This window comes from Nymphaea colorata, chromosome 8, assembly GCF_008831285.2.
Source record: "Nymphaea colorata isolate Beijing-Zhang1983 chromosome 8, ASM883128v2, whole genome shotgun sequence".
Taxonomy (NCBI): domain Eukaryota; kingdom Viridiplantae; phylum Streptophyta; class Magnoliopsida; order Nymphaeales; family Nymphaeaceae; genus Nymphaea; species Nymphaea colorata.
In genome coordinates, this window is record NC_045145.1 from 3423724 (window position 1) to 3474654 (window position 50931).

General features: G+C 40.2%; 5 protein-coding genes and 1 long non-coding RNA gene across 10 annotated transcripts; 3 read left to right on the forward strand and 3 right to left on the reverse strand.

Annotated features, from left to right (window-relative positions):
• The first annotated feature begins 341 nt into the window (after positions 1–341).
• On the forward strand, positions 342–18354 carry LOC116258606 (uncharacterized). Its single transcript, XM_031635829.2, has 16 exons — positions 342–415; positions 521–699; positions 779–1240; positions 8681–8758; positions 8878–8933; positions 9227–9346; positions 9469–9539; positions 9631–9724; positions 9995–10216; positions 11065–11316; positions 11839–11947; positions 12810–12877; positions 17171–17240; positions 17344–17418; positions 17837–17928; positions 18018–18354. The coding sequence occupies exons 3-16, from the start codon at positions 920–922 to the stop codon at positions 18136–18138; spliced, it is 1749 nt and encodes a 582-aa protein (XP_031491689.1). The 5' UTR covers positions 342–415; positions 521–699; positions 779–919; the 3' UTR covers positions 18139–18354.
• Positions 18355–21759: 3405 nt separating this feature from the next.
• On the reverse strand, positions 21760–23759 carry LOC116258421 (cytochrome P450 94A2-like). Its single transcript, XM_031635566.2, has one exon. It carries the CDS (start codon positions 23520–23522, stop codon positions 21993–21995), a length of 1530 nt encoding a protein of 509 aa, XP_031491426.1. The 5' UTR covers positions 23523–23759; the 3' UTR covers positions 21760–21992.
• Positions 23760–25019: 1260 nt separating this feature from the next.
• Positions 25020–26870, reverse strand: LOC126410284 (uncharacterized). Its single transcript, XM_050078960.1, has 2 exons — positions 26258–26870; positions 25020–25845 (listed from the first exon to the last, which is right to left on the reverse strand). Exons 1-2 carry the CDS (start codon positions 26495–26497, stop codon positions 25534–25536), a joined length of 552 nt encoding a protein of 183 aa, XP_049934917.1. The 5' UTR covers positions 26498–26870; the 3' UTR covers positions 25020–25533.
• Positions 26871–27013: 143 nt separating this feature from the next.
• On the forward strand, positions 27014–29467 carry LOC116258504 (pentatricopeptide repeat-containing protein At2g02980, chloroplastic-like). Its single transcript, XM_031635671.2, has one exon. It carries the CDS (start codon positions 27540–27542, stop codon positions 29406–29408), a length of 1869 nt encoding a protein of 622 aa, XP_031491531.1. The 5' UTR covers positions 27014–27539; the 3' UTR covers positions 29409–29467.
• Positions 29468–32324: 2857 nt separating this feature from the next.
• On the forward strand, positions 32325–33266 carry LOC116259026 (nodulin-related protein 2-like). The gene is made up of 2 exons (XM_031636620.2): positions 32325–32903; positions 33010–33266. Exons 1-2 carry the CDS (start codon positions 32429–32431, stop codon positions 33090–33092), a joined length of 558 nt encoding a protein of 185 aa, XP_031492480.1. The 5' UTR covers positions 32325–32428; the 3' UTR covers positions 33093–33266.
• Positions 33267–45147: 11881 nt separating this feature from the next.
• LOC116259335 (uncharacterized) lies at positions 45148–47772 on the reverse strand. 5 transcript variants are annotated; one of them, XR_007574071.1, is made up of 3 exons: positions 47571–47740; positions 47025–47469; positions 45148–45279 (listed from the first exon to the last, which is right to left on the reverse strand). It is a non-coding gene; the product is annotated as an uncharacterized LOC116259335 (long non-coding RNA). The 5 variants fall into 5 exon arrangements; XR_007574070.1 differs by having other exon boundaries at positions 45157–45276; XR_007574072.1 differs by lacking the exon at positions 45148–45279 and adding an exon at positions 45299–46150.
• Between the last annotated feature and the right edge of the window lie 3159 nt (positions 47773–50931).

The following is a 50931-nucleotide window of genomic DNA, read 5'->3' on the forward strand; positions in this document are numbered from 1 at the left end:
AGGTATGTGTAGATCTAATGAAAAGTTTTCAAGGAAGCCTTTATCCTGAAAATATTACTGGATTTTATTATTGGAAAATCGTTGGTTTTCCGTGATAAAGGACACGGGACAATGGAGAATCTTTTGTTCTTCGATTTAGTTTTCTTAAAAAAGTCAGTTTAAGTTGTTAAATTGTGGAAAATGTTGTTCCCAGAAAAGAAACTGACCGATGAAGCTTGTTTGAGGAATTAAGGGCAATAGTTGGACTGGAAGGGATTGTCAGGGAAAATGAGATGGAAAAAGGAAATACAGTTTGGAGCTTCCCCACTATTATTAGCGCTCTCTCTTCCTCTCTCTCCGAGGGGAGGAAGATTGTGAAACGGAAGAGACGAGCACAACGGAATTCGATCTCTGAAGCATCACGATCTCGTTCTTGGTAGACAGACGTGAAAGTTTCCATTTCCCCTTAATTTCTGCTATCTGTCCGGCAAGTTTTTTTTTTCTCTTAATTGGAGTTTTTTGATTGATGTATGCGGTGGAGATGTTTGGGGATTGAAAAACTCGGACATTTGATATGGAGTTTCTGGCTTAGATCGTAAAATTGTTGCATGATACGTGAAAGAACGGAAGACGGAGTTTAGCTCCGTCTGGAGCCCATTTTCTTGGGCGATTGGCTACTGGATCGGAGGCCACCGGAACTGGGATTTGGTGTTTTCAGAGGTAACGAATCATGCCACTGTTTGAATTGGACTTGGTCTAGGGTTTTGAGAAATAGTTGATGGTGTTTCGTGTGCTGCAGTCTTTCTGCTCTATGACTTGATCTTCAACGGAGAGGTTCTCTTTTTGGGGAGTGGATATTCTTTTAGTCCTTAAGTTAGTGGGAACGCGTAATTAAAAATCTAAAGGTTGGAAAGGATTTGGCGATCTGCGGGGCGCAGACATGTACCGGTCGGCGGCGTCCATGGCTACGTCCCGAGGGGGGGTGGCCACTGATAGCGGGGACAATGTCGTGACGCTCGACCAAGTTCCGCGTTGGATTGATGTAGAGCAACGTTCTTTGTCTCCCCGTGATGGTGACGACCATCCGTTCTCAGACCAGTGTTTTGCGGATCCACTGATAGCCCCTTCTACTGCGGAGACCAGCTCCGCCGGAACTCTGTCGAAGTTTCCAGTTGATAACGACATCAATTCGAAGATCTATTTATGGCGTGGCCAACCATGGAACCTTGAGGTTGATGCGGTAGTTAATTCCACGAACGAGGTACAGGGTTTATCTTCGTCTTGCAGTATAAACCTTTCTTTAATTTAGATTCCAGCTTGCTGCTCTCACCTTTCATTATCTTATCTTCAATTGCATAAACTTTTGAATGAATTTGACAATGTCATGACAAAATTCATAATTCAATTGTTCAGATTTATTTTATATCTAATACCTAGATTAATTCTTGTATTCATCTTTGGTTGTGATTGAAGCGACTATTCGTCGAATGTGGCCTAATCTTTGTTCACGATGTATGCATTTTTTTTAAGGGCATCGTGTTGGGCAAAGCCCAACCACACAATCTAGATACAGGTATTCCACAAGGTCTAGGCTTGCAATGTTAAGCGGATGGGAACCACTCAGGTGACTTGTCTTTGCATATTCTAGTTCCATTGACCATATTTACATTTGATAGACAGTTTTCTATATAACTAGAACTTTGATCAACACACACACACGTTTGACGTTAGCAAAATGCAAGAAAAAGTTGCAGATTTGAGTAATTTCCTATCGCCCACTCTTCTGCGTTTTAAGCCTTCTGGGATAACATTTACCATATCTCTTGGCAAGACTGCAACCAATGTTCACTTGGTGGACCTGATGAGGCCGAGAGGCTGTTGCTGTTCATGCAGTTATTGTTCAGATGTACTTACCTCTTGAGAAGCGGTTGGGGAAGGATCATGAGAAGGGTCCTGTCCAGCGGATGATCACGAAACTTAGACACTACAACAAGAGAATCCCTAGAAGGAGACTCGTAAAGGAATGACTCCAAAAGAATAGGAGGAATAGGTTGTGGGTCAGATGATAGTGACATCTCAGTAGAGGTAGGTGAGGAACTATAATAAGGCTCAGACTCAAAGAATGTCACATCCGCACTGATATACTCCTTTTGAGTCAAGAGGTCAAAGCATTTGTAACCTTTATGATTCCTGAAGTAGCCAATAAAGATACACTTAATGGCTTGGGCACCCAATTTATCACGTGTGAGTCCAAATATGTGAACGAAGCATGTGCAACCAAATACTTTAGGAGCCACTAGAAACAAGGGTCGTTGTGGGTGCACAAGTTTAATGAGAACCTTGTTGTCAATGGAGGATGAGGGTAAACGGTTGGTCAAGTAACAGGCACTAAGGATGACATCTTCCAAAAAATATGCAGGTAGATTAGTATGAAGCATTAGGGAGCGTGCTGCATTTAAAAGTTGGCGATGTTTCCACTCAGCTACTCCATTTTGCTGGGAGGTATGGGGACAAGTAAACTGAAGAGAAATGCTATTATCAGAGTAAAATTTCATTAAGATAAATGCCTTGAACTCAAGAGCGTTATCAGTGCGAATGCTTTTAACAAGAATACCAAACTGGGTCTTTATTTCAATAATAAGGTTCTTGAGAGTACATATGACTTCAGACATTTCTTTCAAAAGAAAAACCCAAGCGACTTGAGAATAATTATCAACAATGACAAGGAAATAACAAAATCTAGACCTACTAGCAACTCTGCTAGGACCCCACACATCAACACGAAGAAGATCAAATAGTCCACAACTGGGCGGACTAAGACTCGATGAATAACTGCTACGGGTGTGCTTGCCAAGTTGACAGCCCCCCAAGGGTACATTCGGAAGTGGGCTCGGGAACCCGAGGGGTCGTCGGAAAAAGAGCAGCAGCCAGTCCTTCCAGCCGCCGATTGTACGATTTTCGGTCACTCTCGTTTCTCAGCTGTCCGTAGTCGGATGAGGCTGAATCTTGGCCCGTTGAACAGCTTGTCGCCGGACGAATCTTTTCACACTGGAACATCTTTGGTACTAATAGATGAGGAAGTAGGTAACATGAGCTTGGAGACAGATGGATGACCAAGTCTGAGATGTCACTGAAAGGAGGAGGACAATGAAAAAGTTGAAACGGCTGCAATACCCACAGAATCAGACAGGAAGTAGATGCCCCCTTTCTTATAGTCTCCATCAATCGTCTTTCCAGTTTGCAAGTCCTGAAATGAACATACACTAAAGTCAAATGTAACACGACAATGTAAATCATTAATCAATTGTCCAACTGATAAAAGATTAGTGGGAAACTTAGGAGCATATAACACATTCGGAATTGTCATAGACTGAGAAATCTTAATATCTCCATAACCCATAATAGGAGACCATCTACCATCTGCAAGTCTCACATGACGTGTCTGAGGTAATGAGTGTAGCACGATAAACGTAGAAGGTCTATTACAAAAGTGCCTCGATGCTCCTGAATCAATAATCCAAGTAGTACTTGTATCATATGGAGCAGTATCAATGGACATAGCACTGTCCATCATAACTGTAGAGGCCGACGGTTTAGTAGATCTGTGTACTAAAAACTCTTCATACTCTGACCTATTGATATTTACAGTCACAGTCGCAGAATTGGAAGAAGATAAAGACCCCTCTACTACTGATGAAGCTGTCTGGATAGATCCAATAGGAGACTGTAATGAATCCTTGCCCTGCTTAGATGCAACACCTCTTCCTAGGGGTATAGCAGAAGGACGACCATGCTTATTCCAACATCTGTCTTCCGAATGCCCTATTTTTCCATAGAAGGTGCACTGAAATCTACCACGACCTCCTCCTGACCCTCGACCTATGCCCCTCCCCCTGAAGAAATTACGTCCACGACTTCTTGAAGCTACCAAAGCAGAGAGAGTGGCATCGGTGGAAGACGTAGAAAGAGTCATAGCAAGACGGCTGAGTCTGTTGTAAGCCTCAACTAGGTCAGGAATTTTTGCTCCAACCAACATCTGTGCCTTTGCTACTACATACTTGGGAGAGAGACCCTGTAGAAACTTTTCTACCATAGACTATTCACCATGAGTCTTGTGGCATGTGGGACATGGAGGACGCAAAGCTTTAAGTCTTTCATAGATTGACTTGATGGGAGCGAAGTACTGAGCAGGACTTTGGTTACCCTGTCGCAAATTAAGTAATTCCTCTTCCATCTGCAAGATCTTGCTAACATTCTTTTCATTTGAGTATGTTTGCTTCAAAAAATCCCACATTTGTTTGGCAGAGGTATAATATGCAATAACAGAGGTAATCTGTGGTTGCACACTATTCATGGTCCATGACATGACAATATTATTATCTTCTTTCCATGAACTATATCTTCCACTATTCATCATTGGCTCATTTTCTTCTATAACATGTTCCTTTCGATGTCCAATCACAGACATCATAAATACACATGACCAAATCTCATAGTTAGATCCATCTAACTTTACAGTAGAGCCATAAGAAAAGAGATTGTCTGTGTTCTTATGCTCATACTGCATCTCTGTCTTGCCTTCAGCGGCTATAGTGCACGACTTGACAATGTGATCTTAATCTGGTTGCACTATGATATAATCAAGAGCATAGCATGCAACAATCAACTTGAGAAAACTTAGGCAGCACAATATATATATATATATATATATATATTTTTTTTTTTCGCACCAAAAGAAGTCCTTAAAAAGATTTCTATGAACTTGCTGCTCAGTAAATCAGTCCACCAATCATAGCAATCAAGAAATGAACAAGAATATATGAATTTGCTGTTCAAAACAGTCCCCCAGGTTTCTACGTATCCACGTATGCATATAAAAAAAACTTTGCTGTTCAAATCAGTCCACCAGACTATAAAACAAACATTCAATCTGAAAAAAAATATACCCAACATGCAACTACTCCACTTGCAGCCATTTTTCCACAGTCAACAAAAAATATGATAAGAATATGGTCCACGTGCAGTTAATCTTCCACGAGCCCAGATCTGAACAAGAATCCACATGCAACTACTTTTCCACGAGCCTAGATCTGAATAATAATGGAGTCCATGTGCTGCTATTCATCCACGAAGCTAGATCTGACTTACAACTTTCCACTGCAACTCCCACGCAGTTGCTTACGGTCCACTACATCCACGTTGGGGACCTAATCACACATACCTCTCACATGTGATTAGTCCCCTTCCACGCTGCTTCACTATCTTTCGATCAGCAGAGAGAAGAGAGAAAGGAAGGATAGAGGAAGAGAAGAAGTGGGAAGAGATGGGAGAGGAAGAGGAGAAGGGGTCGCTGGAAAATCACGACAGCCGCCGGCGGAGAGGGGTGGAGATCGCCGGCTCTGATACCATGTTACAGCCGGCAACCTTAGAGAGAGAATCATTAATCCATTCACTAACCCTAATCTCCATAATAAAGAGATTAGGGTTGAAGAGAGATTTACAAAGTACATCAACAGAAAATAGAGGAATGTTTAAAGAGACCTCCTAACTATTAAATATTGCAAAGAACCACCTAGAAACATAAACTCTTCTAATTCAACATCCTTCATGGTTCATAACCGAAAAACCCATTTAACATCTATTTCTCCATCTGCTGAAAACGTTTATCTTAAGTCAACCAGAATGGTGGTTTCCAACAATCAGCGGAAATGCAAGGATGTGGTCTCTATTCTCTACAATGGTTGTGGACCATCAACTGTGTATTCGATTCATTATAAACTCTGCCCCATGTTATACTGTCATTCCTTTGTTCCCACATTACGTGAACCCCAAGTTGAAAACTGAAACATGGTCAATGCACTGGATCAGCATGGAAACCAACTTTTCACTTTTCAGACATGCAAGTTCTTCTTCCAGCATTTGTGGAGATTGATCTTGTAATGTTGCATTCAAGGAAGAGGTGATTTATTTATGCTTCTGGCTTGGCAGATAAATAGCGTCTGTTTGCAATAGAAACCCCACTTTTTTGTATGACCTTAGCACATATTTTAGCTCACATTGCAAACATGAAAAAGTCATACTTGTCATTTCTATTACTGATTGGATGTTCAACAGCCTTGGTAGCTACTGGAAAATTCCTTGAGAAATCAATAGCATGGGAATATGTTGAAGAAGGCTCTAGTTATCTGATCTTATCTGAGTTTAACGTATTTCAAAGAAATCATCTTACCAGTTATTGTGCTTCTGATGAACAGGATTTGAGAATCTCTATCTGTAAATTAACCTGCAGGTTTTTTTTTTCCTATTCATTTTGACATGTCTTTGGCTTTTAATCATCTTTTTCCTAATAAATGGGCCTTGCCATGATTTCGATGAGTGCTTGTATCTATCAACAATTTGGTATCCCTTTTCAATTAATTGAGATAGTTTTCCATCCTGTGGTTGGAGTGGGATGTGGTAAGCAATTTATTTGGGGTTATGGTTTCTAAGAAAAAGATGAAAATTCACGGTAAACAATTATAGGTGTTTCTGGAGCTGGGATATCATGCCAGTTCAGGTTTCAACTCACCTTCAGGATTTGACAGTGGAGTTGGAGGTCTAAGTACAGATTATATTGCATACCACTCATTTAGACATGCAGCAAGTTCACCATATACAATAGTAACGTACAATGCAGCTCCATGTAAAGGAGTCACCTTCATGACTGCTCATTGTTAGAACTACATATGGGATATCTCAACCCAAGATCGTACTGCTTACTTGCATATGATTATGCAATCTCATAATGCTTACTTAGATAGAAAGCATAGTAATCAGAACAAGTAGGTTTAGTTGTTGAGGCATGGACTAGTCCACGCCTAGGTGTGAGTCCACACCTAGGCATCACCCTCTGTGAGTCCACACTCGTCTGTCCATCACTTAGGCGACAGGTGTTAGACTGGTGCCTAGGCTGGACTAGGCGCTAGCACGCCTAGTCCATGGGAAGGTGAAAAGTCACCTTTCCTTCAAATTAAGTCCTGTAATTTTATTATACACTGTTATACTGTATATACTTATATTATATGCAGTTATGTTATATAATTTCTGTTCTTTGAGTACAGTTTGCTGTACGTTAATTACATTTCTATATCAACTCATCAAGTGGAAGTTTCAGCCAAATGTTAAGTACATTTTCTATGAAGCCATGAATTTCTGTATATATCTTATGTGCTCTAAAACATATTTTGTGGAACGTATGCCAGCCTTCTTGCCCATGTTAAACCCTAGGTTTATGGTAAAATGACCACCAGTTTCTTTTGTTTAGTGCATATCTAGTAATCAAAGAAATACGTGGAGACCTCACTTCAACATAGTATGATGTTAGAGCTGCAAAGAAACAATATGAACTATGTAGATGATAGTCCACAGTCCACAGTCCACACATGAAGCATAAAACATTTCCTAAATTACTATGTTGTAAAAATCCTCTTTGATGCTTATACTTATCAATGCATGGTCATCAAATATTTAGTACACAAGTAACAGAGTAAAAGTTTGTTAAATATTGGTAAATTTCTTCATCTTCATTTACAGGCTAAATGCAGTTCTTGATTATGGCAACTAACCTTAGCTAGATATGACATGATTACAGAAGAGCTCTCAAACAACTGAAGTGTTAGTACTTACTACTTAGTAACAGAATAAAAGTCTGCTAGATATGAGACGCCTTTTAGGCCAGGCGTGGCTAGGCGCCAGGTGTTGGCTGGTGCCTAGGCAGCACGTAGATGCCTTGACAACTACGCAAGTAGGGATGTAAGCCTGCTTGATGCGCTGATATTAAATCCTGAATGGGGTTCCCATAATAATTTGAAGCTTTCTAGCTGCTTTGGCAGATCTGGCTTTTCTAGTAGGAGCTTTAAGAAACATGTATTTTTAGCTGAAGTTATAGTCATACAGATTAATGACTTGGCAAGTTTGCATGCTATAACATGTCCATTTTAAGGATTTAAATTTTAAAGCCAGTACTTTTCATGAAAAAGTTATCGACAACTAAAATAATAATATGAGCAGAACCTGAAAAAAAGTCCTTAGTCCTTTCAACAGTCCTTGTCCTGAGCATGTCAATTTTAGTTATTGTTCTTGTTCTTGTATACTCCTTTTGCTATTTTATAGACATGCTGCAGGAAAGAAAATCAACATCTTATCCTGATTTCAGTCAAAGGCACACCAAAGTTCCAAACTCCTGCCTAGGTATTGGGTGGTAGCCTAAACACCTAGACTGAGGCACTTAGTCTGTCCAAATAAAAAGTGTCAGTTATTGTAAGTTGTTTTGTTTTTACTGCCTTCTATATTGATTGAGATGGAGCTTTTTTAAAAGTTCCATTTTGACCCTTTTATCTCATTTTCTGTTTCCCCATTTTATTGTTTCTGCCTTTTCTTTTTCTGTTGAGCAGGACCACCTTGGCCTTTCTATGGGGTCTGCCACCCAGGCATGCCTAACACCTTAACTGCACATCTATCCTATTGGGGGGACTTTGACTCATATGAGATAGCAACTTGGCTAGTTAATGTCTTCCACTAGTGTTTGCTTTTCTTTTCTGTGTTTTGTTTTTGTGTAAGGTACTTCAAATGAAGTGGTTTTGCATATGTGTACTGTTTCATAGACATGATGAAGTGGATTCCATTCGATCTTGTAACTAGCTCTAATTTGCACCCATTTCAGAGCTTGGATGAAGCACACAGCAGTCCTGGACTGCATGCTGCTGCTGGACCTGGTCTTGCTGAAGAATGTGCCACACTGGTAAGGTTGGTTTGTTGGTTTAGTTACATGGGTTCATATGATCTTTCACTTCTGATATCTTGGATATGAACAATTATGTTAATGTTTCCAATTGTGCCAATGGGTGGATTGTCTTTCAGGGTGGATGTCGAACTGGTATGGCAAAAGTTACCAATGCATATGACCTTCCTGCTAGGTGTGTTTTTCAGAACAGATATCTTCCTCTTATCTTATTATGTTCCATACCTGAATCTCCTGCTTAATAAGATAAGTTAAGAGCCTTCCCTACTATTTTAATGTTATTGGTAAGTGCTTCTGGATTAGCTATTCAAATTGAAGAATACTATTTCACCCTTTGTTCTCCAAGAAAACTGATCATCATTAATTTTTTATTTGGTATAATTAGTTAACTAAATTCTGTCCATGCAACAAGGAATTAACTTTTGTGATTTAGTTCATCATCTTCTCCATATTCACTTGGATATGCAGGAGAGTGATTCATACGGTTGGTCCAAAGTATGCCGTGAAATACCATACTGCTGCAGAAAATGCTCTTAGTCATTGCTACCGTTCATGTCTTGAACTTCTAATTGACAATGGACTTCAGAGGTTTGTGGTGGAAGCCATAATTTCTTTTTATGTTAACATGCAGCTTTATGTTTAACCTGTTTTTGGAGAATGCCCAAGTATATCATGACTTGACTTCCCTCTTTGGCATTTTTCTGAGGCAGTATTGCTATGGTCTGCATATATACAGAGGCAAAAAATTACCCACGAGAACCAGCTGCCCATGTAGCAATTAGTGAGATACTATTTAACTTATCTCATCTATTTAGTATTTTATTAACTTGAAATTTTTGTGCATCATTCACCTAATGATTTTTTTTGTGCAGGAACTGTTCGACGATTTTTGGAGAAACAAAAGGATAAGATCAACGCAGTCGTATTTTGTACAACCACATCCTATGATACAGAAATATACAAAAGGTGCTTGAACTTCGGCTTGGAAGATCCTATCAGTGTGAAACTCATGAACCACCAACAAAAATTATTTTGGTTATACAAACTTATCAGTATTTTGTCTTAGTCCTAGGCTCCTAGCCGTATTGCCCTTTATTAATATTATATACTTTGAAAATTTTCATCCTTGTATGTTGTCATGGCCTTATTGTTTTGCTTCTGAGTTCCTATACTGAATCATGATGCTGGAAACCAATAACTTTCTTAGTAATACCTGCAAAGTTGTGGTCCACGCAGACTGCTTCCACTTTATTTCCCCAGGGATAAACTTGAAGAGGAGTTGGCACTATCAAAGCTTCCGGCAGATGTAGGGGACGAAAATGGTGAAACAACTATCGATGAACGTAAAATCAGAATTAAGCCTTTACCTGCTGTGTCGGCAACTGTATCTAGACCACCTTCACCTGAGGTTAATCATCCTAGCAATGATGTTGGTGATGTTGGTTGTGTACAAAGAAGGTTGGTAATTTATCAGTTAAAATTTTGCTAAATGTAATTAGCTTTTTATTTATTGACACTGAAAATGTTAATATTGCTTGTTAAATTGGCATCATAAAATGGCCATTTCACATGCTTGTTTAATGCTGATAACAGATTGTGTGTTAGCATATGCGTTTATCGTCATTTTGTTTAACTGGGTAGCCTATACACATTGTTGATTCTGTATTGTCCGTTTTCTTTGTTTTCTGTGGAACGGTACAGTTCTTTCAACATTTCAACACAATCAAGCAATTGATATTTAAGATTCTTAAAATTCTTTTCTTATCATACGGCAGTTGACATGTGACATTGTATGACTCTGTTGAGGGTCACTTTGAAATTCTTTGGGTTGCCAACTATATAGTCAAAAACAGTATACAGCTGATCTTTAAAAGGACTAGGTGAGAGCTAGCCAGGTCAAAAATAGCAAATGGAAGAAGGAAGAAAAAGAAAAAGAAGAATAAAGAAAAAAGAAGAAGAATATGATGATGCAGAAAACAACCTTCTTAAGACCTTTATTCATTTTCATGCCTAGGCAGTACAGTCTAGACAAGAAGGTGGCTGTCCTGGAACTGGGTGTGCTTAGATGAGCAACTAAGCACAATTTTGGCTACATAGGTTGCCAATTAGCTGTTGCTCCAGCCTATAAATTGTTGCTTCAGCTACTTTTGTTTTCTTTGTCATGATCTCGTCCTTGTTCCTTGTTTTAGACATAAGCGAGAGCTTACATCAATTCTTGTTCAGGTAGTTTAGATTATGATAGCTTTTCTGGATTGATCTTCTTGAATGGTTTGCCATTAACAGAACATTGCTTCCAATTTTCACAGGCACACGTCATCCTTGGATTCATACTTGGATCCTGCATTCATGTCGTTGACAAAGGATCCAGATCAGAAGCGAAAAGAACAATGGGAAAAGGCTGCTCAAGCTCAGGCTGGGTGGAACTGTGCTAAATTTTTTGGATTTGGTGACCTTGGTAGCCCTCCACTAACTCCAGCAGAGGAATATTCACTTCATGCCAGATATCTTGCAAAAGCAAATTCACTTAATCTTTCAGAAATTGCTGAAATGAAGATTGTGTAAGCCTTGTTTTTCCATAAAATGGCCATGTTCATACCTGATTTTCTTCTCGAAAAGGAAAATTGAGTCAAATTCAAAGTTTATTGTTTAGCTGAAGTGGTTGCTGTGCAATGACTTGGTGGTTCAGTTTGCTTATCATGGTGTTTTAAATATCAAAATGTGGTTCTGTTTTCTGAAATTCTTTCTCTTTTTTTGCCCATCTCAGCCCTTTGTTGGTTGAATTCTTTAGTCCCCAAACTTTTTGCCCCAAAGGATAGCTTAAACTCAATCTTTGACTGAGATTAACACTTGGGAAAAATAATTGGTTGCCCACTGAGCTCACTCCGTTGCACGAGAAGTTGCATGGCCACATAGATGCACCCATGTGACATGGATCTCAGTGGAGGATGCAGATATACAGTCTGACTTGTGTTATGCATATTTTGGACAAGCTTATCCATGCATCCTCAAGTTGCAATTTGTAACTTTCTTTTGTTTGTTCTTTCATTCTCGTTGACTTCATTTTTTCCATTTCATTTTAGATATCGTGGGGGTGTGGATAGCGAGGGACGCCCTGTCATGGTTGTGGTGGGCGCTCATTTTCTACTCCGTTGTCTTGATCTGGAGCGCTTTGTCCTGTATGTTGTCAAGGTATTTGCCATGGATGGCTGGTCTTATTGGAAATTATAAGCTTCTATTGTTTTCCTCATTTTATTTGTAGTACACCAGGTATTATTTTGCCTCCTCAACCAACAGTGTCCAATAGTTCTGCTGGGTATGCTTGAAAAGCTCACCCTTTTTTCTCTCATGAACACAAAAATGCTGATTCATGCATGATCTAATTTTAAGTATTAAGCAAAGATAGTTGGTTATGTTGACTTGCATTATGTTGGCTGGGCTTTTATGGTGCATTATTTTAAGTCACAGAAAATGCGTTTTTTTAAAAAAAAAAAACTCGAAAAAAACACGATAAATTAAATGGCCGTTTAAAACTTTTAAAAAAAGCATTTTTTTGAAAAAAACGTTAAAAAAGAAAAAAACGCGTTTTTAACACATTTTTTTTCACTTTTTCCAGTTTTTTTTTAATGCCAAACCTTTTTTTTAATTTTCTATTTTTTATTTGTTGCAAATTTAGTTATCTTTTGATGTTTGTGTTATGAGTTTCTCACTTATTTTATTTCTCTCATTTTTAGTTTTTTCAAATTTTTAAAAATTTATCGTATTTTTCCCTTTTTTTCAAGCTCGTTGTATTATACCCGAAAAAAACCTTACTGTTTAAAACATGAGACATTATTTGTGACTATGATTTTAATACTGAGCAATTATTTAAGAACTATATTGTGCTTCTGAGTTCAGTGGTGATCTCTAATTTCTTTTAGTATGACTATATTCTTTATACTTCCCTTTAGTGTTTCTACTTTCTACGTTTAGACAAGCCTTTTCTTTTTGAGGAAAGATAGAAGGGGAACGGAATTTGGACATCTCAAACTTTATATTTTGTCTTTTTCTTCAGGAATTTGAGCCATTGATACAGAAGCCTTATACAATTGTCTACTTTCATTCTGCTGCATCTTTACAACTGTAAGTGTGCTGAAACCTAAGAAGGACAAATGCATGGGAATTCTCATTTTAGACCTTGCTGTAATACTTTTTTTCTCCAGAAAAAAGATATGGGTTGCACAATGGTCATGATTTTGCTTTGATATATCATCTGCATTTTCAAAAGTTTTATTTATAGTTCCACTTGGTGTTGATTGCTGAGGAACTATGAGCTCGGAAGGGCATCCCTTGCATAATATATTAGTAGGATCTTTTTTTCCTTTTATGATTACTTTGGTACTTTTTCGATGAAAGTGGGCTGGGAGTCCCCTTCCATTTGAGAAAAAATAAAGAATAATATGTACAAATCAAAGTCGACCAAAAGGTCTAACTACCTCTGCTCAGAAAGCAAGGTAAGAACATCAAAAGATAAAGCTTGTTTATATACTATCATCTTGCCAAGAACATTATTATCATGGTAAAAACTAAAAACCATTGATTAGAGCTGACTCCTTAAGATCATGGAGCCATGATTTCCACTGCACGTTGTTAGCTCTGAGCCAAACTCTGCTAGCACAATCAGGAACATACTGCAGAAGGCTTAGCCATATATCTGTTTCAACAAAACCACCAGATCGAGTGTCAGGAAGAGCTTGCTTGGGAGATGATTTCTCCATTATACCAAAGAATGCCAGCACAAAAATAGCTTGTTGTCGTTTTTGCAGAGGCGATCTCAATCAGATATCCTTCCAAACTATCAGTATGCCAGAAGGGACCGAACACTCCTATCAACAACCATAGTTGGATTGCCTTAAGCATCTGATCTGTCCTGTGATGTTTCAAAATATTTTCAGAACATGCCCACCAAACTTCCTGATTGGCTTCAGAAACATCTTTGTAAGTTTCTTCATGGGAGTACAAATTCCTAAATCCCCATATTTTTCAAACCGTGATGCTGAAACAAGTTCTCCAGCAAACTTTAAGCTCTTTACATGAGAATCTCCTACCATGCCACCATAAAAACATGGAGTAGAAGGTTTCTCTGGGTTTAAAGAAAATCCAAATTTGGAAGCAACAAATTTCCAGATCATCAAGGAATAACGACATGTAAACAGAACATAGTGTTGATCTTCAGTAGCTTGCTGACACAGCCTGCAGTTAGAAACCAAGGAAACCCCTAGTCTTTGCAATCTGGAATCAGTGAGCAATCTGCCATAGCTGGCAATATACACAAACCAACATACTCTCGGAATAGATTTGCTGTTCCACACCCACTTCCATTTCATAACAATACCCTTAGCTCTGATATGCTCCCATGTTTGACATTGCATAGAGATTGGCTGACGTGAGTGCTTCCAACATAGAAAATCAGATCCTTCCCTCAATCTGATTATTGCCCCATTAGCATCAGTACAATACTGAAGCCATCTATTATCATTAACTGCATATTTAGCCAATGACTTACTTACTAAGAGGCATGACTCTTGATCCATTTCTAACATCTCATTTATAGGAAGACAGTTGATGATTCTCTCATTCTTCCAAGGGTCTATCCAGAATCTAGCCATCTCGTCATTCCTGAGCTCCCAATAAATGTCATGTCTAACTCTCTTCCAATCTTGAAAAATGTCTTTCCATAGTGGACAATGACTTCTGCTATTTAGGTCATCCCAAGTGCCTTTCTTGCCAAAATATTTTAGTCTACAGACCTTGGCCCAAATACCATGATCCATGACTACAAGGCATCCCATAAAACTGAGATAAGATATATTGACCTCCCCTGGTCTCTTTAGTCATACTCCACCTTCAATGATAGGTAATGTAAGAGCTTTGGCTGATAACAGGTTCATTTTCCTTGTGATGTCTGAGTCTCCCCATAGAAATTGAATCATCACATCTTCAATCTTCTTAAGCACTGCTGCTGGGCATTTAAGAACCATAAACTAGTAGTTAGGGATGCCAGCAAGTACGAATTTGATAAGACAAAGTTTTCCAGCATATGACAAGTTCCTGCTTTTTCATTGGCTCAATCTGTTTTACATCTTAATAACAACGCAATCCCAGTGAGCAGCAGTTAGGTGACATGGAGATAGAGGTAACCCAAGATACTTAGTTGGAAAGATACCTAACATCCAACCATATTGTTCACTGATAGCAGTAATGTCGCTATTTGGCATAGCGAAGCTGAAAAAGTTGGATTTCGAAGCAATAATTTTCATCCCAGCAGAGTTCTCAAATTCCTTAAGAATCTCAACAAAAGTAGGAAAAGAACGAGGGGAAGCCTTAAGAAAAAGAAACATATCATCCGCATACAAAGTTGTAAACATGCCATCTACTCCTTGACCAATTTTTGGAATAGAAATTTTCTGCCTGATTATAGCTGCCCGGTATATTTCCATCTCAATTACAGTAATTTGCTTTTTCCTGATGTGGCCTTTAATAAAAGCATGAAAAAAACTATTATTCTCATCACCAGCTTGCAACCATCTTACTCTAGCTTTTGCTTAAGCATAATCTCTTCTTCCGCAAATGCATCCAAGAGAGCTTCCCAAATTTGCTTTTCTTTGTTTGTTCAAGGACAATAATATGGACAATTAGCCAAGATCTGAGTATGCATTTTTGGTCTTGACACACCAGCTATATTTCTGTCTTGGCATTTGGTCCAAAACTGCATAATTCCACGATAAGTATCTTTCTGTGCTATTGCGCAGTAGCCTCATCCCCATGCCATCTATGTACTTGAGTCCCTAGATCTTGAGCTTTTTTTGACCTTGCATTTGTGGCCCCTTCTGACCTTGTATTTGCAGATTGTCATTAGGTGCACTTTATTCTCCAAGTCTCTTGTTATTGGGAAGGGAAAAATATATGTTCAGGGCTTGAATTACTGCTCAATGAATTTAAAAAAAAAAAAAAAAATCAAGCTTCCAGCATGAATCAAAGGTATTTATAATCAGGTGGTACCTCAAGTATCTTCCTGTAATGTAATAAGCCTTTTTGACCAAGTGTCAGTAGAAACACATTGTTTAGGAAAATTCAGCTTACTTCTTTGACAAAATAGAACAAGGATAGTAAGAACGTGCTTTTCCATTTCTTCTGTTTCCTTGGCATTACACCCTTCTGAGTACTGTGCGAGATCTACTGCCTTGGCAAATCAGTGTAAAAGAACTAATAATTAGGAAAGTATGTTTCTAACTTTCTAGCAGGTGCTGCCTACTGAGCTACCAGGAAGATGAAAGAGAATAATCAAATTATTTTTCATAATTTCAGAACAAGCAGACTGTTTTGCGTCCATACACATTCTAATATTTTTCATAATTCGTCTGTAGAAAAGTTTTCTCCAGACGATTGATGCTTGTGATAATTTATTTCTCAGGGTTGAAAATTTTGAAAGATCAAAAGAGCAAGAACATGCTGTCTATTTAATGGAGAGCTGACGTATGTCAGCATAGCTATATTTGAGGGCTACGTTGCATGGATGGCGTGAAGTTGGGAACATCCCAAAAAATGAGACATTTGTCATAGAGGCATCAAGATACTTTACTAAGACAGTCAATTTTTTGTCACTAACTTATTTGACCGATTACTTTTAGGGCTCTTTTCCAAATTCATCCATGGCTTATAAACAATTATCAACTTTATCCTTGCCTGCTTGCTATGGAACTTTTACCTACCTGTCTAGGTCGGGACCTGAGGTCGAATTGGTGAGGGTAAACTTTTCTAGAATGTTGCAAATACTATTAATGAATGAAAAAATAAAATTAGTAGAATGACGTACATACCAATCATACCATGGTTAAAGAAGTAAAAGGACAATTTTTTTAAAATGGCCAAAATTTGGTTAGATTCATCAATTACGATAAGGAGAGGGTGGATGTTTCAATTGCCTATGGTAATCATGTTTTATTTCTGTAGTATGTCTTTATTTTTTTTTTTGAAACGACATGACACACCAAGCAAATTTTCACTGTAACGATGCATCCACATCTGTATCCATGTAAGATGGTTTGATGGTTGACAGAATCACTAATTGGAGGCATACTAGCTTTTTGTAAAGTAATTAATTAATAGAAGAGAAACTTATCATAATGGTTTTAAAATGGAAAAGTCATGATTCTGAGTCTTTGACGCAGCTGGAACTGCATACTTGCTATCCTGATCATTGGTGTTCTATTTGTTCTCATTTTACTTCACAGATGACCTTGTATTGGCCATTTCAAATTTTTAGCCTCCCATGAATGTGAGGCATCTTAGTTGTAATATGGGTTCTTTAGTGTAACAGTTCAACTCGGTATAGTATTTAATGTTTGACAATTTAGCTGCTGTTGTGATGATCAGGCAGCCGGATTTAGGATGGATGAAGCGATTACAACAAATACTAGGCCGAAAACACCAGCGTAATTTGCATGTGAGTGCTTTATTGAGAACATTAGCCTAATAGCTCTGCCAAAGTGTTCCATCTTATGCTATCATTCCTTATACTGCAACCTTTTACGTTGACATTTTTTCAGGCAATATATATGCTGCATCCGACGTTTGGATTGAAGGCTACAGTCTTGGCCTTACAGTTGTTTGTTGATGGAGAAGTATGTTGCTGTTTCTTGTCTCTACCCCATCAATGCCGTTGGGCTTCATAGACCATAGACAATTATAGATATGATAAGCTTTAGGCTAAGGTCCATGTGCAGATGGAACCGTGTTTTTTCATGTTATCTTGTCCTTGATAAAGTTGTCACAAGAGGCACAGGTTAACAGCTTCTTTTTCAACGAAATCTCTAAATCATGTTTTATGGTAATAGTGGGGGTTCAGATCCGGGATTTCATTACTGTAGTTCATCTGATGTCTGGTCATGCCCATGCTATCTTGATAAAAAAATCATGTTGCTCGTACCATGAAGTTTGCATGGTGGTTAGTAGGCAGTTTGTAGCTGAAGGTTTCGGCAGTATTAATTCCTAGAAGGCAAACTTGAATCACTTTTTGAAGCCATGTATTCCTCTTTACAGGTGTGGAGAAAGGTCGCGTATGTTGATCGACTTCTACAGCTGTTCAGACATGTCCCACGGGAACAGTTGACTATCCCTGACTTCGTTTTTCAGTGAGTTTTTGTTATAATACAGTCTACCTTTAACATTTCTTCTATTGACTGTGCTCCTCCTTCTGACTATCCTTTTTCGGTCTATGAAGGCATGATCTTGAAGTGAATGGAGGAAAAGGCCTTATTGTAGACCCGAGAACCAAATATATATATCATCGGTCTCCTGGATCAAATCCATCTTCTTTGCCTACCAACAGAAGCTTAACCTAATAATGCTAATGATATTGGAGGTTCAGAGTGTACTTTTGTATCTAGATGTTGGGCTGCCACAAGATAGTGTGAATAACTTGAGGTTGATTTTGATTCTTGATCTAGTCTGCTAGTACATGTAAAGTTCTTCATTGTGATTATGAAAAGCAGATCTCGTCCCCACTTCTTTGCCGTTAAACGGTTATGTAATAAAGTTGGTAAGAATATTTCCTCTTCCACCTGGTAATCTGTGTATGTTCCCTCTAAAGGCGTGATCTGTGTTTTTTTGTACAGAAAATGATTTGGATTTCTGAAATTTATCGTCCCAGGTTTTTGAGGAACTTCATCCCACTGTCCTGTAATCACCAAAAGTCCACAGAATAAAGCCATTGATGAATGCTTTTGGTGTCAGAAAATGGGTTTAGCTAGATCATACAAGACCATTAACTCTTTATCTCCTGTAACTTTCTTTCAGTAGGAGATAGTTGATTCCAGACCCCTCAGAAGATGGATGCCAGCTCAACGTTTATTGTTAATTACAGCGCCTATTTTATAGTAGGGAAGAAACAGAGAGTAACCATTTTAATAAAAAATTTGTTACTCTTCTCGCCTGGTTTTCTTAGTGCAACATGCACAGGGACACATGGATGAGATGGTGGCCTAGCTTTATGTAACATGCACAAAGGGCGAGTTCACCATTCCTACGAAGCTGATGACATTTCGAAAACTCGTCATAGTTTTTGTTTTGGATTCATAGAACTCTGAATGGTTTGATATGAAGGCCTCATCGCACATGTGATGCGACGTTGATAAGCTTTCCAAACTTCAGCCTCATCCTACACATGATTCTACGATGCTTGGAAGTAGTTAAAAAATTAATGTTAATTTGCAGTGGGGATGTTCAACTTCCCTCTGGACCAGTACATTACTTCACAAAAAACGTTAAATGTCCCCAACATGATCAAAGATGTGATATCCTTGAGCCAATTTACTTTTCGATTTTTCCCTACACTTTTTTAGTATAAGAGATTTCATTGTGCCACAAAACGGTTACTTGGCAATGGGAATAATAATATATTGTTCCATGTATCAGTCCCAAAGATTGGGATAGATTCATATAACATTGTATATAATGTTTCATGAATGTCATAATGTTTTATGAATCTACTTAATTTTTTGAGGTAGTTACATGGAATAATATATTAATCTTCCTGTTGCCAAACAACTGCTAAGAAACTATTGGGCTATTCACTAATGCAGAATATGTTTCACTATTAGGATAGACAGTTCTCTGAGACAATTGAAGTGTGTCAAATAGTAGTACACACAAACTTCGTTCTCCGCCCCATAATGGCATGCGTTAGTCGTTCATTCTCTAATGCACTACTTTTTTTCTCCTTTGACAGACGCCCTCCGACGTAGTCTTTAAAGTAGCCCAAGGTAGCACTAAGTTTGCATAAATATTTCTCTCTTGGAAACCAGAGAACATGGGAAAAAAGGTGAAAATTAAATGTTTCAAGAACAGTACATTAGCGCAGTTGATTTGCTTTGATGAAGTGATGTGAAGCGGGAAACAAAGCTAAAAGTAAGGAATACATTTTAGCAACGGAGAGCGGATTTCCTGGTAAGGATATATTATATATGACATGTCAATATCTTTACAAGGTACTACAAATAAGGAAAAAGAAAAAAGAAAAGAGCATTATTTTCTACACCACGGCAATATGTCTGCGGATAACACATTACAATTTAAGATGTACAAGGAGTGTGCAATGACCAAAATACCTTTATTAAAATAAAAAAGAAACTTTTTAAAAAAGTTAAAAAGTTTCACTATTTTATAAAAAAATTCAAAAATGCCTTCAACCTTTTTAGTGCATACTTATTGTGTGCACAAATGCAGTGTGGGTCAGAAAGGCGCGTAATGTATTGGTTCGTGCCGGCGGCAATGGAGAAGAAAGAACCTACGAAAGGGTAGGATTTGGGTTCGGGGGAGGGTGGTGATGGGGATGATGCATGCTTCTGGTGCTTTGACTTATAGTTGGCTGACTCACCTGGTTGGCTCGAAAACCGCTCGAATCGGCTCCGATCCCTAGAAAACATGGTCACACCTGACTCGCTCGATTCAGTTTATTTTACAATTCAACTGAGTCGATGAGCCAACTCACTGACCTAGTAGCTCGGTCATTTGTCGATCCGAGTTCGAATCACAGGTTTGCCAACATGAATTTGGTGGGGAAGAGATTCGCAAATATCAACAGCACTGTTCCTTCCATGTTCCTCAATGAAAAAAGAGAGAAAGTACAATAAAAACAAGACAAATCACGTTTGTGCAACAAAAATTCGCATGTTCATGGCACCCGTTTGCATGTCCGGGCAGTTCACACGATCACACAAAATTGGATATCTACATGGACAAATCTGCACATTTAGAGGCGCACGTGGAGACAGGTGTTTTCATTTGAAGAGCTAATTAGTTTCAAATTTTTAATAGAGCCAAAACATAATTTTTTAAAATTTTACATCAGCGAAATGAGAATTTTTAAAAATTATATACAAATTTTGCCTTTTAAAATTTGATGGGGAGCCATAAAACCTGCCGGCCCCTTAACTCTTCGCCCCTATACACAAGAGAGTTTTACTGTTGGTATATTTCTCCCTTAATATTTGATGCCAAAAAAATCTCGAATAGTTCTTTTTTCTTCTTGTTAATTGTCTTAGAAGGCGAAGCATAGTTAGTTGGATTGATAGACATGAAAAAGTATGGCTGGTAGTTTGATTCCTGTGAACATATATTCTTCTAAATTGCAAATGATAGAGATATGCAATACTCTAGTTGACAAGTGTTTTGCTTCTCACCTAAATTTTAAAGCAGCTCTCAATCTAAAAAAACAAAGGAGGAGCTTTGACTAAGGACTCTGATTGTGAATCCACCAATTAATGATAGACTTTGAGCCACCAATCGATGATCTCGCCTAATGAATTTTTTTCTTAGCTAAGTAAGTTCGAGTAGGGTACTTATTTTCAACAATTTCTTTAAAAGTATCCCAGTTTCTTAAAAACGTAAGTCGATAGTATCATGCAATAAAAAAATTAACAAAAGTCTTTCTGTTTCTATGTCATTCTTATTTTTACATATTTTGGTAATTTTAAGGCTTTTTGTTGGGGCATAACAAACAAGAATCTCTATATTTTCCCTATCCGGAATTTTTTAAATTTCAATATAATTATTGCCTATTAAAATGTTGTATAAGCAAATGCAGAAGTTTTGTTATTTCTTGCTTTTTTTGCCGATCGATCATCGATGAATTCGTAAGGTTTTACAGTAACTAGTGCACGAGTGTTTTCTGATGAAGCATATGCTGTGAACTGTTTTATATTCTCGAGCATTTATTTGTAAATTCTGAAATGTTAGATGGCTACAATTCATAGTCATAACTCTCTACATTTTGACCTGAACAACAATCTGCTAAAAAAAATAAATGCTTCATAATTTGCGTTGATCATAAAGTGATGTGAAGCGAGAAACAAAGCTAAAGTAAGTACTACAATTTGCAAATGAAAAGAGGATTTTCTAGCAACTATTCCATATGATGTCGTTAACTTTGTAAGGTATAATTATAAAGTTAACCAAAAAAAAAGGAAAAAGAAAAAACTGAATGCTTCATTATGTTTCATGGAAATATATTTGATAATGACAAAATACATGCAGATGCAGATGCAGATGCTGAAGGAAGCAAGGGAGACAGAGTATGTCCTTCAATTGCACCTTTTTAAAGTTATAAACATTTTACATTGTGCACAGTTTGAACTTCTAATCATTTCGCCACGGCACTTGATTCAGATTAACTTCACTGAGATTCAGGCACTAAAATCTATGAACTAGAACAGACATTCCTCTCTTCCACCCTCACCGGAAAACCGCCCTTCATCTTTGACGAAATGTCTACTGTGAAAACTGGCTCAAAGTCTGGCGGAGCCGCCACCACCCTGAACCGCCGGAGAACAGCAGCGGCGACGCTCTTCATCTGAATAAATGCCATCTCCTTTCCCAAACACACCCTTGGCCCTGCCTGAAACACCGGATATTTGTAGGGGTCCTCTGCCATGAACCTCCACTTCCCTTCTGCACCTCCACCATCCTTTTGTAGCCATCTCTCCGGCCGGAACTCCTCCCAATCTTTTCCCCACAGTGATTCGATCCTCCCCATTGCATACGGATGATAAGCAACAATTGCTCCTTTTGGCACCACGGTGCCGTCCGGCAAGATATCATCCTCAGCTGCTTGTTTGCTGTCGCTCGGCACCGGCGGATAGAGTCGCATGCTTTCACAGATGGCCGCGTGCAAATAATTCATCTCTTTTACTTCTTCGAAGCCCAACGCTTCCCTTTCAATGGCGGACAGCTCCTTGAGGATCTCATCTTCCACCCGGTCATGGCGCGAAACAAGCCAGAAGAACCACGTAAGCGCCGCTGAAGTGGTGTCTCTCCCTGCTAGTATGAAGCTGATCACCATGTCTTTGACGAACTTCTCATCTGCATCATCGCTAGAACTAATAAACCTCCCGAGGAGGTCGGAGTTTTCAGCCATGGAATTCGCCTGTTGCTGCTGCTTTCGCTCGCGTACAAGCTTTTCGGCGAAGCCATTGACGATTGCCAAAGCATCTTGGAGCTGCTTCTCGGAACCAACCCTGAGGACGCGTTTGATCTTCCATATTATGGGGAAGACGGTGGTGAACCTTTTGCCGAGAAGCCGGACGGCGTCGTCGAAGGCGACAACAAAGTCGGACGGCGGCCGGCTGGGATCGAGGCAGCCGAGGTCAAACCCAAAAGCGATCTTGCAGATGTTATCGAACCCGAATCTCTGCAGAACGTCTTGGAGGTCTAGGACCCTCTGTTCGGCGGCGGCGGAGCAGAGCAGGGGAAGCAGTCGGCCGGCAATCTCCGACCAGATGGCTGTGTCGATGAACTTGCGGAGGGACCGGTTGTTGAACTCGTGGCTTGAGATCTTCCTCTGGGTCTTCCACGACTCGCCGTCGGTGTTGAAGATGCCGTCGCCGAGGAGATCGTAGAGGGTGACGTAGAAGGTGGAGCCTTTTGGATAGGCGTGGAATCGCGTCTTGAGGATGTGCTGGACGTTCGAAGGGTTCGCAGTGGCGATTAAGCAGGAGCCAAAGGGAAGGGGGAAGAAGGCAGTGTGGGTGGGTGAGGCTCTGATGAGGTCGGACATGTATTGGGCGATGCGGTCGCCATTAGCGACTATAGAGAAGAGGGAACCGACCAGAGGATAGCATTTCGGTGACGAATGCTTCAATTGTGGTGCTCTAGGTGTTGCCTTAAGGAATTTGGTGATCAGAGTGATGAGCAGGAGACTAGCAAAGAGCAAAAGAACTCTTTCCTCCATGATCTTCAGTTGAGAAAGCCAAAGAGAGAGAGATGGCTTGGTAAGTGTGATGATAAGACTATTCTTTGGGCTCGATCGCTTTTATTTTGGCCCACCCATTTGCAGCATGAGATCGATGAAGCCATCCTGAATCAAGAATTTGCAGTTTTTAATGGCTGCCTTCGTTTCATAGTGTCGTGGACAGATATTTCAACACGAGTTGCAGGTCATGGAGAAGCTGAAGTGTCCTCATCCAACAGGGCTTCTTAAATCAAACAAAAAATTTATTACGAGAACGATGCCAGTGGCCCATCACCCGACCGAACGTTATGACAACGAAAGCTTCACCCAACTAAACGAAAAAAAATTTTAACAGATGAATACCATGGACCTAGTCTAACTTAAATGACTTGCAGATGAATTCTCGTATTTCATGTTTTTCACTTGCCAATTCTTCAGGGTGTCTATGGCTATAATTAATAAACTTTAGGAATTCTATTTGGTCGGTGGGGGGGGGGGGGATCAGTTGCGATCAAGTGGACCTGTAATTCACATTTTCTACGAGTCAGTTCGTCTTTAAGGCACTCTGCCCCACAAATAATTGTGCACAAGAAACTGACATGAAAATAGTTATGTGCATGAGATTCTGTGAAAGCATTTAGGTAATGTTTGATAGCATCATATCTCATATTTAGGGTTGCATTAAAATGTGTAGATTGTAAGTTCCTCAATTTAACTGAGGATCTTAGTAGGATTCATGTTACACTGGATTGATTTAAGGTCAGATGGAGGGACATGTCCGATCTTAAATCTATGTATATGAGATCCGGATAGATCTCAGATCTGTAGTGCATGAAAGCTGTCCTTAAATTTGGATTACCAAGAACGTGGATGTTGGTAAAAGGAGCAACTAGAATCCAAAAGGATGGTCTACAATAGCACCACCTTGGCTATTGTCGGACCCAGTCCACGACTTGGCTATAGGAGTTTTAACTTTTCTTCTTCCTACTCCTTTATCATGTGTTACCGATTAAAAAAAAGCCATTGATCGAGGAGTTGGCTAAGATGAGTTAGCCGGCAACTGTTGACGTACAATTTGCAAATGCTAGATCATTCATGGCCTAAATATTTTTTAATTAGTTGTCTGATAGAAGTTTTTTCTTGTTTTGTCCCTTGCTTGGAGTAGGATGGAGGTGTTCAACTATTATATTTTCACCAATCATTCTTCAGCTGTTTTATTGCGATCAACAAATTGGAACGTGAACAGACCTCTATGGCCAGTATTCATTGGATGGTACTGGCCGATCTCATCTGCTGGTTCACAAATGCATATATGCTATTTCCTGCTCTTTAAAAATGCACGCTCTAACTGTCAAGCTCAGTAACACCTTCAATTTTGCAACTGATTTTCATAAAAAGTTAGGGGACAGTGGTAAACTTACATACAACTCCATCTTCTTTTTAACGATGATAAATTACAAATTGACAAAACTGAAATTGGTTTACTTGGGTGCCAAAGTACACCGACAAGAAAAGAGAGAGAACAGGTGTTCTAAAAGGCCGTCATACATTTGATTCAAACCGATTTTCTGCCATGAGAAGATGCAAGCAAGCTTCTTCCTTCGATGACTGCAGCCAACAGGATCATCGACCATATAGGCTATAGTCCACATGTAACAAATTTGACGAAAATCAAAGGGCCCAACTTTCTACTGCGATGCTGGCATGCTGCCAAAGAGTTTGGAGATGGAATAGAGTTCAAGGCATCGTCAAATGCTTCTCCAAAAGTTTTCTCATCATACCTGTGGCTTGCAAAACTATTTCATGTCAATCCAGTATAAAAATGACAACCATAATCAGTTTCAAAGCCTTGAATATATATAGACCAAACCAGGGTCCTCCTGACTTTCATCTGCTAAAAAGGAGTCTCTCTCTCTCTCTCTCTCTCTCTTGACAGCAAGAGAAGGAACGAAGAAGAAGACACAAGGATTATTTTTTCATGTTCAGACACAAAATTCTCCTACATCCACGCCTACAAAGAGTTTTTCTTCACCATCTCAGAAAGGTCAAAAGCACAAGAACACAACCGCCCCACACTTAAACACGGAGAGTAGGGAGGCCAATTAAGTATAGATCTGACTCCATAGTCCAACATCTTGTACGTACTCTGTTCTGTTCCTGCAAAGCAGCAGAACGGTTTCACTGTCATGGATAAAAGTGTTCGATTAGGATAATCTGAGAAATGGTATTCAATCGGATTCGGGAAAGCGAAAAAGCAAAACAGCAAAGTTCCAAAACCATGTCCTATGGCTCCAGCCATGCAGCTCCTGTGGGATAAGTTTTCCTGCGTACAATGCATTATGTGCCTCAGAATATATAAATACCAGAACACATTTTGGAAACAGGAAATAAGAGCAAAGATGAACTCGAATCAGTTGCTGCAAAAAGTCTTAGCACGCTCAAGGTTGAAGTGGGCAGCCTTCCAAGAAGGAGAAGACTCACAGGGGTGACCTGAGAACACAGAATAGACGAAGGCAATGCTAGGACGGAAAGACTATAATGAAACCGTTGAAGACAGAAGACTGTGCCCCCAACTAGAGCAGGCTTTGGTGATCGCCACCCTAGCACTCTGTTGAGCCCATGCACTTCCATGTAGCTGAAACTTAGATCGAGGGCAAAAGGAATCATCCGAGTGCTGGACTGGCGATCACCAAACGTCTGATCATCAGAATGACCTCACTGTGCATAGCGTCCACCTGTGTTCCCAGGCTCACTCCCGCGAGTTTCTCCTTCGCTGTTTTTTCTGAATCCCGGCATTGTATTCGAATACTTGGATTTGTGGCTTCTAGTTTAAATAGATCTGTGGAGTACGAGCCCTGAGAAGATGGTGGTGTCAGTAGGATGTCGACAGCATGTGCTGATAAAAACTGGCCCCGCCATTTTGTGTACACACGGTGTCGACATTTCTGCAAGCTCTCTCGTTCTAATCCCGCCATTTACATTAGTTTCATCACATCCGATCCGATATAGAAAATGTTGCTGCTGTCTTGTGTATAACGTGTTTAAACTTTTACTAGTTACTGATAAGATGATCTCAGATTCTCAGCGGAGCCCAACCACGGGTAGCTTGCCTCGAATCCCTGCTCAAGTTACATAGCCCATTGCATCTGCTGGTGATAGTGGAAGGAAGTTTCTGCAACGTTTTTGGTCCTGCCAAAAAGATCGTAGGCGCAGGGCCAAGTCCATCTTCACGCTAAAAGACTCCTAGATCCATATGAAAAGATATATTAGAGATGGACTGACAAAAATCTTGAAGGCCACTGGACTTTTAGATGATTAGCCTATAAAGCAGCTCAGGGAAGGTCTGATAAGAACAATGTATTTTCTGTAAGATAGGGAAATTTCTGAGTGGAAGACGACGCACCTGTGGAAACCATGGATGCCCTTTGTTGCTCTGATACCATATAGCAATACGTAGACTCGGTGAGAACAGAATATTTCCTTCAATTAATGAGCACAGCAAGAAATCGTTTACAAAGTGGGCTCAATATTCACGCTGATACAAGAAGCTTCTCCAATCCATATTACAGGCTTTGAACCGGATCAGATTTGTGATCTCATGCCTGCTCTGTTTCAAGTGGGTTTGTTTCTGGTTATTCCCACAACAAGATATCAAGCACACCACGCTCTTAGTTTCAAAAATATAGTATAATTAGATAAACAAGAACAGCAATCTCTTTAATTGTACCATGTTTCCTCAGACAAAGGTACAGTGTTCTCGAATCATGTTCTTGAGAAATACATGTTCTTGGGTGGAGTCGTTCAAGTCATTAATCCTGTGAGTTGCCTTCAAAATTGTTCATCTTTGACGTAATCGTCGTATAGGCGTCTCGGAGGGTTCTCTTTTCGGGGTCCTTGCTCTTCCACGGCTTCACGGACTAAGCGCGGTTGAAGATGGATTTGGAGCTTCCCTTTGCCGTGCACATGAAAGAAGAAAATTCATTTCTCTTTTTGTTCCTCTGTTGATGTTCACGGGAGATGGCGAGATCAATGGTTACATTCTTCATTTCGCCAAGATCATGGTTTCGTGGAAGGATGAAGTGCACCCTCCTCATTCACACCTCTTCAGTCTACCAACCCCCGCCAAAGCACTCCACAGTCGAAAACTATGAAGGTCTAGATCCCCAACGCCTTCTCAATTTGCTCAACTCGTGCACAAATTTCGAACAGATGAAGCAACTACACTGCCAGATGGTCACAAGTGGTCTCTCTTACACCATCCCCACTTCCGTGAAGCTTATAGAGATCTCTTCTTCTTCTTCTTCAAGAATGGACTATGCCAGCCTAGTCTTCCGTGAAGTGGAAAACCCAGATACCCATCTTTGCAATTCCATGATTAGAGCCAATGCCCATCTTAATTTGCATGAAGAAGCGATTTTTGCATATATCAAGATGCACAGGCAGTCCATCCTTCCTGACCATTACACATTTCCGATTTTGTTGAAAAGTTGTGCTCACTTATCACTTTTGGATCTTGGCATGTCCACCCATGGCGCGATACTCAAGTTGGGTCTTGACTCTAATGTGTTCACAGATACAGCACTAGTCTACATGTACTGTAGCTGCAAATGCCTGGACTCTGCGCGGCAAGTATTCGATCAAATGCCTGAACGAAATTCTGTTTCATGGAATGCTATGATAACTGGCTACACGCATAATCGGAGATTTATGGAGGCTTTGGATCTGTTCTCCAGGATGTGTGCTTGGAAAATTGGAGTAAGTGAGGTTACTGTGGTTTCCGCACTCTCAGCATGTGCTCATCTCGGTGCTCTGAACCAAGGGAAATGGGTCCATTCCTTCATCAAACAAAACGAGATAAAATTGAATGTGTTCGTAGGTACTGCTCTGATAGATATGTATGCCAAATGCGGGAGCATAACCGAGTCAGAGAAGGTATTTCAAGCAATGAAAAGAAAGAATACTTTCACCTGGAATGCGATGATCTCAGGGCTGGCCATGAATGGACACGGTGAAGCTGCTGTTGAGCTCTTCTCCAGGATGTTGGAGGAGAATATCAAGCCTGATGGGGTTACTTTCCTAGCTATTTTGTGTGCTTGCTGCCATCAAGGTCTAGTTGATGAAGGGAAAGAATTTATGATCAGAATGGAGAAAGAGTTTGCACTGCGACCAAATATCGAACACTATGGATGCATGGTTGATCTTCTCGGCAGGGCAGGCTCTTTAGACGAAGCCATGAAACTGATCAACAGCATGCCTATTAAGCCTGATGCAGCTATCTGGCGGGCTTTGCTTGCTGCTTGTAGGGTACATGGGAACATGGAACTAAGCGAGTTGGCAATTGGTAATCTTCTTGAGTTAGAGCCTAATAAGGGTGAGAATTATATTCTTCTTGCAAATTTACTTGTACGATCTCGAAAGTGGGATAAAGTTGCAGAAGTGAGGAAGACGATGACTGAACGAAGGATTAAGAAGGTCCCTGGTTGCAGTTCAATCGAGGTTGATGATGTGATCTATGAGTTTACCGTAGGAGACAAATTTGATGGGGTTGAGTGGGATAAGATCGACTCCATGTTGGGTGAGATGAGCAGGGAGTTGAGGCTTGCTGGTCACGTTGCAGGCACAGAAATAGTGTCTTATGATATTGAAGAAGAAGAGAAGGAAAGCTCGTTAATTTACCACAGTGAAAAGGTTGCTATCGCTTTCGGACTTTTAAGGACTCTTCCCGGAACTGTCATCAGGATAGTGAAGAATCTGAGGGTGTGCAATGATTGTCATTCTAGTATAAAACTTTTCAGTCAGATATACGAGAGAGACATAACTGTTAGGGACAGAAACAGGTTCCACCATTTTAGCGGCGGAACCTGCTCTTGTAGAGATTACTGGTAACAGAAGCAGATGTACATATTCTATGGAATGGATGGAAAACAAGCTAGTGTCTTGCAGTTGATTGCTTGACTGGATTAGGTTTTAACATAATGATATTATCATCGTTGGCACCTCATACGGTTCATTAGGCCAAACTAGTTGGAGAATGATTGGTTTCTGGGCAGGAAATTGCAACCAAAACTCTTTTTTTTTTTTCCTCGTTTTTGGCCCTGATACTGTCAGCCACCTAATCATCTCATTCAACCTCTTTTAATAGTGCACTCTTGACGAACGCAAAAAGGTATAAGCCAATCTTCAATTGAGGAAGAAAGTTGATCGCAGGTCATACATATTTGGTTACATGCACTCCATTCCAGAAGGAACTGCGTATAGAATAATTGGTTATCTATTTCTCCTTCCTGTTGTGTTTCTTAGCCTATTTTGGCTTTTTTGAAGTTGCAGTTTCAAAATTCCTGTGGAAGAGAAGCTGGGAATGCAAATGAGGTAGGAAGAGATTGAAAATAGAGAAGTTGTTCACATCTGTTGTGGTGTGGGGAAAATTCCTGCAGCGTTGCTCATCAACTAATTAAGGTTCGTCACAGCTTTATTACAGATTGTCTGGAGCTTTTTTCTTATAAAATAGAGTGAAGCCTGTGTAGGAGTTAACAGATGATTCAGAGGAAACCCTATATCTAACCAATTGCATTTTGAAAAAGATCTTGAGTCGTATCGTCCGTATTCATGTTAAAGTCACTGTTTAAGGCACCATCGACGCACCTCCTCTGGGCCTCACTGTTTGTTTATAAACCAATGGATGTGACCAACTGAATGTGAAGATGCTCAATTCTATTGAACATGAAGTGCATTAGATGGGCATATTTTATTTCTTTGGGAAAAAGCGGATAAAAATTTTGTTGAACATATTCAGTAAGCTGTGTAAATAGCTTGTAATGTTCTCAGGTTGCAATTCAATCTCATCTATCCCGTTCTTTATGGGCTAAGTTTATGAGATTTAAATATGGAGGGAGGTTGAGTACCTTATTTCTACCATAAATTGGTCAGACGATGCTATAAAGGAAATCAGTTTATGGCGGTCTATAGCTTTACGCCCGGACCCTTGCTTCCTTCCATGGTAGTTGCACATTGATTCAGGTGGTTTGTATCATGCAAAATGGGTGGTAGAAACTAGTCTTTCTGATAAGCAGTCAGGACTCTTAATAGGAAATATGCAGGTGTAACCTTTTATGAATTTCAGCAGGCTTGGAGTGCTCAGCAGTTTGTGGCCATTCTTATTGCAGAATTACACAAGTTCCAGGCCCTTTTGTTATCATGGCCAGTCCATTCAGGTGGAGAAAGAAGTTTTTTGAGTCTTTTAAACACTATGCAGAAATATATTCGAGCATTTTGTGTAGCAGGTGATGGCCTTTCTTTGTTATTCTTGTACCGTAACCCGTCGCCTGAAGTTTTGTCCCTTCTAATTAGACCCATTCCCATGAGTGTTGTAATGTTTTGAGGGGGTTTTGTTAACTCCTTAATTTTTGCATTTTCTCTATCTACATCTGTAGTATTTTGTACCTTCATTTCTTTTAATAAAGGTTTGGGAGGCTCTAACTCCCCGCAAGTTTGCTTTGCATGTCAGATGGAGCTCACTAACAATTAAGGCTAGGCATCGGGTCGACGGCAGGCTGGCCCGAAGTTCTTAGCGGCTGTTTAAGCCTGACCCGCTTAGTTATTTGGCGCAGGCATACCTTAACTTTATACATGTGGGGTACTCGATTTGATATCTACCTATATTTGAAAACTTTTAATATTTAATATTTAATATTTTAAAAACCTTAACGATGTGCCAAGAGGCTGCACATGAAGAGTTCATATGAGAGTCATCTGCTATGCACCAAGAGTTTTTAAGTGGGATGAGAGAGAAATAACAAAATAAAAAATGAGTTATATATATATATATATATATATATATCCAGCCGACCAGCTTGACCCAATTAATTTTTTTAGTTGAATTGATTCAAGTGTCAAATAACCAACCTAAACCCAGCTCGTCACAGCTTCTACCCGACTACCCATCCGGTACCCAACCTGTGGCCTGTTGCCTAATGGAACTTTCTTAGGAAATGGTATGAAGCAAACGCGGGTTCCAGGTTTCTTCATCGTTACCCATTGACGAAGAAAAAGAATTTTCGGACACGGTGTTCCGAGCTCTGGAAGCATCCGACCACATGTCAAACCCACACTGGACACGGAATCCGTGAAATTACGATAAAGCCTAACTGAACAAAAATCTTGCCTGCCTGCGAAGCCGATTCCGAGAAGCGGATCCGGTTCATCAATTCCGACTACGATGGCCGAGTAGATATATGAATATGGACCCAATATAGATCAGCCAAGTGCATATTTCTAAAGGAATGAATAGAACCTACAGTTATCAGAAAACTCATTTCCTTTATGAAAAATAAAGTTGCTTTCTTGCTGTAATCTTATTTTGGCTTTACATTACATAAATCTTATTAGGTTTCCCTTTGTTATCCATTTTAAGTTTGTGGCAATTATGATCCAAAACAAGACAAGCATGTCATAGATGAATCAGTTTATTTGATAGTTTGATTTTTCTGGATGTTATTTGTTTGTGTTTCACTTTAGTTGTTCTACTTTTTATTCATGTTTCAAAGTAACCCTAAATATCGGAAAAAGAAGGGAAGAAGTATCATCATACACCAGATGGGATATGGTTTCAAGATTTTGTTTTTCTTTTATATGGGATTATCCGGATCGAACTTCGGACCGGATTTCCTACTTTGTTCAGTGATCCAGACCCTGACAATGGCAGTGAAACTTGTATTATTTCAGAATTCGAAGGATATTTTCGTCAAAGACAGTCAACTGTGGGAGCCATCGTCTTCTTTCCGCACACCATCTATCGATTTATCAAGAGAGGGAGCGAAGGGGAGGATAGTTCATTTTCAAAGAGTGCTTTTCTCCTGGATCTGCAAATCAGGCGAAGGGATATAGAGGACCAGCCACCGGATTCGACCATGGAAAGTGAGTATTCCGGACGGAAGCCTGACGGAAAAGCTGATCACCGTGGCAGCCACCCGAAGCCGTCCCCCACGGATCTCCTCTCCAGCGCCAAGGTGATAGCCGGGGCGGCGAAGGCTGCCGCCGGGCGCGACATGGACAAGGTGGACAAGGCCAAGGTGGCTAGTGCGGCCGAGGACGTTCTCATCGCGGCCAGACACTATGGCAAGTTGGAGGAAAAAAGCTTCGGGAAATACGTCCAGAAGGCGGAGAATTACCTCCATGAGTACCATTCTTCCCGTCCTGGTACTGGCGCTGGCTCTGGCCATGAGGCCTCGAGCGGTGGTGGCGGCGGCCCTGAGCACGCCCCCTCAAGTGGCGCCCAGAAGCCGTCGGTGGCCCATCCGACGGGCGCGCATCATGGGCAATCGGAGGAAGGAGGATCGGGCTTTGGGGACTACATGAAATTGGCTCAGGGTTTCCTCAAGAAACGTTAGTCTCTCTCTCTCTCTCTCTCTCTCTCTTTTTCTGATTATGTCAACATTTTGTTGCTGTGGATTTTTTCTGATTATGTAAACATTTTGTTGTTGTGGAGCAGCTGGACATGAGGGGGGTTCACAGGAAGGATCAGGCTACGGGGACTATCTGAAATTGGCTCAAGATTTACTCAAGAAGCATTAATCTTTTGAGTTTTGTTTCTTGTTTGCTCTTTTCTTTTGTTCCTTCTCTCTCTCTCTCTCTCTCTATCCATGTATGTAGTAATTGGTGTAATTGTTGACCTTTGTACGGATTTTAAACCATTGTATCGATTTTTCGAGCTAGAGATGAATAATACCGGAATGGCTGCTTGTAGAATTTGCTGAAAACTCTTTCTACACCAGGAAATCCGTGAAATTTCATGTCATGTATTTGTCCAACTTCTTACTGGAGAGCCTCTGATTCTAAACAAATAGCATATAAAAGTGCCATTATTTGAAAGTATAATCACTGGGGCGTCTTCGTGGGGTTTGTAGACCTGAAACTTAGACTAGAGATACTGTACAAATATTTGCTATCGTGAACTTTCCGTTAGTTCTTTCCACGAGATGCAAGTGCTGGAATAGAATATATAAAGAAGCCATCTGTTTAACGAGATGCAAGTGCTGGGAGGGAATATATAAAGAAGCCATTCGTGAAGGGTGGATGATGGGTTGTGGAGTAACATAAATCAACTCCAAGTTACTGAATTCGTCATGGATAATAGGTAATCATGTGAAACGCGTAACTGAATAGAACTTTAGCGAAATCAGTAAGAAAATACAAGCTTGTATTAATTGAACGAACGAGAGAGAGAGAGAGAGAGAGAGAAAGGGAAAGACCAAGGGGCGTGGTGTCAGGAAACAAGCTTCTGTAACGACTAACGACCATAATACGACAAATGATTTTGTGGGAACAGGCAGAAAAGAAAAACAATCCACTGTAAACATTCTTTCAATTTCCTTATGAATGTCAGTGTCTATGGAGTGTCCACAATTGACTTTGCATGATGAGCTTCTCATGTTGTTTTCGTCATCTTCCAGTCTTTGAGCTCATTGCAGCAGAAAGCAGGACTGGCATTCTTCAGCTAAGAAACTAAAGTCCTCGGTACAAGGTGAATTTGCGACACAGGTAAAGAAAATCGTGAGTGATGAAGTTATGTAATCTGACAATAGGAACTAGCAAATCACAGCACAAGCAAGCCAGGCCAGCTTCAAGATAATTCTGCTGACCCGCAGTTCAAGGTCTGTAAAGTGGAAGGAAAGTCTGTCAAGTTTACATCTTCTAAAGGATACGTTCAATTGGGATCCATATACAACCATTTTTATCTCTTAAGACGGAGATAAGATAATCTTGCATTCTTTGCATTATCCCCAATAACTAAAGAATGTAACTTTAGTAAATCTGAAAGTTCACTGCTCAATTATTTACTCTCCTCCCCTGTTTCTCTAACTTGTGGAACATGCTGGAATTTGAGAAACGTCATCGAAGGACTAAGCAATCTGCTGAGAGCTTGGCGATGAAGGATGATTGTGTGCATTCCTCTTGGCTTTGTGCTACAACTATTTGGAAGGAAAGTCTGTCAAGTTTACATCTTCTAAAGGATACGTTCAATTGGGATCCATATACAACCATTTTTATCTCTTAAGACGGAGATAAGATAATCTTGCATTCTTTGCATTATCCCCAATAACTAAAGAATGTAACTTTAGTAAATCTGAAAGTTCACTGCTCAATTATTTACTCTCCTCCCCTGTTTCTCTAACTTGTGGAACATGCTGGAATTTGAGAAACGTCATCGAAGGACTAAGCAATCTGCTGAGAGCTTGGCGATGAAGGATGACAGTGTGCATTCCTCTTGGCTTCGTGCTACAACTATGGTCGATGTTCGTCTCTGTTTAAATGAATCCCTGAACCTGATCAAAGGTGAAAATGTTGCTGCCATAAGAGAAGTTTGGAAAAGAAAAGTTCTGATGTCAGGCTTTCACAATGCTAGCTTGAACTATTGCAATGTGGTAGGCAAGCAGAATACTGCTTACAGCTTAGTGTGAAGTTTTGACATTGTGCAGAAGATTGACATGTACGGAAACAGAGATGCAGAGAAATAAGGGGGCCTTTATACACAGTTCTTGTTTAGCTTGTGGAAAGAATGAAGCAAATTGGCAATAAACTTGCAAGATGCACATATCTGTTGGCAATCGGCATGAATTTCCTGATGTATTTGCACTATGCAGTAGTTATGTTGGACAATTCTGATGCAAACTTTTGGCAGTGGAAGCAGCTACACTAACATTGCTGCGTAAAGGTCAAAGTCTTATGCTTCCTCCTTACTGATTCCCCATGTCCATGGCCCACGAAATCTTGAAACAAAAACTGAGTTGTGATCTCCGATCTCTTCAAGTCTATGTTGCAGAAGGATGGATTAATCCAAGGATGCCTATTGATGTGACATTCTCAATTAACAGTGAGAGATGAAAGGATCTTGTTTATCTAAAAGCTGGAAAAGGCATACAAACTTGAATATCTTCTCCATTTGAAAGAAGTAATCCTGCGTATTGCAGGCTTCCTCCATGTGTACTTGCAAAGATGAGCTTTTCTTTTCTCTTTTTCTTTCTTTTGTGTGTTCATCCTAGGTTGCAGTCAATTGATTCCCTTGCATTTATATTTTGAAGACACATAATGTTGTCGTTTTACCCATCGATTTGAAGCTTCCTATAGTAATGTAAAAAAGAAAAAGGTTTATCTTACTTGAAAATATATACTATATCATTTTTATTCATTCATTTTTTCTAACTTACTTTTGGGACGTGTTTGCCTCTCTGGTCAGAGTATCCAGGACGTAATTTCGATGACTCATTTCTTACATTTTGTTTCCATGAACAAGCCTCATATATATCATGATGTCACAGAAAAGGAAAAGCTGTGCGTGATCATAGATAAGGCTGTTCTTGAGGGTGTGCCTGTAACATCACCTCGACGGCTAACAAAGGCGCCGTTAGTGACATGAGATCATGAGATGACGGTCTCCACATCGTAAGACAGGTGAGAAGGATCCAGCCAAGGTTTCAGCCCTGCTACTTGACCTGGATTACATTTGATACCATGTACGCACATACTTACAAGACTGGCTACGACGAGTAAATAGTTGCAGGAAGGTGTAATTGAAAAAGAAAGGCCAAGAAATGTATCACTAAAGCACGTAAGATCAGTTGTATAATTATATTGATGGCTTTTCATTTTCTTAGAAACGAATTTCAACTTAGGAATATAAAATTTCATGGCAGTGATCAAAGGATGCGTCATTTGACTTAAGGCTGGACATCGGGTCGGGTCGAGCTAACCAAAAACTTGATAAAGTCGGGCTCAAACAAGCCTGAGATCTTTGCTGGCAGCCTTGCCTGTGCCGACAGCTAATCGGGTAGGACCTGACCAACAACTCCATGGTCCAAGGTCCGCACAGCATGGTCTAATGTTCTCAAAGAAAAAATAAAGAAATATATTGAAAGAATGAGTTGACCACTAGCATCTCCTTGAGGAAAATGGAGAGAGAGAGAGGAGCCGATAAAATGAGAATGCATAACAAAATTTAGGGACAAGAAGTCCCATAGGTACAAGAACAAACCGCAAAAATAAAATAGAAAGAATGAAATATACAAGACAACAACACAGTAAAACAAAATAAGAGGGGTGAAAAAAGAGCAAATAGACGAGCGGCAGAGTCACCCGATAACAAACGAAGGACAGTACCATAGCCGAATAGTAAAGTGGACATCTCCATCCACAAGGCGTGCCATAGAATCCGGTAATAAGAAGGTGTCCCTAAAGACCCTATTGTTGCGCTCCTCCCAAATGCACCATTAAGAGAATATGAGTCACAACCTCCAAATATGACCCGAGGAAAAGAATAGGTGGGGGAAGGACAATGAACGAAAAGAAGGTGAATGGAAAGACAAAAATAAAGGAAGAGTGAAGAACAAGAACGGATCCACTTAACCTTCATAATGTCACTCCTAATCCCAAGCTTAACATTTTTCAATACCATCAAAATAATACCATATAAGAATTGAACTTAATAGATGACTATAACATGCCAAACAACCCAACTGGTTACCCCGTTGAGAGCGGAAGAAAGAAAACAAAATAAAAAGGAAGGGAAATGTGATTTAAACGTGGGAGTGGAACCCCAATCCCCAGCCTGAATAGCCCAACCCAGCCTTCTTTTTGTTTTCATAGATATGGGGCCCGCCCACTACTTTTCAAAAAGAATACCACAACGGAGCGAATACGACACATGTGCATACGATTGTCAGCAACACAACAAACAATTGGTTTTTTCCTCGTTAAATAATTAATAAAGTCACATCTTGTAAATTGTTACTGCTAATTTTATTGCTTGTGGACAACATTCCATACGTGTATTAATATATTAAGCCAATAACACTAAATCATCCTTAGTTACGATACAAAACACTAGGAATCAAATCATGTTACAAAGATGCCAAAAATAGTCTTAATTAAGAAGGCTAGATGCTTTCTCTCTCTCATTCTGCAGGTCCATTACTCTAACCATCAGATCTGCCAGACTGCCACTGACTTGGATATATCTAATTTTCTGCTTGGACGTGAAAATGTTGACTCAGTTTATAATTAAAGTCTGGATATCTTCGGAAAGATGAGTTGATATGAGCGTGATCACACGGACCTTACGCTCAAAACTTTTCGGCTCCTCTTTTTTAGAGCACAAGCGACGTGAAACAGCCTAGTACCAACAAAGAAAGGCTCATCAGTACGCGTTGGTATCGATGCTCTGGATACATAAGAGGAGGCAAGAACAACGAACACCCATCAGAGCAACAAAGGTCCATCTCCTCGGGACACAGACATCGATGCTCTGGATACATGAAGAGAGGAGGCAAGAACAACGAACACCCATCAGAGCAACAAAGGTCCATCTCCTCGGGACACAGATAGGCTGATAGCATCGCTCTCTCTCCCTCTCTCTTCGCGCTAGAATGGCTACCATGGCGATTTGGTGCGTCCAGATCGCTTTCTTGCTCTTATCTCTTCATCTCCTATCAACTCTAGCGGCCGCTTTTCCGTCTTCCTCCAACAAAATTTCTGCTTTATCACCAGGTATACATCTACCATTTGTCCCGCCCGCCTCCCCTTTTTAAATCGTGTCTTTCTTGGCCTTGCTCTGCCGCTCTCAATTGAGCAGCAGATGTTTACACTACGGCATGCAATGGCTTGTCCAAGTCCAACTGAACCTAACCACTCTGTCTTGAAGCCATAGGCTGTTGGATTGCAGTCAGCACTGGTTTCAATACAATGAGAAAGGCGGCATATTTTTATAATTTCAATTTCTTGTATTATCCCGCTTATTCGAACACAAAGTAGGATAAGTTCAGTTTGCAGTATTGTGCAGCTTCATAGGATACAACACTGCACTGGCAGATAGAATGAAAAGTCATGTGAAACGAGCTCGATTTGCAGTGTACAGAACTAGTAATTAAGTTGTGCCGCGCTCGCTCAGTTTCTGTGCAGGAGAGGGACACCGCCACTGGAATAGCACCGGCAAAGCCAAGGAAATTGAAAGGGGGTGGAGGCAGAGGGAGTTGTATTGGACTGCGTGGATTCTTTCCCTTCACCGGAGCTTATGGCAATAGGTCAGCGGCTCCAAGGAGAAACTGCTTGGGGATGACGATGCTCACAGTGTTGACAGCCAGCTTGACGGTTACCCTTCTCCTATAGGAAACATTTAAGTCTTCTGATCTGTGATGTATAGTGGGTGGCCGGTGCCACTTCATGGATTCATTTGAAATCCTCTCCATCCGAATTTGAAACGTTCTACGGATGGTACAGTACCCTTTAGTGGAATTCATCAATTCTTTTGCTTCATGATCACTAAACTATATCAAAGGTGGTAGGGTAACATGATCATCTACGGCAATCCAATCTTTGTCTTGAGTTCTAAGGTGATTAATTTTCTGAATAATTATGCTGAAAAAAGTGTACATGTAAGGTTTTAGTATTGATTTTAGTGAATAAAAATATACTAATTGAATGTCTATAAGGTGGATCCTACTACATATATGTAAAGTTTCAGTAGCGACCTTTGTATCAGAAAATGTATATATGCATATTTACTTGAATGCCCTTGCATTGCACGAACGCTAAGCCAAGGCATTGGGCGAGCCCGGCCCGATCATTAAAACCTGAGCCCGAGCCCGGCCCGGGCACAATTAAATTAAAAAATATATATTGTTTAACATAAAATAATATATAAATATAATTAATTGTAGTAAAATATTATATTTATATATAAAATTTAATAAAAAAATATTAAAAAAATTATCAAGCCCACCGGGTCGGCAAGATAAATTATCGGGTCAGCTCAGTGCCCTTTTTTCTCCTGGCCTGGAGCCCAGCCTTAACGGACGCAGCATACGTACTTAACATGTGTTTCATCATGCCACATGCACTCTTTCATGCAAAGGAAGGAAGACAGTGAGGAGAAAAGAGAGAGAGAGAGAGAGAGAGAGAGAGAGAGAGAGGTTCTTGTTCAAAGAAGGAAGGAGAGTGGAGGTTGCAAGTAAACAAAGCTTGGCCTTGAAGCAGAAATGGCAGGAATGACAACATAAAACGAAAGGAAAAGACGATGAATTCACAACTATGTCGCTGTATTTTTTTGTTCATGGATGTTAAAGGACAAAGATAATGGCTTCTGCAGGGCTTTTTTTGATGGTTGGACATTCAAAGAAATTGAAGGAGACTTCTGCAAGAACTTAAGGCGAATGTAATGGCAAAGCTGAAAAGAAAATGTCGACGCAAAAAGTGCAGTGTCATATGAATCTTACGAACGAGATAATCAATGCATCTCAATTCATGTGGTAGATAATGTTACAATGTAACATGTTTGATATAGTTTACGTGAGATAACGAATTTGTGGCATAACAAATGCATGAGATAATGAATTTATGGGATAAGTTTATGCATCATGTTTATGTCATTATTTCGTAACCATCCTTTTTGTTATTGATCGACAGAATGAGAAAAGACATACATACAAAGTAGGCAATAAGTAAATGAAGATAAAATAATGCGATCACGTAACGAAAGGAATGACTTTGAAATGAGATGACTAGTTTACTAAAAACACCAGGAATGGTAATGAGAGAAAGGGATAACAATGCTTCTACAAGAGATAGCGATAAGTAAACAGTGTGAGACAATGTTCATTATTGATCGACGGACTTTGTGGTGAGATAATGTTGAATCTTATTTGATGGAATGTATTTATCTGTGAAATAAATAATTCATAACATAATGTTAAAATGTTATTTGATCAATGGACTTTATGCATTGCAGAGGACACAATGTATAAAATATCTACATCATCGAATGACAACGAACAAGAGATTGAGTCCTCCTGCGAGGAAATGAAGAATCCCAAAGAATGTGCTTCTTATGTAGGAATGGAGTTCCAAACGAATGTGTTCCTGCTATAGGAATGGAGTTTCCTGCTAAGTAATGAAGCTTTATGTTGTATGAATGAAGTTCAAGATGAAGAACACATCATACAATTTCTACAATTGTTATGCTTTTTGCCATGGGTTCAGTGTAAGAAATGATAGGATGAAGAGAAACACGTAAGGCATGGTTGTGAGAAGGTCATACGTTTGCTTGAAAGAAAGATAGAATGAATCAATTCCATGTGTAACGAAGAACAAGATTGATATAGGGTGCGGTTGTGCTACCAATTTGGAGCTGAAAAGATGTCATAAATGCAAAATATTGTATTTGTGGAGTGACTATTGAACACAACCATCCATTGGCAGCTTTTCACATGAGCCATAGGTTGAGGTTGCATCGCAAATTGTCATCACCGCATGCTGAAATAAATGAGCGGCCAGCTGGTGTAGGTATACCGCCAATGAAGGCATATAACATGTTTGTTAAAGTAGAAGGTGGTCATGAAAATGTTCTGTTCACATGCATGGATCATAGAAACCACTTGAGGAGAAAGATGGTAGAATCGATAAAAGAATGAGCTAACATTATGAGCGAGACAAAAAATGAAAACGCTTTTTAGTTGTTGAAAGAGGTATATATGTCATCACGATATGCATATGCAGACGGACAAATTTTACCTTTATTGAATCCTCAAATCTTCTTTTAACGGTTTTCTTTTCTGTACCTACAAAAAAGTTTCTTTTTGTATTAATCATGAACAGTTTTTGTCTTTATTAAAATGACACATGAAATTTCATACAAAGAGACAACGTATATAACCAGCTTCGAACTCTTGAACCTTAATTTTTTTTTTTCGCCATCCAGAGGGTTCGACTTTGGATGTATGCAGCCATGGGCAATTTCAAACTAACTTTTTGAGGTCTCTTTCAGTTTCGTCCTAAAAAGTTATAGTGGTGAAAAACTTTTCGAGGGGTGTGTTGAACTTGTTAGTTCTTCCTATTTAAAATTCTCAGTCATCCCCTACATCAATCCAATAAAGCATTGAACGTTTGAGTTTCAGGTTGTTTAACAATGCGAACACTATCTAAGTGTTTCATGAATTTGCCTCAAAGATTGAGCCGGGTTTATGAAAGGTTAGTTCTAACTTTTCATGATTATACCTTAATATTTGTAATAGATTCATAGGACACTCATAGAACTAGTGTCTCTATTGCCAAATGACCCCTAAAAAACTAGGCTTTCTAAGGTCAAATGATCAAAGAGACAAAATTTACATAGCCTCTACCCTATCAGCTCGATTGCGTCTCAATTCTTCATTCTTGCTCCATTTTAAAACAAACTAAACTTAAGGGTGAAGTCGATCAACTTGCAAGCTTGTCCAGGCTCATCCCAATTCAAGTCAAGGATGTCAATGTATCTTATTTGGATTAGATATAACTGTTTTGAAACAACCAGATATAAAAAAAATAATATCCAATTAAGAAATCAGATTGAATTTGAATTTAAGAAATTAGATCCGATCATATTCATGTTTGAATTCAGATTTAAAAAATTAGCTAACCCGCATATACCAAGCATGCGGAGCCTGTTTCAATATATATAAGACTTTTACAAGGCAACAAACAAGATGCTGACATTGGAGATCTTCAGTCTTCTGCTACTACGTGTAAACCTCCTCAGCTAGAAAATTGTTTGAAAAAACATTATCAAAATCAAGTTGGTGAATGTCTCATTTGAAGTGAGTAGCTAACGAGAGAACCATGCACATAGACTTGATGACTGGACTCGTAAAATCAATTCCAGCGTCCTTTAGATATCCCTTAGCTACAAGACGTGCTTGTGTCTCACAAGAGTCCCGTATTGACTGTACTTCAATTTATAAACTTACTTTGAACTAATAACATGAAAGTGAATTTTTTTGAAGTGCATGAATTCGTTGTCCATACCACGTCGCTGATCTATAGATTGTCTCCTCACTTCGTGATCGATTAAAGTAGTATGGGTGTTCTGTTAACATTTTGAAATTATAATTTAACTTTCTTCATAAAAAATTCCTGACTTTGTTTATGGGTAAGCTTGAAGAAACTAAGTCGGTGGGAGACATAGTTTCAGTGGGAGTGGTGTTTAGGTCAGCATGGTTGTGGTCGATGATAGGAGAGAATGGTAGAAATCGAGGTGTTAAAGATGCTATTTCCATATGGTTTGAAAACACATTGTATATGTCTTTATGTTATGTTCTGGGCAAATGAATGAGGACACCTTGTTTTTTTGGACAAGAACTTATTATTGTTCCTTGGAACATGTGTCCTAAGGACATATGTTTTAATAACACTTGTTCCTATTATATTATAATAAGTAATTAGCTTTTAAAAAAGAATGCCACACAACTGCAGATGCTTCCCGGCCACACAACAAACAAATCGGCATTTTCTCGTTAAATCATTAATAAAATCATAGCGTTTTCATTGTTTTTGCTAATTCTCTTGTTTGTGGACAACATTCCACACGTCTATGTCATCGGTAGAAGCTTTAGTCCTTTTCTTAAGCCACTAATGCTAAATCATCCCTGTTACGACACAAAACAATCGGAGTCAAATCATGTTACAAAGATGCCAATGTTAGTCTTCTATTAAAGAAAAACCTGATGCTTTCTCTCTCTCATTGTGCAGGTCCGTTACTATTACCAACAGATCTGCCAATGTGTTGGATATGTCTAATTCTTGTATTGGACGTAAAACTGTTTAGTCAATTGAAGGAGTTCTTTGACTCTGCAATCTTCAGAAAGAAGATTTGATAAAAAAAAAAAAAAAAACAGAGCACTCGGTCAGAAGGTGTGATCACACGCATGCTTCGTTAAAAATTTCATGCTCCTTCAGAACGCAAGCGACGCGAAACTATCGAGTACCAACAAAGAAAGGTTCATCGGGACGCGTTGATGTCGACGCTCTGGATATATAAAGGAGGGAAGGCAGGACAATGAAGACCCATCAGAGCAACAAAGGTCCATCTCCTCCGATAGCATCTCTTTCTCTCTCTCTCTCTCTCTCTCTCTCTCTCTCTCTGTGTTTCTCTGAGCTTGCATCGCTACCATGGCAATGCGGTGCATCTTCATCGCATTCTTGCTTTTATCTCTTCATCTCCGATCAACTCTAGCGGCCGCTTCTCCGGCTTCCTCCAACAAAATTTCCTCTTTATCACCTATATCTGCTACATGTCCCACCTCCCCTTTTTAAATCGTTGGTCTTTCTTGGTCGCTCCGCTGCACTCAATTGAGCAGACTACCGCATACGATGGCTTGTCCAACTGAACCAACCACCCTGTCTTGAAGCTGTAGCTGCTCGATTGCAGTCACCACTCGTTTTAATAGAATGAGATAACACGGGATGCTTTTACCATATTTGTTTATCGGATTGTGCCACTTATCCCAACAGAAAGTAGGATAAGTTCAGTATGCCTTATTGTGCAGCTTCATATGATACAACACTGGTAAATATATAGAATGAAAAGTCATGGAAAACGAATTTGCTGTATGCAGAATTGTCAGAATTAGTAATTAAGTTGTGCCGCACTTGCTCAGTTTCTCTGCAGGGCATGGATGTCACCACTGGAATAACGCAGGCAAAGCCAAGGGCAGTGAGCGGAGGGAGGAGTGGCGGACGGAGTGTCACTAAGGCTGGGCGTCGGGCCGGGTTTGAGCCGGGAAAATCCCGGCCCGGGCCGGGCCCAGGCCCGACAGCCAGGCCCGATAACCAAACCGGGCCGGGCCCGGGCAGGAAGGGCGGCCCAGCGGCGGCCCGGCCGGCCCGACTCCCGACCTCGAGCAGTCGGGCGCCCTCCGCCCTAAGCCCTCGGCTCGCTGGGTCGCTCCGGTGACCCTCCCTCTATCTTCCCGTCTGCCTCTTCATCTCCCTCTCTGCTCCTTCTCCATCTCCCTTTGCTCCGCCTCCCTTTCCCTTCCGTCTCCCTCTGCTCCCTTCCGTCTCCCTCTCCCTCTCCCTCTGCTCCCTCTCCCGTTTCCCTCTCCCTCTCCGCCTCCATCCACCGCAGCCCCGCTCGCTCCCCTCCCTCTCCGCCTCCGTCTCCCTCTCCCTCTCCCTCCGTCCACCGCAGCCCTCCTTCTCCCCTCCCTCTCCGCCTCCATCCACCGCAGCCCCGCAGCTCCCCTCCCTCTCCGCCGCGATGGCCGGCCATCTTGGCGGCATCCGCCGACGGCCACCCACGAAGTTGGGTGGCCTGCCGGTGAAAAACCACCGCCCGCCTGCCATTCGGCAGGCAAGCGGTGGAGGGCCTGGACAAGACGCGAGCGCGGGTCGGGTCCGCCAAACGGGCCGGGCCGGGCCTGATTTCTATGGACCAGGCCCGGTACCCGGCCCGGCAATATATCGGGCCCGGGTTTCAGGCCCGACAGGCCGGCCCGATACCCACCCTTGAGTGTCACTCCCAGCACTAGAGCTTATGGCAGCTCCAAGGAATCACTGCTCGGGGATGACGATGCTCATATTGTTGACAGCCAGCTTGATGATTATCCTCTCCTATAAGAAGCAATTAGGACTTCAGATTTGTGATATGTATAGGGGGTGCTGCCAGTTCATGGTTCCCTTGAAATGTTCGCCATCTGAATTTGAAACGTTCTACATGTGGTACAGTACCTTTTAGTGGAATTCCTCAAATCTTTTGCTTCATGGTCACATATTTTTTCTTCAATCTCCATGCCATATATATATATATATATATATATATATATATATATATATATATATATATATATATGTGTTGGTGATGCTTGGAGATAGTGTGTAAAGGTGGTAGGCGCCGTGGATCACAGCAGTCCAATGTTTGTCTTGAGTTATAAGGTGATTAATTTCCTGAACAATTCTGCTGAAAAAAAGGAGAAAGCCTATAAGGAAACAATTTGAAAATAAAAATTTTAATTTCATTTAAATAGTTAAATCTTGACATGCATCATTTAGCCTTCCTATGAAATGACAAAAATGCCCCTTTGGCTTCAGGAGGCAGTGCGTTGGAAAACCAAATTTTAGAAAAGAAAACCGTTTTTCCTGGTAATTAGGAATCTATAGATATAAAGTGTGGTAATCACATAAGGATCAATCAGTTCCTATAAATTGTATGAAAAGGTTTGAAGAGAACATTTTTCTTCCAACTTGCCGAACAGAAGGAGTAGAACATGAATTAGGAAAAAAAAAACCCAATTTTTTAGTGTACCACGAAAACATGCTCAAACCATTTTTTTATACATATAGAAAACATACTTTTGCAAAGGAGGATATAATATACTCAGGTTAACAGGGAAAGGCATGAAATATGCCTCCTCCCTTGTGAGTTTGTGAGTTGTGTGAATATTCTTATGTTTCATGAATATGGGTGTTTTATTTTTAAAAACTACTAAAAGTTAAAACTTATTTGCACAAAGGAAATGAAATTATCGGTTTCCTTGCACCTCCCCCTATGTTTTGGTAATAATTAAAACGGGAAAAGATTTCTACCTCCCAACAGATTTGCACCAGAAAAGAAAATATCAAAAACCAACAAGTCAATATAATTTTGTCAAAATCAAAAGCAAGGTTCTATGAGTATTAAAATTAAATAGTCATAGGAGGTGTTTGACAATAAGAATTTAACTTAGCTTTTCATCAATTTATCCCAAACATAAAGGTAAATTTACAGAATAGTGCATTAATGGGTCGGTGTTTCTATTGCCAGATGCCCCAACAGAATCAATGCATTTGATCTCCACAGAAAAAAAAAATCCATGTATCAGTAAAAATATTTCTAGACTAACATTGGCACGGGGACTAACATGTATTATCATCTTTTAGTCAGCATGCACTACAAGCTCAGTCACATCAAATAAGGTAAAAAACAAATACTTTTTAGTTTTCCATGAGAGTGAACAACGAGTAGTGCATCAAATGAGGTAAAAAACAAATACTTTTTAATTTTCCATGAGAGTGAACAACGAGTATACACCCAAAATAAAAGAACAGGAAAGTTGGAATATTTGGTTATTTTTCAAAAAAAAAATTAGAGTTTTAACTTCTTTACTTCTTTTTTGTCATTATATTGGGGCAAACCAAGATTATTCTGATCATTACATGCCTTCGGTAAAAACAAGCTTGTAGTTTAATAGAAATGATACAATTTAACCTCAAGCTCTAGCTATTGAATCCTAAATTCCTCAAAAGGTTAACAATTGAATACAGTAGCAATGGCCTCTTTGGACATTAGATTATAATAAAACATGTTAGTAAACTCAATTTTGTGTCAAAAGAAGCTTCTTCCAAGTTCCAACGATTTTTGATCCTCAAAATCATCCAAATGAGCGTAGTTAAAGTAGCTTTTCCCCATAATAGTCCCTGAATCTCGACTCATCTTTTACCTATACGTTAAAAAAGAAAACGCATATTTTTTCGTTAGGTAGAAGACGATCAACAGCAGAAGATATCCTGCAAACACTTAATTTGGTATCTGCAACTTTCTTTTCATCAAAGAAAACAACGCCAAATAAAACGATAGGCTGTGGAAGGAAGAAGGAACACATAATCTACACTGTATATCCACTTTGGTATTAATAAAAACAGAAAGAGAGATAGAAAGAGGGAAACCTGCGGAGAATGATGAAGGGCCAGCAGCAGGCCCTGCTGATAAACAGAAGCAAGGTCTTGGGGAGAAGAAGAGGAAGAGGAAGAGGAAGAAGGCTGCCCTTATTATGACGCCTCTCCCGGCCATCACCGCCTTCTTGTTTTCGCCACCACCGGTTGCTGGCGGTCTGAAGGGATCTCTGCCGTCTCTCATCTCCGTCCGACCTCCTTATTTCAAGCTGTAGCTCCACCTCCGATGTCAACCGAGTGAGGACGACGGCCTTTGCTTCTCTGCTCGCTCTCACCGTCCTCTATTCTGAATTGCTTATTAACACAGCGACAGAAAAGGGGCAGGTAAGGGCACCTTCCGGCTTTGGATCGCAAAAGTTTTCCATTCACAAGATGCTGTCTGGGAGCTTCACGGCAATTGCCCACTCGACTGAAATAGGCGGAGCCAGTGGGATCCGATCTGCATCCAAAAAAGTTTGGGTACATCAATATAAATTTGCTGAATTATGTGAACTCGAACGAGAGACTACACAAGAAAAAGAGGCAGGGCAAAAGGTTCACGTGATCTGGCGTGCAATGTGCGACGAATCGGCACTCGCAACGTGAGATTCGGAAACGTCGGCAGGCAGACAAGAACAGGATGAGCAAAAGAGAAAGTTATGTCCACCGTGCCTACAAAAAGTTTTTTGAACTAAAAAATATTCACTGACATCCATCTCTGTTGATGGACAGTTTGAGTTTGATGTCCCTAGATATAGTGAGAAAAAATGGAGTCATGATTCAGTTTAACTTGCTTGTGTTATGTCTAACATTTTGAATTGTTATTTGTGTCATTTCTGATGAAGGTTTGGTGCAATTTGTCTTTTCTAGCATATGGAAAGTTAGGCTTCAAGGACACTTTAGTCAGCATGGCAATTGGTCATTGTCATTGTAGTTGTGGGGCCTAATGCTGGTGTGAATAATAGTGTTGTAACATGAAAGAAAAGTGAGAATTTATAGTCCTGTATCGAAGACAAGTGTTGTAACATGAAAGAAAAGTGAGAATTTATAGTCCTGTATCGAAGACAGAGAAGAACCTTCATTCCCTTATAAAGAGTGGAATGAACATGTTTCATCAAGAGCATGACAGACAGTTTATAAGCGTTGTAGCATTAGAGCTAACAGACATTGAGAATGTTAGCTTTAATGCTACAACGCTGAAAAACTTTCAATCATGTCTCCTTTTTCATCTCTTAGCTTCTCTTTTCCTATGGCTATAGTGATCCTGGTACATCACAATTAAAGAATAATAAGTAACATTTGCAATGAAAAAATTTTGTCAGATTTCTTGTTTCACAAAATCAAAAAACCTATCGCTATAGTGATCTTGGTACATAACAATTAGAGAAACCCAAAAAAGGTTGTCTTCAATGAAAACAATGTAACATAGCACTATAAGTAACATTGTATTTATAGTGATTTCGTTTAACTCATTTCATTGATACTCGTATAACTATTTTGTCATTATATTTTGGTTTTTGTTATGTAGTTGAGCCAAGTTAAGTCTAAACGAGTGGAGTTCTTACAATTTAAACTCGACCCGTTTAACATTTCAAGCATATATACGAACTCTGAGCACGAGTCAAGTTTTCACAAGCGAATTCAAGTCGAACCTGAGCTGGCTCGACTCATTATGTAGTCCTAAATACAAGGCAAGAAATCAAATATTGAACAATGTAACAGAGCAGCACGTATACATTCTACATCAATTATGCCAACTGCCTAGGCTGAGTCACCACTTAGTGCAAATCTTTTTAATTAAGCAAACATTAGATATGTACTTTATGTGAGAGCAAATATATGTGTTTTTTTTTTCTCTTTTCTTTTTTTCTGGCCATGTTAGCTAGCTTGTCAAGAGAAGGTCCGCACCATGGCGGTAGTTGTTGCCTGAAGAGCTCATATGGAGTTTGGCTTCGTTAGATCTGGCGGCAGCACCGGCCGCGGCGGCACCGGCCGCGGCGGCACCAATATACATAACAGGAACTAGCGAAGTACCGTGGAGCTCTTCCTCACCCCCGCTGACCCCGGCTGCTCTGCCTCCACCCCTGGCAGCACCGCCTGTTACGACGTGCTTTACTCCTGACAATAACTTCTATTCTAATGGAAGTATGACTTGCTCTTACTTGGCCGGTCCCAACTGCTCCTTCACCTGCATATTCATCTTAAATGATTATATCAGCAATCATATCAAATAAAGTGGTGCATGTAAATTGTCTTTTTAAAGAAGCTTTACGTTTGGATTATTGTATATCCTAAACATAAGGCATCTTTTGATATATGCCATCCTTTCTTTTTTTTTTTTGGTTATATATCAGTGCTGAATTTCAAGACACAGGGAACTGTATTATCTTCTCCTATTAGAAACCCGGTCTGATCAAATGAGATACAAATTAATTGGTGCTTTTTGTTCTTGCTGTAGATCAATAAACAAACACTTCTCGACCGGTAAAAAGCGTGTTCAGAGAGATAGAATAATGGCCTCTTTGGACATAGCACAATGATAATTAAATAATATTGAAGGTATATATATGTGTGTGTGCAAGATGTTTGGAGCAGGATAAGAATTTATTTTCTTGCACAAGATGATGGAAAACCGTAGAGAAGACAAAGAAGATAACCGATGGAAGAGTTAGATTGGGCATATATGCTTTCCATTGCTATAAGGCTATTTTCTTGAGGCCATTACTTACAAAAGTAAGAAGTTGCCGTACACAAAAGAACAAATTATTCCCTGCAAAAAACTTTGCTATATCTACACTTCTCATTAATTTTTTAGCCAAAAAAAAAACAAGACCAAATAAAACAAATGGGCAAGGAAGGAAGAAGAAGGGCATAAAGTACACTGTATTTCAACCTTCGAGCATCATAAATCATCTATTTGATATTTGGTAGAAGAAAAAGAGAGAGAGAGAGAGAGCCGATAAAATGTGAATATATAACAAAATTTGAGGACAAGGGGTCCCCTAGGTATAAAAACAATCCGTAAAAACAAACCGCAAAAACAGAAGGAGGAATGAGAAATATACAATACAATGCACAGAAAAGCAAGAGAGAGATGAAAGACGGAGCGGCACAGTCACCCAGCCGCAGATGGACAGCGACGCTTCATCTGAATGGCGAACTGGACATCCCCTTACATGAGACGAGCTACAGAATCTGGCGAAGAGAATGTGTCCTTAAAGACTCTGTTGTTGCGCTCCTCTCAAATGCACCACCAAGCTGAAATGAGTCTCGACCTCCAGACATAACCCCAGGAAGCAGTCAGATGGGAGAAATGACAAAAGAGAAAAAGAAAACGAATGGATAGTGGGTTTGGAAGACTACCAACAAGGAAAAGCTAGGTAGGAGCAAGGACACTAGAGAAAAAAAGACAAGAAGTAAAAAGGTAGACCCTGTACAGTCGGTGTAAAAAAGGACAAGAAGTAAAAAGGAAGACCGCCCGCCCGAGCGAGAGAGGGCCGGAGTAGTTCGCCCCTGTACAGCCGGAGGAGGTCGCCCGCCCGAGCCCAGACAGACCGCCTGACGGGAGGAGACCGCCCCTCGAGCAAGAGAGAGCCGGAGGAGCGGAGGAGGCCGGAGGAGACCGCCTATCGGGAGGAGACCGCCCGCCCGAGCGAGAGAGAGCCGGAGGAGCGGAGAGGGAGCCGGAGGAGCGGGGGAGCCGATGGAGGTCGCCCGCCCCTGTGCAGCCGGAGGAGGAGCGAGAGAGAGAGAGAGAGAGAGACCAGAAGAAAAAGATAGGGCCAAAAACAGGCCGTGCTGATAAGCAGAAGTAAGGATTTGAGGAGAAAAAGAGTAAGAGGATGAAGGCTGCCCGTATTGCGATCACTCTTTTGCTGGCGATGATCATCACCGTCGTCTTGTTTGTTGCCATCCCTGGTTG

Excerpts from the sequence above, each read along its gene's own strand:
- LOC116258606 (XM_031635829.2), top strand. The coding sequence starts at position 920 with ATGTACCGGTCGGCGGCGTCCATGGCTACGTCCCGAGGGGGGGTGGCC. Across the intron at positions 12,878-17,170 it reads TCTGCTGCATCTTTACAACT|GCAGCCGGATTTAGGATGGA; the intron begins GTAAGTGTGCTG and ends TGTGATGATCAG. Across the intron at positions 17,241-17,343 it reads AACACCAGCGTAATTTGCAT|GCAATATATATGCTGCATCC; the intron begins GTGAGTGCTTTA and ends ACATTTTTTCAG.
- LOC116258421 (XM_031635566.2), bottom strand. The coding sequence starts at position 23,522 with ATGGAGGAAAGAGTTCTTTTGCTCTTTGCTAGTCTCCTGCTCATCACT.
- LOC126410284 (XM_050078960.1), bottom strand. The coding sequence starts at position 26,497 with ATGGCGGGATTAGAACGAGAGAGCTTGCAGAAATGTCGACACCGTGTG. Across the intron at positions 25,846-26,257 it reads GAGTGAGCCTGGGAACACAG|GAAAACTTATCCCACAGGAG; the intron begins GTGGACGCTATG and ends CATTGTACGCAG.
- LOC116258504 (XM_031635671.2), top strand. The coding sequence starts at position 27,540 with ATGGCGAGATCAATGGTTACATTCTTCATTTCGCCAAGATCATGGTTT.
- LOC116259026 (XM_031636620.2), top strand. The coding sequence starts at position 32,429 with ATGGAAAGTGAGTATTCCGGACGGAAGCCTGACGGAAAAGCTGATCAC. Across the intron at positions 32,904-33,009 it reads TCAGGGTTTCCTCAAGAAAC|CTGGACATGAGGGGGGTTCA; the intron begins GTTAGTCTCTCT and ends GTTGTGGAGCAG.